Source organism: Panicum virgatum, chromosome 4K (genome assembly GCF_016808335.1).
Source record: "Panicum virgatum strain AP13 chromosome 4K, P.virgatum_v5, whole genome shotgun sequence".
NCBI classification, from domain to species: Eukaryota; Viridiplantae; Streptophyta; class Magnoliopsida; order Poales; family Poaceae; genus Panicum; species Panicum virgatum.
Window position 1 is genome coordinate 42871560 of NC_053139.1, and position 71562 is coordinate 42943121.

Sequence of the window (71562 nt, forward strand, 5' to 3'; positions counted from 1 at the left end):
AATTCACTGCTTGGGCGCAAAACTAATGAAAAAAATTGTGATGTTTTGAAACTACATCTAATTACACCATTTTCAAAAATTTATTAGGAATTTAATTAGATCACAAGTTTAAAAATGTTGACAACTTTTTTGGATGCATTTATACCAGCTCCACTAGTGGGCTCTGGCCTTAGAGAAGCTAGAAGCCCAAAACTACTCCCCCCCCCCCCCCCTAATTCTTAGTGTACCGGGGTCAGACTCATGGTTTTCAAGGGCCCAGGCGCGAGCCAGACACTATGTACCCTTAAGGTGGTGTTTGGATTCAAAGACTAAACTTTAGTCTCTGTCACGTTAATTTTTTTTGTTATTTAGAACTATTAAATAAAGTCTGATTATAAAACTAATTGCAGAACTCTTGCGCCAAACTGCGAGACCAATCTAATGAGGTATATTAATTCATAATTAGTGGATGGTTACTGTAGCATCACTGTTGCAAATCATAGATTAATTAGACTCATTAGATTCGTCTCGCGAATTAGCACCATATATGAAAAATATTCTATAATTAATTTTTTATTAAATACTCTTAAATAATAAGATTCTTTTTGATATGATAGAGACTAAAATTTAGTCCCTATGAACCAAACAAGCCCTTTGGCCCTCTACACCGTTGCAGTGATGCTTGAAACAAAAAAGTCTTGAAGTGAGTGAATACACATTGATTTTACAGAGCTGCAGTGTACATATGAATGGTCACCGAAGCTATCAAATATGCTTAGAACTCACATCAAATAAAATAGCATTGCTTTTAGTTTCTCTCTTCCCAGACCCGAGACAAGTTGTGAGAGCTAATAAGGACAATGAAATAATTTTTAATGGAATTGGCACCAGCATAAGTTCTTGTCCTGCTCCACATTTTTTTGGCATTGCATGAAATAAGCATCGTCTTTCACAGTGTGTAAAGTAATGCCCCCAATACTCTTTCTCCTTTTTTAGCTTCGCTCAAGCCTCACATTGAAGGTTCTTAGGCCAACTATTTTCATTTAAGACTGTAATTAAAAGGAAGATAGAAATTCTAATAATATATGTAATTCACGCGGAAGTCCGAAAGACCTGCGTGACTGGTTGCGGGACTAGCTGTCTACTCGAATACTCCGAGTTAGATCAAATATTACTACCTACTGCATACTAAATTTTGGGTACCCCGAATCCATGGGCCCCGGACCATCGCCCTGCCTGCCTCCCCTTCTAAGCTGGGCCTAAGTGTACCAATAGCGTGCAGGTATAGTTGCTTCTTTTTCTTTTGAAAAGCGGATATAATTATCGTCTTTGTGCATCTGCATGGTGTTGTAATTAAAAAAATATTGGACCAAAAATTTGACGGCTTAGTCTTCAAAGATACTCATAGAGGTACGTAGATGTAGAGTCTGTGTATGTTCATTCATAAGGGTATGAGTGTGCGTGCGTTGTAAATGTGTGAGTTGTACCGTATAAACTTAAAAAAAAGCCCTGGGGCGCTGGTTCTAGTTTCCGGTGGTGGTGCCATTTTGCGGAATCGAGAATGGGGAACGTTACTGTGATTATCTTTTTTTAAGAAAAAACACACCACGGAAAAATCTAGGCATCACAGGCATGTGCATGATTTTACTAGCGAAAGGCGTGTGAATTGAGACCCAAAATTTGAAACCTCTCGCGATTGTCGAAGTTCTACTATGTCTTCTTTCATGTCTAAGTTACCCATGCTATTGAATGAACGTGTTAGGTCTGTTAACGAAATCATCTTGGCACAAAACTCCAACGCATGGACGCTAGCAACAGTGCTCCTCACTCTCGTGAGGTGAGGGATGTCACAAGGAAAGGAGTGCAAATTTGGAGGCGATTCCTGGGGTTATCTTGGGATCGGGCATGGTCCTCCACTAATGAGCCACTTGATGGCCGGGCGGGAATGGGATGTGATGAGGAAGGCGACGCGACGCCGCCGGTAGGTGTCATGGCTCGCCGCTGCGGGCGTTGCCCTACCGGAGAGAGCTAGGATGGGGAATAGAGGAAGGATACCATCGTCTCCATCATCAGGAATGGAATACCTTTCCGGAGATATTGATGCCCGGTCATGTCTCGGAGCTCTGGCGAGTGCAAGGTGCTCGAGATGTAGACAAGAATTCACATCTCAGTAGCCAAGCCATGCATTAGAGTTTAGAGAGCAATCTTAAGGATTGTGTGGTTCCAGGAGCTAAACTTTAGTCCATGTCACATCAAAGAGAATCTTAATATTTAGAAATATTAAATAAAAGTTAATTATAAAACTAACTGCAGAACCCTATGGCTAAACCGCGAGACGAATCTAATGAGGTATATTAATTCATAATTAGTGGATGGTTGTTGTAGCATCGCTGTAGTAAATTATAAACTAGAAGGTGGCCCAAACTAATAGCGCGGGTAGCTAGTTTTTTATTTAATTCTTTTAAAAAAATTACATTGACAGAAGAGATGTATTTGGTAATTTATTTATCTCTCGTTTGGTCTTGTTGAATACTATCTGCAACTTTCTATGCATAGGAATTCATATCAATCATCAAATTTTAGCTCACTGACATGTGGGGCTCACATGAGTCAATGACATGTGGATCACGATGGTATATATCTAACTTTGGGATCTTTTAGTGGAACAGATTCTATTTTTATGTTGCTTTGTTATATATTATAGTTGCATATTTTAGTACTTTAACCTGCAAAATCTTAATTTGAGGACTGAATTTAATTTTGGGTCACCTTGAATACGGATGCATATTGTACATATCTGTATTTATATGCCCACAGAATCGTGAATCTTTGTTGACCACCATCAGATTAGTTTGTATAACTGAAGGTGTTCAGCAATATGCAACATTTATGCTTGCCTGCCTTTTCTATTCTCCTTTTTCTAGTTTCCTTACCCATTCAACGTTGTTGCTTCTTTATCCTTTTCTATTCTCTTTCTCTATACTTTTTTAGAGGTATAAATCACATTTGTGTTCCATGCCTAGTGTTTTTTCATGTATTTATAGAATATTAGACAGGGATAACAAAGTTAAGAATTATTTATGCTATTTGATTCCTCACACGACTAAGTCTCTGATTTTTCCCAATGCTTTACTATTTATCCCAGCGATTATTACTTGTATGGAACTATTTGTATGCCCACATAATCATGAATTTTCGTTGACCACCATCAGATTAGTTTGTATAACTAAAGTTCTTCAGGAATATGCAACATTTATGATGATAATCCTTGTTTGGAGAAAGCATTGATTCTTCGGTGGATATTTCTCTCACATTGATTGGCATGCGTATTCATTGGCCCACACTGACAATCATAAAGGTGCCGATGGTCTTGCAATAGATTGCAATATCTGAAACTCTACGTATTGTCATTATTTTTTTCATCCCTATCTTGATGTTTGGTTGCTCTAGAAGAAATGGATTGATTGAGTTCGGCAATGATTTTGAGTAGAATCCAGTGTGCTTCATGCATCTGTATGTACTGCAGAGCGTTCTTGAGACTCGAAAAGTTGTGATTTGAAATCTAGGGCTAAGACTATGGTGGCGCCGTAGTGCAGGGCATTCCGAAGATTTTTGAAAGCAATTATCTCTTTCTATAGTACAGACACAATACAACTATGGTCGCGCTGTCACGCTTATGTTGCTGTCATTTTTTTTGCATCTTTAAAGAGGGTTAATGCGAGACATAGATGGTAACATGAGTTTTTATGTCATGCAACCTCTATATTTAACTTTAGTTGGATACAAACACTTTTGGGTAGTTTAGAATATTGCATCTTCACTAAATTAGACATGGACTCTGCCAATTTAGATGGCTAGATCTTCATTAAACCGAATGGTGTAAATCCTATACACAAATACTGTGTAGATCTCCATTAAATTGGAGTATTTATTAACTTTATTTGACATGAAACTCAAATTTGGGTATTTATTATTGCATTTGACCTATACTATTTATTTAGCTATTTTCCTTCTTAATATGCTTCTTAATAACTATACACATCAACAATAATTTTTTGTATTCTAGTTCTTGCATTTATCTATTTATTAGTCATATTCGATGCCAATTTTTTATATTTTAAATATTTAATTTAGCTATTCGGCTAATATCATTTTTTATCGAGTGCTAATGCTAATTTTTATAATTTTATAATTTCAAATTTGCCTATTTAGTATCTTTGGTTAAGTCCTAATTTCCTTATTTTTAAATTTCGAATTAAGCTATTTACTAATCAAATTCGGCGAGAACTCTTTGTCATGTCCTATTTTTTCTTAATATTTTAAATCCGAAAATAGCTATTTTTTAATCGTATTTAATATGGACTCTTGAGTTATATTGAACCATTAGATTTTCATAAAATCCAACGGTGCAAATCTTTCTCTTTTTTAGATTAACGTGGGAATTTCTAGACCCTCTCGGCGAACGTGGTGGCTTCTTTTAACACTCCTTTAATAATATAATAGATTAATTAAGTTCATTATATTCGTCTCGCGAATTAGCACTCGGCTGTCAAAAAAAAATTATAAATATATTTTATTTGATATTCTAAAACAGTAAGATGACTGAGACTTAGAAAAAATCCCTGGAAACGCCACACCACATGAGAGGATCAACACTAGCGTTGCCAGCGCGTGAAAGAAACTAGTAACACGGATCGGCGAGACACAATGAACAGGGTCTTCTGCTGCCCATAACAAAAAGGTAATGACTTAATGGCAACCGGCCGTATTTTTGCTATTCGGAACGGCCGGCTCCACCTAGGAATCATCTGTACGGTTTCGGCCTCCCCACTCCCACTTTCGCATCCTATTACTTTGCGCTGCTCCATTTCCGTTCCCCATTTTTCCCCCTTCCGCTCCTCTCTCTTCCTGATCCAGAGCAGTGCCGCGGGGAAGCGGCTTGGCTCCACGTCTCCACCCCGACGACGACCCATCGTGAGCGATTGAGGCGGATTGAGGCTTGCGGCAGCGGATCGAGACGACAGGAAGAGCTCCATATGGAGGATCTCGTCCCAGGTAGCATGCGAGCGATTGAAAGCGCGGTGCTCCCTGTTTTGGCGAGCGCGGTGGAGCCCCTGCGGCAGCGAATGCGGAGGAGCGTGTCCTCATCTCCGGATCTTCCTCAACAAGCCAAAACGGAGGCAAGGAGGGCTCGAGGTCGAGGGGGTCGGAGGCGGATTTTGCCGTCGGCGCTTCTCGTTCCAAGCACAACCTACGCCGCTGCCTCGTAGCCTTCATCTCCTTCGTGTGCCGCTGCTCCTCTCGCTCCCGGGAGCCCAGATCTGGTGGCGAAGATAAGTTGTGTCACACCATTGCGTCGCTTCAGGTCAGCCACCCCAAACCCTAGCTCTGCTAGTTCACACACAAGGTATGGATGTGAGTTTCTAGATCGTCTTCTCCTTCCCCTTCGGGTTCCTAGGCACACGCATGCGTGCGGGTCATTGAATTCGCATCGGGTCATTGAATTTGCGTCCGTGGCTAGCTCTATTTTTTGACGCATTCTATTCAATTATGGGTTTCTGGTGTAGATGCCTAGATTGTGTGTCTAATTCTCATGGTTAGGTGCTTGGTTGGTCCTATACACTAGTCACCTAGGTTTTGATTCCGTTCGATTTGTAGCTATTGGGGGGGGGGGGGGGGGGGGCTAGTAGCATTGTTTCTGTATTCTGCTCGTGTTGTTTCTCTAAATGTTGTATTAGTTTGAATTTTGATCTACTTGCTTAATGTTGATTTTCCATGCTATTAAGGCACTAATTTTGTGAACACATTGAAATTTGTTGATTGTTTTATTTAGATGATTCTGCCAAACATTGTGTCATGAGCAACATCTGCATATAAATTAGGTTATCTTTCCCATTTTCAGTCACAAGGATTATTTTGATCCTATTATCTCCTGATATCCTTAGTACTGGAGCCACGTGCCCCCTCCTCCGTCGCCCCTGATGAGTTGCCGATGGGTTGAGGCCACCAAAATATTTACATGCAGTATCCTTTTGTTCAACTTATTATGCAGAGACTGTTCATCGAATAGCCCATATTTATATGCATGGCAATAGGCATTCTTTAGCACTGATTAACTCACCTGGTTTATTAGAAACTTTAGACCAATGTGTCTTAGTTAATTTATCTGGGTGGTAATTTTCACTTTAGTTTTTTTAGAGATTTGATACAATGCATCTCGGACAGAAGTGGCAGCATGGATGTGCTCCATCATCCAATGTGGTATGTGCTGCAAACAATGATATTTCATTTTGTATGTTCAAAACAGGATGTTACTTTATTTTCACTAGCAATTATAATTATTCCTTATAGCATTTTTGTAGCTTTCGATAAGCAATAATTTACATTTCCTAGTTTAGCAAATGAGATTCTAGTGTTTTGTGCTATTCTTAGTCAATAGCAGAACTTGATATAATAAAGTGTGATCTCCATCATTATATGATTCTTATCTACAACAAGCACACATATTTAACATTTGTGCTAGATCCTATATTTTTTATGATATAAGCATATCTGGTTCTTTACTTTGGCAATAATATAGGTAGAGAGTAGGCAATAATATTATTCTAGATAGGCAATAGTATGAGTTACAATTGGTATTTTTTCTGCAGAAGGTTACATTGGCTCCCCCACCATCACTAACCTTTTCATTTGCTAGCACCAATTACTATGCCAAGAGCACAGAAGCACAACAAGTCATGATGCGATATCATCCAATGTAGTATGTTTTTTCTCCACTTTTTTACTACAATACTATTATGTGGTTCTTAGTTAGGCAATAATTCTTTTTAGGTGAGCCAAATTCATGCATCTCATTAAGTCATTAGACAATCTCATTAAGTCAGCTAGATTGTTACCAACAGTAGCTAAATTATTTGCGAACAGAATCTACATCATTGAAAACTGTAGCTAGCTCTTGATTTGGAATGTGCTCAATATCATGTACTTCTCCCTTTCCAACTACTGTCTGAGTGCAATAGGGTGGATTTGCATCTAACTTATTTAGGAAATCATAATCAAGTTCTGGTGGCAGCTTGTTTAAATCCATTTTTTATGTTCTGTATTCGCTGCACAACCATGCAACAAGTCACAAATCTAATTAGACAGCAGTCAAATCTAATTAGACAGCAGTAACATGAGAGAATTTTTTCATGTATCAAAAGCAACTAAATGTGAATCATCAGGCAATAATGTACTATTCAACAGGCAGATCAGTTGTTTTTCAAACATTTTACTGCATTTACTTCAGATTTTTACCCCCTTCCAATCCACCTTAGTGTTTTTGTATGTTTCAGCATTTGCTGGTTGTGAATTTGAGGCCCTGGAAAGGACATACTCTTTTGCTGCTAGCTTGAAGGTGAGTCAAGCAGACCTCCCAACCCTTTTTTCAGTCCAGTATATGATATGGTATACCTAGTGGCTCTTGCTAGTGGTGGGTAGCTTTTATCTGGGGAATAGCACTTTGCATATCAAATGGTAGCTTCTACAGAATTTTAGCTTTTGACAGTGTGTTAGTCCTTTTATAGCACAAGCAAAAGGCAGCTTACTGATGAAGAAAACATTTCAGATAGTGTTTTTTCTATTTTTTACAGAATACTGTATATTCATGTGTGGGTGGGTGGTGGTGCAAGACTAATATTAGCCTAATAAGTTTCTTTTTTCGTTCGCGGGCTGTGGGGCGTGCTAGTGCTTTAACAGAGATGTTATAGTTGCTTTATTAATTGGTAGGATATTTTTTGTGTATGTAGAACCACATACTTGTTTTTTTATTAATTTTGTTTTTGCTGCTAGCGGGAAGGGCTGCCTCCTCCTGTTAAGAAATTGCAGAAAGGTTTGTCAAGCAGATCACATTCCTTTTTCATTTCAGTATAAAGAACAGTATACCTAGTTGCTAGATTTCTTGTAGCTTGACTAGGCATCATATAATTGTGTTTTAGTCCTGCATTGGGGTAGTTGATCTAGTTGATCAGTGTAGTCTACATCATATCATTGAGATCCTAACTGTAAGATCAGGAGGTGGTCCTGATAGTTGTATCAGGAGCATATCTTGTGGTCGAGGATGTTTCATTTTATGATATGAAGAAGCCACGTGATATGTTCATTTCTGCATTTCTGAATGGAAGATAGTTTTTATCTTTGCAGTCCTGAAACTGGTTGCATGTATATTCATTATTAGCATTTTAATAAATTTCAATAGGCATTTTAATACTATCCGACTAGCATTTAAAATATTCACATGAAGCAATTTAGAAATGTTTCGGCTTTCTATCGATTAGTACATAAGCATTGTATGCAACTTATGCTAAATCAACTAGCATTTTGGTAGAACTTATAATCATTTATATAGAACTAACAATCTCTATTGCCAGGGTGCCTTGCTGATGTTTACTCCTAATACTAACTGCACTCTATTCTTTTCATGTTTCCAATTCTCTTTTTGGTCACACAAAACAGTGTTTAGGATCTGAAACCGATAATTTTTATGCATGCAAGTTTTCCATAGTGAATCATCACTATAACATGCTCTTAGGCTGTAAGGCTTGTACTATTGTATTTTTCGTTATATCCCTTATTGAGTTTTCAACATTCTATCCATAGCAAAACACAGTTTTTTCCCTCACAGCTTGGTGTTCGCGGTGGCTTGAGAGTTCGTAAGATCGTCATCGGTAAGAAATTTAGTTGCAGCTCAATCCCAATTTGATTCATGCACAGCTTGGTAGTAGTTGTAGTAGCTCCAATATTCTGTTTGATCAGCACTACACTTGAGGCAATCACAGCATGTATGCTGGTAGTTTTGCAATTTTAATAATGTCTAGAATTTAGATAGGCAAAAATGCCTTTGTATATATTCTGATTTGCTTACCGGTTTTCAAACCTTTGCTTATGAGATCCCAAAAATTACTTTTTTATTGTACTTGTTGAAGCATCCAGAAGCAAGGAAATTAGGAGGATTGGTGGTACAAGTGTAGTTCTTGGTGAGAATATTAGCTTTGAAGGGTGGTGCTAGCTTTTTATTTCTAAACTGCAAGCTTTTTTACCAAAACAGGAAAGATGGCTCTACGTGTTTTGTCTTTTTCTAAAAATAGAAAGGCCGTACGGCCGGCCTAAATTACGGCCGGCCTAAATTACGGCCGAGTCCTAACAAAAATTGCTTACTGCTCAAAAAAATAATATGATTATCGTTTAAAAAATCATTAGAACTGCAACAGAACTGTATGGCGGCGTCGCGAGGAAGACTGAAAGTCTGAAACCTCAAACCTGTGCAATGAGCCTGAGCGACTACGGAGATCGAGGACGTAAACCAGCGCATCCGCCGAATGACCTGTACGCGCGTTGCTGCGGGCCCGTCTCTTGATGCAAATTTGGCTAGATGCCCCTCCGCGCTCTTCTGGGCTCGAGATAGAAGAAAAGAAGGCACCAAAACAGTATGGGCTTGGAGGCCCAAAAGTGGGCGGCAGGGCCACATAATATGGGCCCAGCAAAGCACCACGCCAAATTCACGGAAGCCCATAGCTGTTACTCTTCTGCGGCCTGCCGGCAGCGCTGTGCCGGTGGGCGGTGGCCCGCCCGGTGCTTTGTTTGCAGAAGCAACGACCCGATATCTGACTGTCTGAACTTTTCGCGAGAGCTTTCAGTTCAACTCCATCTCGCGAAAAAAGAAAAACAGAATGCGGTGAGCCGAGGCTCTGAAAGACAGAATACGATTCCGAGCACAGCTATGGCTTCCAATGAGTTCAAACTTCAAAGCCAAATACGTAACTGACAAAGCTGCTGATACAAGTCCAAAAGGGTAGCCAGCTGTTTGACCTGATGCGACAGTAAAAAAAACCTAACATAGCAGTAGGAGAGCATCTCCGCGTCAGTGCGTCGCAGTTTGAGACGCTGATCAGGACGCGCTGATGAATCACTTCTACACCTCTTGACGACAAGAACATGTAGCGTCTTGTTTGGTTTGTACTGTGCTAATAAATAGTGATATTTTGATAATTAATTACGGTATCAAACAAAGTCAGTTTACAAAACTAATTTCAGAACCCCCGCGCTAGTGATCCTGAAGAATCTAATGAGATTTTTGACCGCGTGATTAGTGAATAGTACTGTAGCATCACTGTAGCTAATTATCGATTGATTACCGTCATTAGATTCGTCGCGGAAAGTTACACCCATCCCTAAATTTTTTTTTGCAAATTGACTTCATTTACTACTTCATGCATAAAAGATTCTCTCATAGAATGGAATAGAATAGTGTGAAGCAAACACGTCCTAGATATTCTACTCGCGTAAGTACAACAACGACCCAGATTACCACCGGCTAGTGCTGACACTTTTGTGCTTTGTGAAGCTAACCTCAGTGACTAGTGAGAGCATTGGGCATCACATGCATGAGTGGTATGAGGGCCACTGACCCTCCAATTGCAAGGAACTCAAAGGCAGTAAAGCACACTGGCTACACCACATGCGTAGCCTGCAATAGATCAAGATAGCAAAATGACAGACCGATTTAGTAGTAGAGTATGTTGTATCTGCTGATTTGACAGACTCACCAGCGTACCATTGATGTGCTTTCCTGACCAATTTACTGATGATGCAGCCTTCTTTCCCTTTGAGCAATACTTTCTCGAGTACTCTACTTTCTCCCTCGTGGCCGTAGGATGGTGGTGTTTGATTCTCTAATCTCGTAGGCGTCTACGAGTTTTTTTTTTTGTGTGCCCATTTAAGCTTTTGGCTCCTTGGTACATCTCACATGCGCCTTGTCCGCATCCATGTGGTGCGGCAGTGAGCAAACTGCTGCTCGCCTTTCTTTGCAACCTCCTCTTGCTTTTTCACAGAGACTTGCTGAAGCTGAACTTCTTCAGCCATGGTCGATAAGAGCTTTCTTTTCAGAAGCCTTACCGGTTACAACCAACGACAAGTGATCTGATCTCATCCACAATTCCACCCGAAGTCCCGTCCACGACGCTCGTAGCTACAGGGCTGGGACTTGGGCCGTGCCGTGCCGGCCCGGGCCTCTCGTGCCTCGTGCCGTGTCGGATTTAGATTTTTAGTCACGATCGGCACATCGTGCCGTGCCGTGCTGGCACGACAAGTCTATTATCAAGTCCAAGCACGGCCTATGGCACGCCGGCACGCCTTCGTGCCGTGCCGGCCCAAGCACGGCCCTCCGGATACTTACAATTGGATTGATATGCATCGATATATAAATATTATTATTGCAATTAGAAAGCACAAACTATCCATGGTATGAAAATTACATGATTTTCTTGAATGAATAATATTTTCTTTCATGATTATTGTTAATTAGAAAGGAAGATTAACTGTCATAATAGAACAAGGGGCTACGTAATGGCCGATGGGCTGTTTTCGTGCCGTGCCGGCCCAAGCACGGCCCAAAATGCGGGTCGTGCCATATAGCCCGTCGTGCTGAAATTCTAGGCACGGCACGGCCCACGTGTTCGTGTCGTGCCGGCACGGCACAAAATATTTCGTGCCGTACCGTGCTTTGGGTTGTGCCAAATGATCGTGCCGCGGCCCGCCCAAAAATGGCACGGCCGGTCCCAGCTGCTGTGCTAATTTTCGGAAATAGAATATTATTTTGGAGAAGTAGTACAAAATTTTAAATTAAAGAGGGTTGAAGATGTCCCTAAGGGTCACCCATTGACACCCCTAGGTTAGTCATGTGCATCCTAGAAAAAACTTAAAAAGAACAGGAACCCTCGTCCACGGTCATTACAAAAATACGCACGGAAAATCTTATGTACAATAATGCAATGTCTAGTACAATTTCTAAAACACCCGTGAATACACTCGAATTATGCGAGGTCGGATTTATCAGCTGAGAGCGTGCTCCTCTTGCTTGATCCTCCATGTTTTTTGGCGGTTGCCTGAAAGAAACACAACCAGCAGAAGATCGACAAGCTAAAGTGATGCAAAGCATCTCTCCCTATGCTGTGTTTCCGACCGTTGTAGGCTCTCCTAACGTTTTCATTCTATGTGGGGTCACCAAATCGAATACTAGTAGTATTTTTTTTTGTGTGTGGGAGGAGAGGAAGATAACTTTTTTCGAGAGGAACAAATAGGCTAAAATGAAAAGAATATTGTCGAACCTCAGCACAAAAGGCACATGGACTTGTGCCCGGCTACGACACAAGCGACGAGGGACGCCATCAGCTGACACAGTAGCTAGCTCTGTAGCTCATTTGGGCCGTGTTTAGTTCCCCTCAACTCCTCCAAACTTTCCATCACATCGAAATCACATCGAAACATTAAATATAGCAAATGACTCATGCATGGAGTACTAAATGTAAGTAAATAAAAAACTAATTGCATAGTTTTGATGTACGTTGCGAGACGAATCTTTTGAGCCTAGTTAGCCTATGATAGGATAATATTTACTACATATAAACAAAAAATGCTACAATGCTTTTCGCAAACACTTTTCGCATCCTTTTCACAACTAAACACAGTCTGTTTTGTAAAACTGTAAGGCAACTGTTGACTTGACATTTGAGAGTCTGGAGGAGAGGACTTGGTGGTAACTTGCGCGTCACCACGCCGCCGCTTTCACTGCGGCGGCGTTGGGCGCTGCGGTGGACGGCGGCACAGGATCGATGTACTTGCGCTCCGCGGCCATGGGTTGCGCCGCCGCGCCCGGCACGTCGTGACCGGGTCGCAGCAATCCCTGCTGCCATTTCGGACGCAGCGGCCCGCGGACACACGGGCGCGCCGGCGCGTCCACCTCGGCTCGCTCCGAGGCGGGCGGCGGGCGTGCACCGCCCCTGGCGGAGCGGCTGCCGAGGTTACCTCCCCCTCCCCGCCCTCGGTACTCCGAAAACCTCGTTGCCGGCCGGCTGTGCTCGTCGGGAGGCTCGCCGCGTCTCACGCCGCCCGATCCGCCAGCTGCCAGGTGACACACAACTAAACCAACAAAAAAAAAAGGCATGCTTGATTCCTGCTCTGCACACGATAATATTTTCTTTCTCATCAAGCAGAAGAGCAGGAGTAGCTCGCAAGCTTCCTTGATTCCTGGAGCTCATCCTGCCGGCGAGCTAGTGAGCTGCTCCCGGCCCTAATCATGAGTCCGTTCGTTCATCCCCCTTTGTAGGCAAAGGCCGTGTAGCTCGAACCATTTTCACCCCAAGCTTTATAGTGCATTATCCTGCCCAAAAAGAATAGAAAACGCCACACCCACTCCACTGCTCCCAACTCGCCGTACTGTATTTTTATCCACGGACCACATGGCAGAAACGGGAAACCGCGCTGCCCACCGCTCCCCGTTTCGCACCGCACCATCCCCAGTCCCCGACTCCACAAGTCCACAGAGCTCAGCTGCAGCTCAGCTCAGCTCCCTATAAATCACACGGCTGGCCACGGCCACGCCGCCACCACTCACTCCATTCCATTTCACCAAGACCACCGCTGCTTCCCCAGCCAGCAGCTCTCGGAGGCACAGAGATCCATTCGGCGGGAGCCAGGACCAGGAGAGATCGTGATGGCAGACGCCGCCGGCCGCGCCGCCGCTCCGGGCGGCCCGTCGTCGTCGGGGTGCCGCGGCGGGCGCGGGTGCGGGCTGGCGCTGGGGCGGCTGGTGCGGAAGCTGCGGCGGCAGAGCCGGATGCTGGTGTGCACGGCGGGGGCGCGCCACGCCCACGGCCACGCCGCGTCGTCGTCCGCGCGGTGCCACCAGTACGACCCGCTCAGCTACGCGCGCAACTTCGACCTGGGCACGGCGCTGGACGGCAGCGAGGGCTACTACTCCTTCGCCTCCCGGTTCGTGCTCGCCGCGGCCCCCGCGCGGCGGCCGCAGTAGGAACATGCCGGCGAGGCCAGGTCGAGGCGCCAGCCCGATGGACGCGGCCGGCTTGGTGGCTGGAGCCGCGAGTACTGCTAGCTCATTAGCCTGCCATTGGCGTTAGCTCGTAGCTAGAGTTCAGTTCGTTTAGGTGCAGTGGTTCTTGTACGGCATGTGTAGTAACGGGTGGATGTGTTTATACGAGATTGAGATGTGGTGGTGGCTGTAAAAGAGTTTCCCCGGCAGGCATCCTTGCCTCCTTTTCACTTTCGGTTTTTTTTTTTTGGGGGGGTGGGTCAGAGGAGGAATCAGCCAAGAGGAGGGGAGGGGAGTCAGAGGAGGAATCAGCCAAGAGGAAATGTTCTGAAGATCACAGTGAAACTGAACGAGATGCCTTAATGGTTCATCTAAAACTTTTTTTTCCTCAGCCTAGTTTCTTGAGATCTTATTCCCAATTGTCTTCCAGAACAAATTTGGGCTTATTCTTTAAAAAAAAATTGGGCTTCTCTGCGCGAGAAACTTCACGGAGAACAAGAACATTTTACCAGCGCGGCGTGGTCCATGGGCTGATCCTTGGCCCTTTTCCAGATCCTCTAGCCGGTCCTCTTTGGTTTTATAGCATAGGGTACCGTAGTGAACTTTAACCATTAATTAGAGTTATTAAATAAAGTTAGTTTACAAAACTACTTCCTCCGTCTTGAAATATATGTCATACTAAAATTTGAAATTTATTCTCAAATATATGTTATTTTAGGTTGAGAGTAAACACAAATATTTTAATTGTGTATCATTTTCGGGTCTTTCCCAATAGAAAAATGTGCATGCAACCATATAGGGGAGGTACATGTGGGGGAGGTGCAAAAGAAAAATACATAGTAGTTTAATTAGTACATTCTCAATGCTTAATAATTAGGGGTAGGAGAGTCTTTTCTACATAACCATAATTTGACCTAAAAACTCTAGAATGATATACATTTCAGGACGGAGGGAGTAATTCCACAACTCCTGCGCTACTTCGCGAGACGAATCTAACGAGGTATTTGACCGTATAATTAGAGGATTGTTACTGTAGTATTACTGTAGTCAATTATGAATTAATTAGGATTATTAAATTCGTCGCGCAAAGTTAGACCTATATATAACTATGTAAAAAAGTTTTGTAAATAAATTTTATTTAATATTCTATGCATGCAAGATTTGCTCGTAGGTATTGGTGTGCTAGGGACCCCTGGCACAGTACGGAGTGCTATAGTGCAGAACAAGATAATGTGCGGCAGCGGCATGACGGAAGCTGCGAGGCTGGCATTAGCAATAGCAAGGTTTGATTGCACCCAGTGAGAAGTGGTTGGCGCCAGTACAATTATTGGCCGCTGCAAGTCACGGACACCACCGCTGCGCGCCACTGATTATTCGCATCGAAGCAGACTGCTGCCGTCGTGGGTGCGCCACGAGCACGCGATGGTGGGCACCGCCGATCGGCGGCGGCCAGGGCCACGGCGAGGCGCAGCAGGCAATGAGTTAAAATTGGCCGTGGCGGGGGACCGAGCTACGCACGGTTGGCGCGCACTCCAGGTGCGGAGGCCGTGGGTCCTGCGTTCGAGCTCTGCTCGACGCTAGATTTTCCCAACGAATGTTGAGGGCATGTGTGGGGGTGTGTGTGCACGTGCGTGTGGTGTGAGTGTTTCAGTATGGCGTGTTTCGAGACTACTCCCGATACTCCTGGGTGATTTTAAAAAAGAAAAAAAAAATGGCTGTGGCCGCATTGATTCACTTCACCGGAGCGGCAGCTACAATGCTGGCCCCAAATTTTTTTTTCTTGCGGGTTTGATCAGGTGTGGCGTTTTTTTTGATTGGATCAGGTGTGGCGTTTTTTTTGATTGGATCAGGTGTGGCGTTTTCGAGTACGTAGTATAGTATTTGAGTTCCAACGTGTGGCATTTTATTTCTTTTCTTTTCTTTTCTTTTTTTGCGAGGAAAACGTGTGGCGTTTTCGGTTATGGTTTGGGCACACCACAAGTTTTGCAAATCGGCGCGCATATCATAATTCATACAAATGCAGAGTCGCAGCAAAGATTTCCTTGTACACATTTTACACCCCCACGCTACTGAAGTATCACAGTGCGCATAATTAGGCTACTTTACCAGACAAAAAAATGGACCCGGGAAATAAGAATTAACGAACAGAAGGGTGAATTTGTGGGAGAAATTCTTCTATTTTCCTTCATCCTTTTTTAACGGATGTTTGGATTTTTCATCAATTATTAGAAGTTCAGAGCTCCCAAGGCCCAAAACCTCTCATTTGTTCAATGGCCGGACCTAGTAACGTGGTCACTACTTATATGGGCTTTCTGGCTCCAATGGGACGTGTCCTTTTTTTTTTAACCAAGCAAGCAATAAATGGGCTATTGGCTGAATATGGAGGAGCCTAGTATTAGGGGCTAGTGGTGGTGCTCCTGCTCGTGCAGCCGGCGGCGGGGACTCCTATATATATTGTGGAAGGTGATTAACCAATTCATCTATAAAATCCATTAAAACCCAATTAATGATCTATTTTTTGAAAAATATTGAACCATGTTTCAAAAATATTGAACCAATATTCTGAAAATGTTGAACCAGCATTTTATAAATATTGAACCAATATTTGAAAAATGTTGAACCAATATATTGAAATGTTGAATCTCAAAAAAGTCACCTTCTTCGGGGCCGGCGGCAGCTCCGGCCAGTGCAGGGGACGCGGCGCGCGTGCAGGGTGGAACCACGGCGGCGACGGCACGCGCAGGGCGGAGCTACGGTGGCGACGGCGCGCCCGGTGGCGCAAGACGCGCGCAGCGTAGGTCGCAGGTGGCGGTGCAGGAGGCGCGCGGCGCGAAGCCCCCGCGAACACGGCGGGAGGCGACGGCGAAGGGAGCCCGCGGCACGGAGTCGGCGTGCGGCAGCAGCGCTGGGGTGCGGCGGCGGCGGCGCACAGGGAAGGAAGGAGAAGGAGAAGGAGGGTTAGGGTTGAGTGAAGGGGATAGATGAGTGAGATTGGTTACACAAATCTCAAATACTGAAAGATGGGTAAAAAAACTTCCAAAAAATATATAGAATTGGCGGCCGGCGGTGCGTCGTCGGATTTTCTCCCCGACCGTCGGCAACCTCTCGAGATGTGACAGCCCAGGTATTTAATTAGCTAAAACCAAAGTCTAGTTGAGGTCAAAGTGAGAAAATGAAATTTTACACATGAAATGACGAGTCAATTGAATCAAGGTTTTTAAAGATTTAAACTATTTTGTTTCAAATTTTAAATAAACATTCCTTGAAAATAATTTCTATAACATTGCTCAAATGAACTTTTGCCTAAAACTAAATTTATAGAGTTTTAAATGATGAACAACTTTCATGTTCGTGATTTTTCAAGTTGCCACGCAAAAACTTGAGAAAAATTTAAATGGTGAAAAGGGCCATATTTCGAATTTGTAAGAGTTTAAAATTAACTTTTAATGTAGGCTTCAAATGAAAAAGTGCCTAAAACGAAAGTTGTAGTATTTGAAGTTTTGAACAACTTTCGTATTCAAAAGTTTTTCGTTTGACCTCGGGAGCAAGGAGAAAAACTGAATTTAGAAACTGAATTTTGGAACTTTGAGTTATTTACAAATCTGCCATCACCTCCATCTCCCTCTCTCCTCCCTCTCTGTTTCTTGCCGTGACAGCATTCCCTGGCCCCTTCCGCGCTCGCCACGTGCCCCCGTCGCCCCTCCGCGCGACACGCTGTCGAACGCCGTCGCCTCGCCGTCGTCGCTCTCGACGTTAGTGCCACACGCGTCGCCTTGTCTAGCATCTCGCCGCCGCTCAAGCCTTCCCTATCCGATCGAAAGCGAACTCCGATTTCGTTTCTCCCCCTCCTCGCTCCCTCCCTGCGCCCAGGGGCGCCGCCGCAAGCCATGGCCGCTGCCGCCCTAGCTCACCGCGGAGCGCCACCCTCCGGCCTTCATCTGCCCCAGCCGACCCCCGGGAATGGGATCCCCATCCCTTAGTGAAGCTCACCAGCCCGACCTTTGGCCCCTCCCCTCACCGCAGCTGCGCCGCCGGCCGCCATTAGCGCCGCCGCCCGTGGCCTTCATGGTGAACTCCTCCGTCCGCCCCTCCACTGCTCAAATAGACCTTCCTGCGAGCTTCCTTACCGTCCACCGAACCTTCCCAGCTCAATCCTGCCGCTCCACCCACGCTGGAGCGCCGCCACCGCCGAGCCACACCACCACCGCCGCCACTGTCACGCCGACGAGTTGCCTCCGACCACCCCAGGCCCCACCGAGGACACCTAGAGGTAGCTCTCGACGCCGACATCCTCCTCCACCCCGGGGCCCCCGCCGCCGGCGAGCTCCCTCGCCGGGAAACGGCGGCGCCGCCCTCCCTATCCCCTCCCCTGTTTTCAAATCCGGCCAAGGGCATATATGCGAGGCCCCAAATCTTTCTAGGGGGTTTTCTGCAAATTCTAGGGACCCATCTGCAATATTTAGATTTGTTTTCAAATTTTTACAGTGAGTTTGTAATTCAATTAAAAATCATAGAAAATAATAAAATAGCAAATGAAGACTTTTTGGAATATTTATCCAAATATCTACAATCTGGAACCATAATATGACATGTTTTAATTAGAAATTTTTGAACAAAAATAGATTTATGTTTAATAGTGAATAAAGACTAGTTTTTTTTATCTTTTTAATAACTAATGCTTGAAGCCATATCATGCTATGACATTTTTATGGTAGCATGTATATGTGATTCTAGTGTTACTATAAAAATTTCATGGTCATTTCTCATGTTTGGATTTAGTTTTAATTAAATCTTGATTTATGCCTAAGTTAAATGGTTTTATTCCTTCAAGTTGTCCTACTATGTTTCATGAGCTAAAACTTTTACAAATCCTCTATACCAGTGTCTAGTTACTGTGGAAAATTTTTAGTTATGCCTAACTAGACCAAATATTTTTTATTAAGGAGAATTGCATTAATTAGTAAAAAATAGTTATAATGTTTGGAAAAATATAATATTTTTACTAGAGATTTTCCTTATGAACCTAATCACTTTTCCAAATTATGAAGCCCAGAATATTAGTAGAATGGTCTGTATAAATTAACCTTGGTCTATGTCACTATAACTTGATTTACTTTTGATGCCTTGTGTAGTGCTTCTTTAAGTCTAAAAAATCTACAGTAGTTTCATCATGAGATCACCAACACTTCGTTAAGATTTCATTACCATTACTTACATGATTTAACATGTACAATTTATCCTAGTTTGACTAGTGTTTGTTGAAATACTTGTGTTACATGACTTGGTAGGATTTGGAAAAAAACCACCCCGTTCTTTTATGAACTAAATTGTGTTAAATTACTACTCTATAAATGACTGCCCAGGAAATATTAATTAAGAAGTTTCACATCCAAACTCACTATAGCTGGAATGTAACTTTATCGTAAAGAAAAAATAATAACACCTAAATCACTAAGCAACTCGGAACTTTGCATTCATACATATGCATTGTTGCATTTCATTTAGATACGATAGATGAACCACGTGAAGAATGTGACGTTGGAGCCAAACCAGAAGACGGTGGATAATGGACACATCTAGAAGATGGACGGATGGATCCCGATATGCACGACCGAAGGAAGATGCTCGCCGAGCGATTATCCCCTAACTAACACTGACCTAGTGTTAATTCCAGGCAAGCCCCGGAGTATGTCCTATCTATTTTAAATTTTTGCAACTTATTATTTCTATCTACTTGCGCATTTAAGTTTAAAGGAGTTGCTTGGAACCTTAGCTGCATGATTCCTAGGTACCTATGCTTGAACACTAGTATGTGTAGGTCGCTAGATGTCTAGGCTAATGGTTCGGTAGAAGTCGAGTGATTTCCTGTCACTCGCGAGAATTATAGGAGTAGAATGTTTACTACATGTTGCAACTATAAGGCTCATGGGCGGGGTTGTGGTACTTGTGATACCCCGTCTGTTTAGTGAAAATGGATAAGGCCGCAGTGTGTGGTAGTGGTAGTTAAGCTTTTGAACGTACTAACTACATGCCGAGAAATATGGTAATCGGTAAGCTTAAGTACTGGATTGCACCGAGGCCGGAATATACCTTCCCACCGTCTTTGAACGTTGTTCTCATGCGGCCATATGCGGGTGCAAGAAGGCGCACGCCGGGCGTGGATTCTTGTAGTCGAGGGCAGTGGGCCTGTTCCGTGAAGCGGGAATTGAAGGGAAAAGTCACGTGGGCGAAGCGAGATGTCGATCCCCATGCGTGTGCGTTAGGTCTGCCTGCCCAGGTTAACAAATTCAATTCGAATCGTCTGCTTCTCATGGTTTGGGACTGCTTAACCCTTTTGCCACATGATGTCAATCCCCATGATGAATTTGGCTGGTTGGATGATGAAAGATAATTGTTTTCCACCATGTATGCTATTGGATAGATGCTCACCTAGAATGGTTAATTGAACTAGAATTTGGAAGTTAAAACCTGAAATTAAGGATCTACTCTTTACTGCTTTTCGACAAAACAAACCCCTCAAGCCAAAATCCTTGCAAGTCTAGATAATGGGCTAAGTATACCCTTAGTCGGGTAAGTCTTGCTGAGTATTAGTATACTCAGTTTTGCTTGTGCCTTTGTTTTTCAGGTGGTACATCTGAGGATCTGGTTGACGTCATGTACAGGTTTCATCACGACGTCTGGTTTCGTCGCTAGACTATCGTTTGTTTTTCGTCAAACTTGAACTCTATTGTACGTTTATAAATTCAAACTTGGTTTGTAATAATAATTCAGTTTCATACTCTGTACTGTAAAATCCGTGGAATATTGCATTCTCTGGACTGCTTTGTCGATCCTGTTTCAAGTGGTTTAATCGGGATTTTACCCGACAGCACTGCCGGATTACTCCGTTTTATGTGCGTATTAACCCTGGTTGCCGTTTCGGTAATGGTTAGTGCACTTAAGCCGGATTAATTTAGGCGGGACTGCCACACGAGACCCTCAACCTCACCACCAACGGTCACCCTGTTCGCTTCATCTTCGCTGTATTCAGCCAACAGTATTTCTCTCTCACACAAAACCAGCATCAGCCAGCCAGCGATACTTTTCTCGCACAAAAAATCAACACTAGCCACCAGCACCTGCCAGCCGAACACAGTGGGCATCTCCGGGAGCATCCCGGCGAGCCTCGGCCGGCTCCGGCGCCTCTCGTACCTCAGCCAAATGACCAAATGGGCCAAAGTGGTGCTACAACTGGGCCAAATGTGGTTAGTCCTAGTGGCCCACTAAGAAAGTGGGCCTTTTCTCGCAACGACCAAGTGACCAACACAACAGCTCATTTCTCCTGCTCCCTCCGTGTCTCCGTGACTGGCTGCATCTCCCATCATCCCATGTGATCCCGAGCACAAAATCCCCATCCTCTAATGAGTGAGCGCTCGGTCAGCGACAGTAAGCCGCCTTAAAACAGGAAAGAAATTTAGATCAGCGTGCAATAATTGCGAGCAAAAACATTCCAAGCTATTGAACCTCCATCAGATGGGGCACTCCTGCTTTGCAGTTTCAGATACTGGTCTCAACTGTTAGATGATTAAGTGTACTACATGATAATGCCAAACACCGTGTCACTGCCATAAACAAGCTTACCTATTGTTTTTTAACACTCAGTAGACGCCACTAGCCACTGCTTTGAAGCTTCTGAACAAAAATTCAGCCCAAACAAGACAAAAATAAAGTGTTACAATCGACCGCTATGTTTTGGACTCTCAGTCAAGTGCCGGATTGCGACGTGTCCCGGCGACCTGGCGTGGTACTAGCTGTGCAGCGAAGCCGACAGCGCCGGCGCCGCCCACCTGCCGGAATCCAAGCGGACGATCGTGCTCGCCCCTCTATAAAAAGTGGCGCAGCTTGACAAGCTTGGAAGCTGCAACTGCAAGTGCAAGCTACTACCTACAGAAAACTGCTACGGGAGCTGGAGTGGGGTTCATGGCGTTGGCGCTGCTGCTGCTCTTGCAACTGGCCGCACTGGCGGCGGCGGCAGGTACCGACCGGGACGCGCTGCTGGCGTTCAAAGCCGGCGTGTCGGACCCGTCCGGCAAGCTCCGGTCGTGGAACGACACGGTGCACTTCTGCCGGTGGCCGGGCGTGAGCTGCACCGCGGGGCGCGTCACATCGCTGGACGTGTCCGCGCACGGCCTCACTGGGAGGCTCTCCCCGGCCGTCGGCGACATGGAGCACCTCAGGGTCTTCAACCTCACCGACAACGGCGTCTCCGGCAGCATCCCGGCGAGCCTCGGCCGGCTCCGGCGCCTCACGTACCTCAGCCTCTGCGACAACGCGTTCACTGGCGAGATACCCGGCGCGCTCCGCAACTGCACCGCCCTCGCCGTCGCCTTCCTCAACAACAACCACCTCACCGGCGGCGTCCCGGGGTGGCTCGGCGCGCTGCAGAACCTCACCGTCCTCGGGCTCTGTAACAATCCAAAAATTAGAGATTTAATAAAAATCAAATCTTACACGTGGCCCCCACATGTCAGTCTCTCCCTCCCCTCTCCCATACTTCTTCCTGTGCTGCACGTCGCAGTAATGGCGGTCTCCCGAAGCTCCCCGCCGTGCGTGTCGTCGTGGAGCCTGATCCCGGTTTCCCGGCCGTCGGTGACGCCGCCAAGTCGCCCACGACGTCTCCCGAGCTCGCCACCTGCCTTCACTCTCGTTCACGCTCCCGTTCCTCTCTTTCTCCTCCCTGCGTTCGCCATGAACGGCTCTTGAAGCTCCTCGCATTCGTCGGACCGATTCGCGAGCTCCGCTCCACGAATTCCAAATCCACTTCACCCAAAGCTCCTCCACCTCTCTAGCGACCTTCCCAACCCCTTCAATCCTAGCCACGACCCCTGCTTCATCGGAAATCGGAGGTTTCCCGGCCGCCAGCCATTAAAGCCGCTCGGAGCTCTGGTCGCCGTCGAACTCCCTCATCCGACCATCGTTTTCGTCGCTTGACGGCTCAAATCGACCCTAGGTGAGCCACTGGTGCTCATGCTCTCCACGTTCCTCCGCGTTCGCGAGGTTTCCACGCGCGTTCCACGCCATGCCGCCGCCGGCCGCCGTGCTTGCCGCCGCCGTACGCCGCGGACCACGCTGCGCGCCGCCCCACGCCACCCGTGCGCGCGCACCGGAGTCGCCTAGCCGCGCTAGTGCTCACCCCGCGCAGCTCCGCCGCCGCCTGGCTCCGCCGCCGCCGGCACAAGCGCGCCGCCGCTTCCCCTGTTTCGCGCCGCCGTTAGGGCACCGCAGCCGCTGGCCACCCCGCCGCTCTGGGTCGCGCACGCGGGCCCCACGGCGCTGCTGTAGCCGCGCCGCCGCGCGGGCCGCCGCCGGCCAGCCGCCGCCGCGGGCCGCTCGGCCTGGAGCCTGCGCGCCGCCGCCCGCCACGGCGCGTGCGCTGCCGGGTGGGGAAGAAACCCCTCCCACTGACCAGTGGGGCCCGCTGGTCAGTGGGGTAGGGGGGGGGATTTTATTTATTTTGTGTTTAATTCGACTGTGAATTGTAAATTCCGTATAAATTCAAGGAAAAATGCGAAAAATATGAAATAAATTTTGTTGGATTTGTTAGAGTAATATCTATAGAGGAAAAATATCCACAGTGGCAAAATGACATTTTTACCCCTGCAAGAATTTAGATTGTGTTTAGTCATGCTTAATTAGTTTCTATAGATTTGTTAATCTAAAAATTATGAAATTTTTGAAGTAGCTTACTTTAAACATGAGTGATCCACCATAAAATTTTCATACACATAGGACCTATTTTAGTATATGAATATAATATGTAACCCAAACTTAATTATGTGTATAGGTATAATAATATTTATTTTACATGTAGATTTTTATGCAAATTATAAGAGGCAAATAATAATGTCTTTGTTAGTCATATTTCGTTTTATAATAAATCATGCTCTAATTGATAATTTAGCTTTTAATTGTTCCTAGCACTTAGGGTTAAAGTTATTTATCACTATATTTGTATCCTTTTATGTAAATTGTTAATTTGTTAATGTTTATCTTCTAATGGCAAATTCATGATTGCTTTTACTCATTGTCTCATATGCATGCATATAGAATCCGCGACCGAGGAAGTCGTATACGAGGTGATCGCGGAGCCGCAGGAGCAGACGGAGCCAGCCCCGCAGGCGTTTCGTGACGACCCGGCCCAAGGCCCAGTGGACACTAGCTCTGAGCAGCAGCCCACAGGCAAGCCCCGGTGCATGTCCTAGTATTTTAAAATTATGACATCCATATATGTTACTATTACTTATGCATTACGTTTTAGGAGTTGATTTGAAACCTAGTTGCATGATCCGTAGTTCCTTGAGTTGTACTAGTATGTATAGGGCGATAGTAACGCTATGCTTAATAAGTATCGATAGAAGTCGGGTGACTGCTTGTCACTCGCGAGATATAGGATGTTTAGAAGACGAGTAATTTCCAGTTACTCGCGAGATATAAAGTTATATGTATAGTTATGTTACAGTATCTGAGTTATTGAAAGTGATATGGAATTGTGAGACCGGGCGGAGAGTGATGATGTTTAGGTATGGCAGCAGGACAGGGTTCCTGGTTGTCTTAGCTCCGCCTGTGTCGATCAAGGACCGGTCGTTGTGGCAGTGCTGATCGGGGATTGAATTGTACTAACCGCATGCCGGGAGTAGGAGGTAGTCGAAACCGGTAAGCCGAGTACTGCCTTGTTTCGAAAGTACAGAACTTCATCACCACCCCTTAGGGCGAGTCGGGTAGTCGCGGAGAATTGGGATGCATATGTTTACTTTTGGTGGTCTCTCGTTGAGCCCGGCTGACTATATGTAGGTGGGGCGGTTCTGTAGTTCGGGGCGGGGAGGGGAATGGTTGGTTTGTATTGTCCGACGGGGCAAATACGTGCCGTGTTGGTTAGGTCCACCTTGCAAGGTTAAATCGGATCGATTCGCCGTGTCTCGCGGTTATGAGGGCCTTGATCTCTTTGTCGCCACGTAGAAATGTATTAGAAATATTAGTGATACATGATGGAATTATTTCGAATTGTTATTGTAATGCTCCAACATGATTGTTTTAGTTAGGCCAACATTAGATGAGAGTCTTTCTACATAGAATATGAGGCTAAAACATTGAAAGTAAGGATTTAATTATAGATGCTTTTTCTGCAAAACAACTATGAGCCAGAAAGCCGTACATGTCTAGATATAGGGGCTATGTATACCCCTGGTCGGGTAAGCCTTGCTGAGTATTAGAATACTCAGGGTTTGTTGCCACCATTATTATTTCAGGACCCCAAGACGTAGACTTCTGCCCGTGTTGTGCTAAATTTATACAGCTGGGCGCGGATGGTTGGGAGGTGGCCGGATCAGATGCTTAGTCATTGCTAGTTTCCAAATCACACACCCGTGGGCTGAGTGTGTGATTCGATACGGCACTTTGTGTAATATAGACGTCAGGTTTCTATATTGGTCTTGTTTTAAAATAAAGTTGCTCTTGTATATTACATATGTAATTAAACCAGGTCTGTAGAACTTAGTGTACTCCACTCAGTATTGTAATCGTATTTATATGTACTCGTCATATTTGTACTGCCTGCGCTCACCTTCGCGTGGGACTACTGGTGTTTGTTTCGATCGGAATGTCGGTTTCGAAAGGACTGTCAAATTAAACCGTTAAGCCAAATGTGCCTGATGTGTTCAAATGATGGCCATTTAGCTTAATTTGAGTTTTAATTTGGCGGTTCTGTCACAGCTGGTATCAGAGCCGAAATACACCAGGGGTGGTACGGATGTGACTATTTTCTAGACTTTCAAAATTAAAAACGAATTTCTGGGGTATGAGGAAAGTCGTTTCAGTCGCGCTTTACGATGAAATCCGTATTAAGCACTATATAGTATTTGGTTATTTATAAATTGGTGGCAATATTTATATTCACTGACTTCCAGCACATTTCTTTCGGTTAAACCTTAATTTCTTGCACAACCCTTACTTAATATTGTAACGACGCACCTACGCTGAGGTAAGCAAGGTGAGCATTCTTGGTAGTCCTTAGAATAGCCCACGTGTTTCATACGTGCGCGGGTCCCGTATGATGAGCATACGAGGAGGTGATAAGGCTCCATTCAAATGAGCCTGTCGCTATCTGCCGCCTGATATGGAGTGCGGACTTCCCACCGTGTGATTGCAATCACGGCCATCTCGTAAGGCAATGTTACGAGATGTAAATCTGTCATGCGATTGGTTATGACCGTGTACCTTGGGACACGTTTACCCTTGGGTGTCCCGTAAGGCGATTTGTACGGGAAGTGAATACGTTGCCTCGGTAACGTATGCAACGCTGTCCATGCAGTGTTAAACGCATGGGCGCCATCTCTATAGTGGATGGTGATGTATGTGTGAATATGTGGGCAACTGCATATGCGTTACCCATGTGGCGTAGGACACATGGGGGCCGTTCGTGTGTGCTGGCACGAAGGGTCCAGTCGTGGATATATGCATATATCTGTATATCATGTGCTTTCTGCAGGTACACTAACAAACGAACGCGTAAGTTAAGGCGTGTAGAAATCGATTATATAATTGAGAGCGTATGTTGCCACCGAAAGCTCACGTATATTGCCCTATTATTGTCGGCAAATTTTGTTGGAAGGGCGACGTAGGACGATCATGCATAATACCATTCATTGCATTATAATAGTGGGTTAGCGAGTGATTTGGGTTGTGAACTTTTGTTGGAAGTTTGAAATTAAAAGAGTTTTGTTTTTCCAGAGTGTTGTAAGTATTTACCGTTTTATAAGTTATGAGTTTGTATTTTCTTTTGGGAATGTTCCTTACCGCTGTCGGCGTTTTTCGCAGATGGCAGCCTTGTCGGACTTCCACTTTGACGAGGACGGGTGGGTGCGTTCCACTTGTCTTCACCGTGAGGGCCTTCCCGTGTTGCTGTGGGAGGTGCTCCAGGAGTTTGGCCACACCGAGCCTCCCCAGTACTACGGTCGCGTGTCTTCCGAGGGGGCCATCTCTGGTTGGGAGGCTCGCCTGCGAGTTCCGGCACGCCTCGGTCTCTTTCCGTCAGACCCTTGGGAGGTGCACACTGAGGGTGCTGAGATTTTGAGCGTCTGGGATCGTGCAGCTGCGATGGCTATTACCCAGTTTTGTGAGCAGGAGCCCATTTTTGCGAGTTACTCTGCTTCGACGGTTGGTTTTCCTGTCAGAGTGACTTCTGAGTACTCGAGGCAGCGGTTCTCTCTTCTGTTGGACTCTACTCTTCCAGGCCACGTCCCAGCTTTGGCCAGGATCGCCCGCTACGCTGCCGGAATGTTGGGGGTGTGCGACCAGTTTAGGAGTGAGAACACCCTCTACCGGCAGGGACTCCGGACAGCCCACGCTACAGCACAGGAGCAGACTCAGCAGATCTTAGGACAGAGCCAGCAGCTCGCAGAGCAGAGTCAGCAGGTAGTGGGGTTGGCACAGCAGTTCTGGGAGCAGGAGCAGAGGATAGTTGAGCAGGCTCAGCAGATTTTGGAGCAGTCACAGCAGCTAGAGGAGCAGTCACAGCAGCTAGCGGAGCAGACAGAGCAGCTAGCGGAGCAGGCTCAGCAGATTGAGGAGTTGACTGAGCAGGTGGACGACCAGGAGGCTCTAGCTGACCACTTGCAGGACGCGCTTCAGGTTGCACTAGGGAACGTGCACCAGTTGCAGCTTCAGCAGCAGCAGGCCGCAGCCCCACCTGAGCCACCACCTCAGGTGTCAGGTGTTGAGTCAGGAGTTGGGCCTCAGGAGATGTCTGATGCAGCGAGTTCCGTCGGTCAGAACGACGTTCCACCTCAGGCAGGGTCCACAGCCATCTTAGTGAACGAGCAGAACGTGGGACGCCTGCAGGAGGAGCTACGCGCGCGTGGGATCGAGGTTGAGCGTGTCTTTGAGTACCAGCCGCCGCGTTGAGTAGTTGGACTTTGGATGTAGTTAGGGTTGACATAGTATTGTAGTTTGGTAAATGTATGAGAGACAACTAGATCTTGTAGTATGATAGAATAACTCTGATGTAAGATAGGACGATGGTTTGTATATGTTTGGACTGAGTTTGTAGGTGTGTAATCCCATTGTAAAATATCATTTTAGCGTTCGACTTATGGTAATTCCGAAGTTTAGTATGTAAAAATTCGTGAAGACAGTCCATGCGGTAAACGCGCGTTATACAAAAGTTGTAGAGTATTCCGATAACCACTCACTTGCAAAAGTTATGAATTTTTGGACGTATAGTTTGGGAGATACTGTCAAATTTATACCGCGAAGATTTGTGATATTGAGATTTTGTTGGGGCCTATTTTGTATTCACTAGTTGATGCAAAAATGGTTTTACCTCCCTCATGCATGATCCAGTTATTCTTATTTCCATTTTGGGCCATAAAAGTGGCGATACAATTGTTGAGTTATTTAATCGGTGTTCTAAATTCAGCATTTTTCATGAATTGAATATTAGTTGCTATCATGATTATTGAATTTAATCAAGGTATTGGGACTAATCAATTCATGATTAATTGCAGAATGCCGAACACCGATAATGACTCCTCTGCGCCCAATAGTGCTAATGCGCTGCCACCGCCTCCCAATTTGGTTGAGGCAATCGCGGCCATGTTGACTGGGCGCGATGAACAGACGGAACTGCTCCGTCAGCTCGTTCATCAGGGTGCTGCACCGCGGCATGGAAATCATAATCATCACCAGCCGCCTGTCCCTGGGTATCAGGAGTTCTTGGGCACTCAGCCACCGCTTTTCCATAAGGCGGATGAGCCACTGGAAGCTGACAGTTGGCTCCGGACCATTGAGTCCAAGTTCACTCTATATCAGTATGATGACAATGACAAGGCATCATTTGCAGCTCAGCAGCTCAGAGGTCCTGCACGTACGTGGTGGGATAATCACGTAGCTATGTTCCCTGCTGGCACTCGGTTTTCTTGGGATGAGTTCAAGGAAGCTTTCAGGGCACATCATATCCCTGCAGGGGTGATTCGCAGGAAGCTCAATGAGTTTTTGGCTCTGAAACAGGGCAATAATACTGTGACGCAATACGCACAAGCCTTCAACACCTTGTCTCAATATGCTGGATATCATGTGGAAACAGATGAAAAGAAACAAGCATGTTTCAGGCAGGGGCTTAGCAGCAAGCTCCAGGAGCGCTTGATCATGTTCAAATTCAACACTTTTAGTGAGCTGGTCAATGGGGCTATCACTCAAGAGGACGCCCGTATAGCTCACCAAGCAGAGAAAAAGAGGAAGGCACCGGTGGGTGGATCTTCTAGTCAAGCAAACCAGAGGTTTCGTATAATTCAGACCGGACCCCCTCGTGCACCTTATCAGCATCGGCCGGTGTACCGACCAGTACAGTATCAGGCCACATATCGGCCTCCACAACAGCAGTCGGGTTATCGGCCAACACAGTACCAGTCGGGATATAGACCACATCAGTACCCACAGCCTCAAGGGGTAGCCAGATCTCCGGTGCCTCAGCAGAATGTGCAGAAGACGTGGGTGCAGCCGCAGGGTGTACGCCCTAATTTTCCTCCCTGTTACAACTGTGGTCAAGTTGGTCATTTTGCACGTGAATGCCCTATGCCACCTAAACAAGTTCAGGGTTCTAATCAGCACAATCAGAAGCCGAAAGTGGCTCATTTCAAGCCAGGACGCGTGCATTATACCACGCTAGAGGATGTTCCTGAGGGAGCTCAAGTGATGGCGGGTATGTTTTCAGTTCATAATCACCCTGTTACCATATTATTTGATTCGGGTGCATCACACACATTTATTAGTAAAGAGTGTGCTATGAGACTTGGGTTGGAGATAGAAAGCATGGCGATATCATACAATATTCATTCACCCGGAGGGCCATTAATAACGAATCAAACTGCTAAACAAGTACCTTTGCAGCTCCAAGAAAAAGTTTTTACCACTCATTTGATCTTGTTACCAGCTCAGAGAGTGGATATTATACTTGGCATGAATTGGATGAAATTACACGGAGTTCTATTGGACACTCTTTCGCAAACTGTGCACATCAATTCTACCACCCATGGTTCTATGGCCTTGCATCTCATGAACCATGCGTCTTTAACTCATACGGTGAATCAGGTTAAGGCCAAAAGTCTGGTTGAAATACCAGTGGTGTGTGAATACCCGGATGTTTTTCCGGATGACTTACCAGGCATGCCACCTGACCGTAAGATAGAGTTTGCCATTGAATTGCAACCGGGAACGGCACCAATTGCTAGAAGACCTTATCGTATGCCACCCAATGAGTTAGCAGAACTAAAGAAGCAATTGCAGGAGTTGCTTGATAAGGGTTATATCCGTCCTAGCACTTCACCTTGGGGCTGTCCAGCGCTCTTTGTTAAAAAGAAAGATCAAAGCCTCAGGTTGTGCGTGGACTATCGGCCTTTGAATGCTGTCACTATCAAAAACAAATATCCACTTCCCCGAATTGATATTTTGTTTGATCAGTTAGTCGGGGCCAAAGTATTCTCCAAAATTGATCTTCGATCGGGCTATCATCAAATAAAAATTAGGCTCGAAGATATCCCAAAGACAGCTTTCTCCACACGATATGGGCTTTATGAATATCTCGTTATGTCATTTGGATTGACGAATGCCCCAGCTCATTTCATGTATCTCATGAACTCGGTGTTTATGCCCGAGTTAGATAAGTTTGTCGTGGTTTTCATTGACGACATTCTTATATATTCCAAGAATGAAGAAGAACATGCTGAGCATCTTCGCATTGTTCTCCAGCGTCTTCGGGAACACGAGTTGTATGCCAAATTCACTAAGTGTGAGTTCTGGCTGAAGAAGGTTCCATTCCTGGGTCATGTTATATCAGAAGATGGAATTTCTGTTGACCCTAGTAAAATCCAAGATGTTTTGAATTGGGAAGCACCTACATCTGTTTCGGAAATTCGGAGTTTTCTTGGGCTAGCAGGATATTACCGGCGGTTTGTTCCGGATTTTTCAAAAATTGCTAAGCCCATGACTGAGTTGCTCAAGAAAGGGGTGAAATTTAATTGGAACGATAAATGTGATCAGGCTTTTCTGACCTTGAGGAAACTATTGACATCTGCCCCTGTTTTAGCCCAACCTGATATTACTCGACCCTTTGATGTATATTGTGATGCATCAGGTACGGGTTTAGGTTGTGTCCTCATGCAAGACCGTCGAGTAATTGCTTATGCTTCACGAGCACTCCGGCGACATGAGGAAAATTATGCCACTCATGATTTAGAACTAGCAGCAGTGGTTCATGCTTTGAAGATCTGGCGTCATTACCTTCTGGGCAATCCTGTTCATATATATACGGACCATAAAAGTCTCAAGTATATCTTCACCCAGAATGAGCTAAATCTACGCCAAAGGCGATGGTTGGAATTGATTAAGGATTATGATTTGGAGATTCATTATCACCCGGGTAAGGCCAATGTGGTAGCAGATGCTTTAAGCCGCAAGGCTCAGTGCAACTGCCTGTCTATTGTGCCTTTTAATGAAACCCTTTGTTATGAACTGGAAAAATTAAACTTGGGGATCATCACGCAAGGCAGTCTTGATAATTTAGTCCTTTCACCTACTCTTCGAGATCGGATTATTTCTGCTCAAAAACATAATGTCGGGATGGAAAGGATTCGCCAAAGACTTGCGGAAAATGATCCGGGGGTGAAGTGTTTTCATTTAGATGAGGCTGGAATTCTATGGTTCAAGGATCGTTTGGTGGTACCTAAAGATTTAGAACTCCGAAAACAAATCTTTGATGAAGCTCATCTCTCTAGGTATTCTATCCACCCGGGCAGCAATAAAATGTATCAAGATTTGAAGCAACGATTCTGGTGGACAAGAATGAAGCGGGAGATTGCTAAATATGTGTCTGAATGTGACACCTGTAGAAGGGTCAAAGCGAGCCATTTAAAAGCCGCAGGTCCTCTTCAGCCTTTGAGTATTCCATCCTGGAAATGGGAGGACATCAGTATGGATTTCATAGTCGGCTTACCCAAAACTTCCAAGGGGTATGACTCGATATGGGTTATTGTGGATCGCCTCACCAAGTCGGCCCATTTTCTACCGGTAAAGACCACACATACAGCGAAGCAATACGCTCAGCTGTATATGGACCGTATTGTGAGTCTTCATGGGATTCCAAAGACAATTATTTCGGACCGGGGCACTCAGTTCATTGCTCGGTTCTGGGAGCACTTTCACGCCGCTCTGGGCACTCAACTGATCCGTAGTTCGGCCTATCATCCTCAGACAGATGGTCAGACAGAGAGAATTAACCAGATTCTGGAGGATATGCTTAGAGCATGTGCACTCACCTACAGTCAGAAGTGGGATGAATCTCTACCCTTAGCTGAGTTCGCTTATAATAATAGCTATCAAGAGAGCATCAGGATGGCTCCTTTTGAGGCGTTATATGGGCGAAGGTGTAGAACTCCATTGAATTGGTCAGAAACCGGTGAGAGAAATGTATTCGGCCCTGATATGGTTAGTGAGGCGGAAGAACAAGTCCGGGTTATACAGGAGAACTTAAAAATAGCCCAATCCCGGCAGAAAAGCTATGCGGACAAGAAACGTCAAGCGATCTCGTTCCAAGCGGGAGATCATGTCTATTTACGGGTATCTCCAATGAGAGGAGTCCAACGGTTCGGTGTGAAGGGAAAGCTCGCCCCTCGCTATGTTGGGCCTTTTCCTATCATTGAGCGATGTGGGCCAGTAGCATATCGCCTGGAACTTCCTGCCCAATTATCCGCAGTTCATAATATATTCCATGTCTCCCAGCTCAGGAAATGCCTCCGTGTTCCAGACAAGATAATGGACATAGAAAAGTTACAAGTGGAGCCCGATCTTGTCTATCCAGAGCATCCAGTGAAAATTGTTGATCACAAGACTCGGGTCACTCGAAATCAAACCAGCAATTTCTATAAGGTACAATGGAGTAATCACTCAGAGCGAGAAGCTACCTGGGAAACGGAGGAATTTGTTCAATCCAAATGTCCTGAGTTGCTCCAATTATATCAAGGTATATGATTTTCCGACTTCCTTTCAATTCGGCACTTTTCTCCTAAATCTCGGGACGAGATTTCTTTTAGGGGGAAGGATTGTAACAATCCAAAAATTAGAGATTTAATAAAAATCAAATCTTACACGTGGCCCCCACATGTCAGTCTCTCCCTCCCCTCTCCCATACTTCTTCCTGTGCTGCACGTCGCAGTAATGGCGGTCTCCCGAAGCTCCCCGCCGTGCGTGTCGTCGTGGAGCCTGATCCCGGTTTCCCGGCCGTCGGTGACGCCGCCAAGTCGCCCACGACGTCTCCCGAGCTCGCCACCTGCCTTCACTCTCGTTCACGCTCCCGTTCCTCTCTTTCTCCTCCCTGCGTTCGCCATGAACGGCTCTTGAAGCTCCTCGCATTCGTCGGACCGATTCGCGAGCTCCGCTCCACGAATTCCAAATCCACTTCACCCAAAGCTCCTCCACCTCTCTAGCGACCTTCCCAACCCCTTCAATCCTAGCCACGACCCCTGCTTCATCGGAAATCGGAGGTTTCCCGGCCGCCAGCCATTAAAGCCACTCGGAGCTCTGGTCGCCGTCGAACTCCCTCATCCGACCATCGTTTTCGTCGCTTGACGGCTCAAATCGACCCTAGGTGAGCCACTGGTGCTCATGCTCTCCACGTTCCTCCGCGTTCGCGAGGTTTCCACGCGCGTTCCACGCCATGCCGCCGCCGGCCGCCGTGCTTGCCGCCGCCGTACGCCGCGGACCACGCTGCGCGCCGCCCCACGCCACCCGTGCGCGCGCACCGGAGTCGCCTAGCCGCGCTAGTGCTCACCCCGCGCAGCTCCGCCGCCGCCTGGCTCCGCCGCCGCCGGCACAAGCGCGCCGCCGCTTCCCCTGTTTCGCGCCGCCGTTAGGGCACCGCAGCCGCTGGCCACCCCGCCGCTCTGGGTCGCGCACGCGGGCCCCACGGCGCTGCTGTAGCCGCGCCGCCGCGCGGGCCGCCGCCGGCCAGCCGCCGCCGCGGGCCGCTCGGCCTGGAGCCTGCGCGCCGCCGCCCGCCACGGCGCGTGCGCTGCCGGGTGGGGAAGAAACCCCTCCCACTGACCAGTGGGGCCCGCTGGTCAGTGGGGTAGGGGGGGGGGGATTTTATTTATTTTGTGTTTAATTCGACTGTGAATTGTAAATTCCGTATAAATTCAAGGAAAAATGCGAAAAATATGAAATAAATTTTGTTGGATTTGTTAGAGTAATATCTATAGAGGAAAAATATCCACAGTGGCAAAATGACATTTTTACCCCTGCAAGAATTTAGATTGTGTTTAGTCATGCTTAATTAGTTTCTATAGATTTGTTAATCTAAAAATTATGAAATTTTTGAAGTAGCTTACTTTAAACATGAGTGATCCACCATAAAATTTTCATACACATAGGACCTATTTTAGTATATGAATATAATATGTAACCCAAACTTAATTATGTGTATAGGTATAATAATATTTATTTTACATGTAGATTTTTATGCAAATTATAAGAGGCAAATAATAATGTCTTTGTTAGTCATATTTCGTTTTATAATAAATCATGCTCTAATTGATAATTTAGCTTTTAATTGTTCCTAGCACTTAGGGTTAAAGTTATTTATCACTATATTTGTATCCTTTTATGTAAATTGTTAATTTGTTAATGTTTATCTTCTAATGGCAAATTCATGATTGCTTTTACTCATTGTCTCATATGCATGCATATAGAATCCGCGACCGAGGAAGTCGTATACGAGGTGATCGCGGAGCCGCAGGAGCAGACGGAGCCAGCCCCGCAGGCGTTTCGTGACGACCCGGCCCAAGGCCCAGTGGACACTAGCTCTGAGCAGCAGCCCACAGGCAAGCCCCGGTGCATGTCCTAGTATTTTAAAATTATGACATCCATATATGTTACTATTACTTATGCATTACGTTTTAGGAGTTGATTTGAAACCTAGTTGCATGATCCGTAGTTCCTTGAGTTGTACTAGTATGTATAGGGCGATAGTAACGCTATGCTTAATAAGTATCGATAGAAGTCGGGTGACTGCTTGTCACTCGCGAGATATAGGATGTTTAGAAGACGAGTAATTTCCAGTTACTCGCGAGATATAAAGTTATATGTATAGTTATGTTACAGTATCTGAGTTATTGAAAGTGATATGGAATTGTGAGACCGGGCGGAGAGTGATGATGTTTAGGTATGGCAGCAGGACAGGGTTCCTGGTTGTCTTAGCTCCGCCTGTGTCGATCAAGGACCGGTCGTTGTGGCAGTGCTGATCGGGGATTGAATTGTACTAACCGCATGCCGGGAGTAGGAGGTAGTCGAAACCGGTAAGCCGAGTACTGCCTTGTTTCGAAAGTACAGAACTTCATCACCACCCCTTAGGGCGAGTCGGGTAGTCGCGGAGAATTGGGATGCATATGTTTACTTTTGGTGGTCTCTCGTTGAGCCCGGCTGACTATATGTAGGTGGGGCGGTTCTGTAGTTCGGGGCGGGGAGGGGAATGGTTGGTTTGTATTGTCCGACGGGGCAAATACGTGCCGTGTTGGTTAGGTCCACCTTGCAAGGTTAAATCGGATCGATTCGCCGTGTCTCGCGGTTATGAGGGCCTTGATCTCTTTGTCGCCACGTAGAAATGTATTAGAAATATTAGTGATACATGATGGAATTATTTCGAATTGTTATTGTAATGCTCCAACATGATTGTTTTAGTTAGGCCAACATTAGATGAGAGTCTTTCTACATAGAATATGAGGCTAAAACATTGAAAGTAAGGATTTAATTATAGATGCTTTTTCTGCAAAACAACTATGAGCCAGAAAGCCGTACATGTCTAGATATAGGGGCTATGTATACCCCTGGTCGGGTAAGCCTTGCTGAGTATTAGAATACTCAGGGTTTGTTGCCACCATTATTATTTCAGGACCCCAAGACGTAGACTTCTGCCCGTGTTGTGCTAAATTTATACAGCTGGGCGCGGATGGTTGGGAGGTGGCCGGATCAGATGCTTAGTCATTGCTAGTTTCCAAATCACACACCCGTGGGCTGAGTGTGTGATTCGATACGGCACTTTGTGTAATATAGACGTCAGGTTTCTATATTGGTCTTGTTTTAAAATAAAGTTGCTCTTGTATATTACATATGTAATTAAACCAGGTCTGTAGAACTTAGTGTACTCCACTCAGTATTGTAATCGTATTTATATGTACTCGTCATATTTGTACTGCCTGCGCTCACCTTCGCGTGGGACTACTGGTGTTTGTTTCGATCGGAATGTCGGTTTCGAAAGGACTGTCAAATTAAACCGTTAAGCCAAATGTGCCTGATGTGTTCAAATGATGGCCATTTAGCTTAATTTGAGTTTTAATTTGGCGGTTCTGTCACAGGCTCAGCCACAACTCGCTCTCCGGCCGCATCCCGCCGTCGCTCGGCAACCTCACGAGGATCCGGAAGCTCCAGCTCGACGAGAACCTCCTCGAGGGCGGCATCCCCGACGGCCTCGCGCGCCTGCCCGACCTCCGGTTCTTCAACGTCTACCAGAACCGCCTCACCGGGGAGATCCCGCCGGGCTTCTTCAACATGTCGTCGCTGCAACGCTTCTCCCTCGCCAACAACATGTTCCGCGGGGAGCTCCCCGCCGGCGCGGGCGCGCGCTGGCCGGATCTTGAGCTCCTCTTCCTCGGCGGGAACAACCTGAGCGGGCCGATCCCGGCGTCGCTCGCCATGGCGTCCAACCTGCAGGCCATCAGCCTCGCCAACAACAGCTTCACCGGTCGCATGCCACCGGAGATCGGCAGCCTCTGCGTGGAGTCGCTCGAGCTCTCCAACAACAAGCTCACGGCCAGCGACGCCGGCGGCTGGGAGTTCCTCGAGGGCTTAGCCAACTGCAGCGCCCTGGTCGAGATCTACCTCGACGGCAACAAGTTCGGCGGCGCGATGCCAGGCTCCATCTCCCGCCTCTCGCCGCAGCTCCAGACGCTGAACCTCGCCGGCAACAGCATATCCGGCGTAATGCCGTCAGGCATCGGGAATCTCTTCGGCCTGCAGAAGTTGGATGTCCACTCCAACCTCCTCGCCGGCGAGATCCCGGAAGGCATTGGGAAGCTGAAGAATCTCCTAGAATTGAGGTTGCAGCAGAACAGGCTAACCGGGCCGGTGCCATCCGCCATTGGCAACCTCTCGCAGCTTCTAAGCCTGGACCTGAGCAGCGACTTTCTGAACGGATCGATCCCTTCCAGCGTCGGCGGCCTCCAGCAGCTTACACTGATCGACCTCTCCGGCAACAAGCTCACCGGCCACATCCCCAAAGAACTCTTCAGCCTGCGATCGTTGTCATTCGCGATGGACCTGTCGGATAACCAGCTCGATGGCCGCCTCCCTCACGAAGTCGGCCAGCTCGGGCAGCTTGCGATCATGGCACTGTCCGGAAACCGCTTCTCCGGCGAGGTGCCGGCCGAGCTCGGGAGCTGCCAGAGCCTGGAGTTTCTGAACTTGGACAGCAATCTCTTCACCGGAAGCATCCCGTCGTCGCTGAGCAGGTTGAAGGGGCTCAGGAGGCTGAACCTGCACAGGCAACAGATTGGCAGGAAGCATCCCGCCGCAGCTCAGCCAGATGCCAGGGCTCCAGGAGCTGTACCTGTCACGGAACGACCTGTCCGGCGGGATTGGAGAACGTGAGCTCGCTGGTCGAGCTCGACGTGTCTTACAACCACCTCGAGGGCCAGGTCCCTAAGCTCGGCGTGTTCGCGAGCACGGCCGGGTTCAAGATGGCCGGCAACTGGGCGCTCTGCGGCGGCGCCGCGCGGCAACGTTTGCCGCCTTGCCGGCCGGCCAAGACGACCACCCGGCCCGGTCACCTGCTTCTCAGGATCGCGCTGCCCATCGTTGGGTTGGCTCTCTGCTGCCTCGCCGTGCTGTTTGTTCTACTCCGGTGCCGCCGGAGGAGGTCGAGGATTGCAGACACCACAGCTCGGAGCATGATCAACGGCAACAATTACCCAAGAGTCTCTTACTCCGAGCTGGCAAAAGCAACTGTAGACTTCTCCAATGGCAACCTCATCGGCGCCGGGAAGTACGGATCCGTCTACCGAGGGACCCTGTCACTGAAGGCGAAGGGGAGCTCTGAGCTCCAGGATGTGCCCGTGGCAGTGAAGGTGTTCCATCTCCAGCAAGTCGGCGCTCCCAAGACCTTCCTGTCGGAATGCGAGGCTCTGCGGAGGGTCAAGCACCGCAACCTGATCAACATCATCACCTGCTGCTCCAGCATCGACGCTAAGGGTAACGACTTCAGGGCTCTAGTGTTCGATTTCATGCCCAACTCCAGCCTAGACAGGTGGCTGCACCCGGGTTTGGTTGGCACCACGGGAGGGCGTGCCCTAAGCGTAGTCCAGAGGTTCAACATCGCCGTGGACATTGCCGACGCTCTGAACTATCTCCACAGCAGCTGCGAACCGCCGATCGTCCACTGCGATCTCAAGCCAAGCAACGTTCTCCTCGGTGACGACTTGACGGCCTGCATCGGCGACTTTGGCCTCGCCAAGCTTCTTCTCGATCCAGGAAGCCATGGCTCTGAAGATCCTAAAAGCACTATCGGCATCAGAGGTACAATTGGCTATGTCGCCCCAGGTAGTACTCCACCATTGTCACCATTGCATTTGCGTGCCAGTTTCACCTGTCTAACCTGTCTAACTAGTAGTACTCTTCTCTTGCACTGTTCAGAATACGGCATATCAGGGGAGGTTTCCACCTGTAGTGATGTATACAGCTTTGGGATTACGCTTCTTGAGATTTTTGTCGGGAAGGCGCCGACCGACGAAGCTTTCAAAGATGGCCTGACGCTGCCGGAGTTTGTCAGCGAGGCGTTCCCGGATAAGATGGAGCAGATTCTTGATCCGGCTCTGCTGCTGGACGAGGCATTGTTCGGTGGGGTTGCGCCATCTTCAGAGGAAAGCGAGCTGCGTGAAACGGCGTATGATTGCCTATTTTCTGCCGTAAGAGTCGGGCTCAGCTGCTGTAGGCTGGCGCCGTGCCAAAGAATGGCCATGAGGGATGCAGCTGCGGAGTTGTGCTCGATCAGAGATGCCTGCGTCCGTGCCTATGGACAGTGAGATTCAGAGAGTCCAAGCTCAGGCCGCCCTGTTTAACAAAAGGGCTACTTGTCAGAATTGCATGTTTTGAGTTTCTTTTTTTGTTGAATAAATATGTTTTGAGTTTCAATCACGTATTCATACTTCAATAGTTTCATAGTACGGATGGACAAGAATGTATCCTGCACTTTTCTGAAGTTACCTTAACTACATATAGCGAGATGGGCGTGTGTATTGGTAATTTGGTATGGGTTCAGAGCTCAAAATCAGCCCTGTTTAGTTCCAAAAAAATTCCTACAGTATCCGTCACATCGAATCTTCGGACACACGCATGGAGCATTAAATGTAGTTGAAAAAATAACTAATTACACAGTCTAACTGATTACCACGAGATGAATCTTTTAAGCCTAATTAATTCATGATTGGCCATTATTCGTCAAGTAACAACGAAATGTGCTACAGTACCAAAACTCAAACTTTTCACCAACTAAACACACCCTTTCTCACCCTTCGAGCGCATTTGCGTCAGCCATTAGGACATTTTTTTAAAATGTCTGGTAGAACAGGATGTTACTCCCTCCATTTCAAATTATTAATCATTTTGAATTTTTTACACGCATAAATTTTGCAATGCACGTAGACCTAACGTGTATTTAAATACATAGCAAAGACTATGTATCTATAAATGCCAAAATGACTAATAATTTGGTTCGGAAAGAGTACTAACCTTGCTACTTCTGCGCTTCCCTTTTTACAACCGTGGAAAAATGACCGTTTATTTGTAGGTAGTTAAAAGTGCGAAACTGCAAATGCCGTTTTTCTTCCAGCTGCCAAGCATTGCAAAAAGCATAAGACGCTTCATGCGGTGAAATTGGCCATCGATGCCACACGAGCGCGTCACCACCACGTCGGTGCCACGGTGATCCGGGGTTGCGTCGCGTAGATGGCCGGCGCAGCCTGGGAGACTAGAGGATTAAAGCACTGCTGGCTGGTTGGCTGACAAGCCAGCAGAACAGAGTTGATATGAAATGCTGGATGCTGATTCGGAACTTTCCTCCATTTTGCTTTTGATATGAATTGCTGGGTGTTAATGCTTGTATGTTGTGGTTGTGTCATGTAGTTCATTCTGATCTCTTCAATTTCTTTAACTGTTTCTCTTGATTTGTTGCCTGAAAGGCGTTGTTGATTCATGGAAAATTATTTTTCAGATTTGTTTCTGACTAAGTTCTGAAACAAAGTAGATGTTTTTTGAAAATTAGGCAAAGTAGATGTGATCCCTGCTAATTTACTCCAAAACAGTTCAGTCACTGCCACTACATTTCCTCAAGAAGCTGGATGCTCCTTTGTCTCATTTGATCATCTCGGTAATCTTAATTAGCGGTCAAAGTCCGTTCTAGAACTTCTAGACTAAAAACCAAACAAGGCCATTAGCAGGATGATTGAATGCAACTGGTAACTACTCCGATTGCATAATGTGTCATATCGTTGTCCAAATCTGACTGCAGGGAGGGATGGTTGTTGCTTGCCGCTTTGGTTTTTCTGCTCGTCTCGCGGGCGCTGGACGCTTGTACGCGCACCATCAGTCAACAAGTGCGCGAGTCCAAACGCAGTCAGTGCAATGGTTAGTCAGCAAGTAACTTTTGTTTCGTTCCCTAATAGTCCTTGTGTGCACTGTGCAGTGGACCAGTGGTTAGTCAGCGGCGCTCTGCAGTCTGCACGGCAACATGTGTGAAATCCCCATCGAAGAGGCAAAGCCAAAGGGTACTTTGGTCATTCGTACATGGGTCAGGGTCATAAAAGTCTCAGTCAAGTGGACAGTGGTCATGGGCTTATGACTCCTATGTGGCTTGGAAGGTTATGCGAAGGTGCTTGGTGCTTTGGCATTCGAGCACCTATCTTTCCTAACAAGTTCACGGAACTTGCGACTTTGATCAAGCTATTTATACTTTTCATTGGGAGTGTGGCAAAAGATTCTAATGCTTTACTCTCACAAAGTGAAGGAATATTTATTTGTAAAAAAGACATTGATAGCGGTCTCTTAACTTTAATTAGCAAAACATTTAGAATTTTTTCAAGTTCAATTTTGAATTTGAGGTTATGAACCACGTATTTCTAAATAAACCACGGCATCTGGGTTGGGAAGGGTACGCGCCTTTTATTTTTCGATCCGCGATGCACATCTTCGATCTATCAGGCCCAGGCGCGTTCAATTAAGGCATTGTCCTCTTCGGTTCAGCAGTCAGCACTCTCAAGCACAAGCCTTTGCCCTTTGGCGATATAAAAGCCCCGGCACAGCTCTGCTCCGTCGCTCTCTGTTCGCTTCGCTTCAGGCTTCAGTTGCTGCTCTCGGCTCACCGGACCCTTCTCCTTAGCCTGCAAGGAAAGACCTTTGACCGCCGGCGTCTTCCGTTCTTGGTCTCTCCTCCGTAAGCTGCCGTGTCCTTCGTGCTAATCTCCGGTCGAAAAGCAAAAGCTCCGAGGGAATCTAACCTCCACCAATTTTGGGGTTTTGATGGGCAGGCGATCAGGTTCAGGTTCAGGCTGCTCGCGAGCAATGGGGCGTGGGAGGGTGGAGATGAAGAGGATCGAGAACCGGGTGAGCCGGCAGGTGACCTTCTCCAAGCGCCGCAAGGGCCTGCTCAAGAAGGCCCACGAGCTCGCCGTGCTCTGCGACGCGGACGTCGGCGTCGTCGTCTTCTCCGAGCGCGGCAAGCTGTTCGAGTACACCAGCCCGCCGGCCAGGTCTGGTTGATTCATTCTCCGGCCTTTCTTCTTCTTGCACTTTTTCCTCAATCTTGCTGCCATTTCCACGCCGTTGTGGTTCATCACGTTGGGATCGCTACATGCTTGGATTGGTGGTGATCAGAAATTCTGAATGAGAAAACCGGGGAGGGGGATGAACTAAAGGTTCGATTTGGTGAACAGAAATTCAGAATGATCAGAAATTCAGCATGATTCAAGTTGCACATCATTAACACTCGACAATTTATCATACACACGCTTGGGTAACTTTTGTTTCACTCTACTAACCAAGTTTGAATTCATCTCTTAAGCTTGACCGATCTGATTCGGCGGTACGAGGCCGTCACAAACACGCAACTCCTCCAGGACACACACTGCACTGATCATCAGGTGCGGTGCCCAAATGCAGCTTCAGTATCTTCAGACTGTTGGTGTGCCATCTCTCCTCTTGTATGTTCAGTATCTTCGGTATGCAGCAGCAAATGATCGAAGAGATCAGCACGCTGCGGCGCGAGTACGAGCAGCTGCAGTCCAGAGTGATGGCGTGCCCGGGAGAAGACCTGTCGTCTCTGACCTCGGTGGATGAACTCGACGAGCTCGAGCAGCAGCTCGAGTCGGCCCTCACCAAAGTCCGCGCAAGAAAGGTACTGTCATTTCCCAGCAATCCGAGTAAACACTGCATCTCTGCTGCATGTTGAGGCTCTGAATTTTTAACCGCGCTTGTCGTTAATTTCTGGCAGGACGAACTGCTAACCAGCCTGACCGAAGAACTGCAGCTCAAGGTAACTGTAAGTTGTAACCGTCACGCATGAACAGTAGTATGTAGACGTATGTGATCTATCGTTGTTTGGTCACCTGGTAGCCGCAATGAATTGCTGAAGTGTCTGTGCGCCTGTCCTCGGCGACGTCGTTCTCTCGCCTCAGATCAACGGGTACGGGCGCCATGGCGCAGCTGCTGTGGGCGTGGAGACGGCGGAGGAGATCGCGGAGCCGCTGCCGCCGCCGCCGTCGTTCGCGTACCTCCTGAACGTGAAGGAGAAGTCGGCGGCGAGCACGATGCTGCGGCTGTGGCCGCAGGCGGACGACGACGACGGTGACGTTGGCGGCGGCGGCGGCGGCGGCAGCTCCAGTCCACCACGCCGCGGTCTGCAGCTGTGGTAACAAAAAGTCAAAAAAACGCGTACGTACGTCAGAAGTCACCTGATTTTACTGCTACTACTGTTCATCTTTCTTTCTTTTTCTCCCTTTACCCTCTTGGTTAATGGTTATTGCGATGTGCTGATCAGTTGCATGGTAATTTCTTCTTCGCAGATCGAGGGTAGACCGGTAAACTGCTGGTTGGCCGGCCGGACGTGTCGATCAGCTGGACTGGACATAATAGATTTATTACCACTAATTTTACTGAAGAAGTAGTAGGCCTAAAACGAAGAAATTAGGGAGAGAAAAGATCTCGATGAAGTAGTACTAGTAGATCATCTAATGTTCATGTGGCCATAGTTTTGTGATGCCTTGGTCACATCTAATGGCGGTTGCATGCCTTCAAGCAGTTCATGCAACCAAATTAGCATAACATAGCAAAGATAAAATTAGGTTTCATTTCCTTTACTAAACAATGAATTTATGGATCCTTTATAATTCGTAGTTTTCGGTTGGAGTTTTTCTTTTCTAATATATTATATATTGAGTAGGGGCATCGCCCCTCTTGTTTCATAAAAAAATAATTGTAGTTTGGTCGTTTTGACATTTCAAACTCGCAGTTCGACAGTTTCCTTTTTGAAATGTAAATTCAGTTGCATTCGTGGGTAACTCCCAGGGCCTGTTTGTTTCCGCTTATAAGCGGATTCTCGGTTCAAATAATCGAGAAGCCTGCCCAAACGCTTTACTTATTTTTCGATTATGCGGGCGGCGGCGTCTCTGAGAGTCCTCGGTACAACGTGCATGCGGATTTTTCCCACCGCGTCTCCCGACTCGCTTAGACGAGAATTGAGCGGATTTTCCCCCGATACCCCCCTCCTGCCCCCGTCTCTCCCACGAGACCCCCCCTCCGTCGAGCTCCCGGCTCACCGCCGCCCCCTGCAAGCGCGGATGCCGCCGCCCCCTGCAGGCGCCGCTCCCCCTTCTACGCCGCCGGGCCCCTTCTCTGCCGCTGGCCCCTTCTGCGCCGCCGAGCAGCGCGCTCGGAGCCCCTGGCGCAGCTCCACGCCTCGCACCGCTGCGCATCGGCCGGCCACCGCCCGGATCTGCGTCGACGTCCTGGGAATCGCGCCGGCGAGCCCGCAGGCTGGCGCGCCTCCACTCCCCTTTTTCCTCCCTGTCCCCGGCGCCCCAGTGGCCATGGAGGCCCGGCACTGCCTCAGATTGGCCATGCGTGGGCGTGCAGCAGGGCGCGCTGGAGGTAGGAGATGAAACAGACAGTGGGTCCAGTGTGTAAGTGAAGGAGGACGAGAGATGAGGAGGGGAGGCTGGACTGTGGAACTGAAGGGCATTTCAGACATTTTACCACTCAACTCAGAGAATCGGGTCAAAATAATCAGGATTGCCAAACACCCAGCTTATCCAAACAGCCGATTATCTAGGCAGCTGGATTATCTCAGAATCCTGATTCTCAGAAAAGCGAGATTCAAAAAAACGAAAACAAACGGGCCCAGTCTCCCGGATTAACCCGGGAGCCGGGAGGAGAGGAAAGATGTTACCGTGGGTCCACTTGTCATTGACTGCATCGACCAACAGACACCACCCACCCAACCCGCTGGAAGCTCTAGCCACAGCGGCACACGAACCAGACGTTGGCGGAGCACGGTAGCAGTGGCTGGCGCACGGCACGTGAACAGGAGACTAGCAGCGTAGCCCGTAGAGGCAGAGACGTGGCGACCGAAACAATCGAACCAGACCAGACCAAGCGGCGGGGCCGGACCCCACGCGACGTAGTACGGCTCGTCCTCTCCGCCGCCGCCGCGTTCTCTTCGACGAGAAGCTCCCCTTCAGCCGCGCACGCCTCTCGATCGGCCTCCAGGGCGCCGCCATGCCGGTCGCGGGTCGCCTCATCTTCTCCCGCGCCACAAACCCTAGCACCCGCGACGCGCTCGAACCGAGTGGCCGCCGGCAGGGCGGGTCGGCGTCTCTGTGGCCGCGGCTCCTCCGCCGCCAGGCCTCGTCGTCACCCCCCGCTTCCTCGCGAGGAGTGACGCCCCACCCCCAACTGTGTACGTCTCGCGCCCCTTCCCTTCCTTGGACCCCCTAATGTCGGCGTTCGTCTAACCCCTCCCAATTCTAGGTGCAGAATCGGTTGTTGTGTTTCGTGCCGTCGCGGCCGCCCCCGCCGCGGTGCCCGCGTTAGGGCTTGGTGATGGTGCGTGTGGGGGGCGCTGGAACTCTGGATCGCGAGGGAGCGGAACAACTAGAACCTCGGTTAGCTCCTCCTCCGGGGCGGCCTTGCGCGCGCCGTGATCCAAAGGTGAGGCGAGGATTCTGCGAAATTTAGGCCGTTCTTCGTCGCTTGGCGGGGAATTTGGGCGCAAATTTCCTTTTGTCGCGATCGAAATCGCGTCTCCGCCTGTGCGATTCTGAAACGTAATTTTCGTTTGCAGTTTGCATATGGTGAATTGGTGACGATGCATGTGGTTTACGTGCGACCCGCTTGGTAATCGGTTGGTCTGTGGGCGATGTTCTGGTTATGAACGTGAATTGGGGTTGTTTGCGTGAATATCTTATCTAGGCCCGGTCTTTTTCTAATGCGATACTGATTTTGGGTTTAGTGGCTGAGTGGTGCTTAATTTTGTCATTAGCCGCATTTAAGTGGCAACCCATTTTGCACAGGTGATATGATGTACAGTGTACACTTTATAATTGAGAATGCAAAAATCTATTTACTCAGCATAAGTTTGACCATTTGAAAAAACTCACCAGAGGGGTATGACGTCCCCACCATATTTCATTAAGAGGAAATTTGACCATTTGTAATGCCAAGGCTCGTGCAACACACAACTCTGATACATTTCTGTCTTGTTTTTCTGTAGTGGGCAAACTGTGGGTGCCTGCGCATTTATGTTCTTTACAAAAATGGCAAAAAAGATGAATGAAGCGATAAATTGCTTTATAATTGAAGCAAAAAGTTCATACTTTAAATTGTTTAGTGTAGGAACACCCATCTATCTTGCTATTGTTAGTAAGGCCCATCTGTCGCTGTGGGTGAACAATGGGAAGTGTAAGGCAAAAGATCTACCCTAGACTAGGAGTTTGATTTTTAGACGATAGACCCATGTTGGTTCATTTCTGTTAGGTGACATGCTGCCTTTTGCTGTCAACTGGTTTGGGAATATTATCAATGAACATGCTAGGTATCTCAAATAACAATATGAAAGGAACAAGTGCAGAATTGACACCTATTGATCTTGTGTTCATAACCAAATTAGTTATTCTTGATTGTTCATTTGAAAGATCCTACAAACTAAATGAGCTGTAATACATATTGTTTTTCTTGTTTGTTATATTTGTTGAGCGTATCAGAGTACATCGATCTCTGTTCTTTTTATCATATCAGTTAGTACTCATTTCCAAAGCTACATTTTGTAAATTAACAGTGATTTTAGATTATGCTGGATATGTTGAGGTTTAACCTCACATTGGTTTGTTCAATTGGTCATATCAGTTAGTACTTGTTTGGCACACTAAAATTAACCTACCAAATCCGTCTTGATTCACTGCATGACCATCCCTGTATGTTGCAGTTCTGAACATGCATTTTCTTTATTTATCTGGTGTTGTGGGCTTGTGCTGTGCTTAAAGAAATGGCCATGTTAGACCTGTTTTAAATCAGAGACAGAATCTAAATATCCTGTGTTTTGGAAGGTTGAGAAGGACCTTGAGCACATTGTCTATAGCACACTCCATGATTTTCTCCGAATTGCATTGATATACTACTTGACGCTTAATTTCGTACATTTGAATACATTTTCTTTGAGTTCTTCATGGTCTTTGTGGTGAACTCTTGCATGGCCTATTGCTGCATGTTGCTTACAGTTTTTTAACCATATATTCCCAACACCTTCCCATGCAGTGCAACTTCTTACATTACATCCCTTGGTTAATATTATTACGATGGTGTTATATCACCTATTCTAAATTTTCTGCAGTTGAAGAACTCATGCATGTGTAGAATACATCATTTTTGCCTGAAAATAGCAACCGCAAAAGTACAATGTTTTCAAAAGCAGTTCAATGCAAAGGATTGTAGTGATGACGTGCATTTAGTCTGATCATTTCACTGCTTTTCTAGTATAGACATGCCTGCAGCATTTTATTGGTCCCACAAAACCCTGATAACCTGTGTTTCCCTAGGTGGAAGTGTCTTAATCCTTTTCGTACCAGTTCTTCCCCTGATTTGGTTATGGGTATAGGTTATTGATATGGTAGATAACAGGATTAGAGGCTACCCGCCCTCACGTTGGAGGCTCTGGGAAGTATTTGGTTCTAATCTTGCTTGTCCTTCATTGATACAAGATAGTCTCTTTTATAGAGACGACTGACTTGATCCCTAAGCAATATCCTAACCGAATCAATCTATCTTATCTCTTTCCTAATAAACCAAATTAACCTAATCAAATAGGATTCGGCACTGTTCACGCACGCGCTACAGTACTCATGGGCCTAAATCGGCCCATAACACTTCTCACACATTTTTCTTCCTCCTCTCATATGTGCGGCCCACAAATGAGTCCACAACACTTCCGCCCTCCTTTCGAAACAGCTCGTCCTCGAGCTGGAATGATGGATAGCGCTCCTTGAACGACTCCAAGGGCTCCCAGGTCGTGTCGGCCGCCGGAAGGCCGAGCCACTGCACCGAAAGCTCCCACACGCCACGGTTGATCCTTGCGCGCAGCACCTTCTGAGGAGTAGGGATAGCCCGGCCGTGGTCGATCGGCGGTAGGGGTACTGGTGCAACAGGAGGATCGCCCACATGCTTCTTGAGGAAGACCACATGGAAGACGTTGTGGATGCGGGCTGAAGCTGGAAGCTGTAGATGGTAGGCGACGTCCCCAATGCGCTCCACAACCTGAAAGGGACCATAGAACTTGTGTGCCAGCTTGGCAGCCGCACTGGATGTAATGCCCGCCGCAGCCCGATGGTTGAGGCGTAACCATACCCAATCTCCGACAGCAAACTCCACGAAACGGCGAGAGCGGTCAGCCGTCTCCTTCATGATGTCTTGGGCTTGGTGAAGGCGATCACGAATGTCGGTGAGGAAGACGTCACACTCATAGAGCTGGCGGTCCAGGGCCACCACCCGCGCCAAACCTGGCCTGTAAGATGCCAAAGTCGGTGGAGAACGCCCGTAGACCACCTCAAATGGCGTGATCTTAAGCGCAGTCTGGTAGCTGGTGTTGTAGCAATACTCGGCCCATGGCAGCCACCGCAACCATTGCCGTGGTCGATCACCAGCGAGGCACCGTAGATAGACGCCCAAGATTCTGTTCGTGACCTCAGACTGCCCATCCGTCTGAGGGTGGAAGGCAGAGCTGAGGCGCAGCTTGACACCGGCGAGGGAGAAGAGTTCCGTCCAAAACTTGCTGGTGAAAACGGGGTCGCGATCGCTCACGATGGAACACGGCAATCCATGGAGCTTCACGATGTTGTCGAAGAAGGCCTGGGCGACGGAGATCGCCGTGTAGGGGTGCCCCAGTGCGATGAAGTGGCGTACTTGGAGAAACGATCGACGACAGTGAGCACCACTGTCTTGCCGCCGATCCTGGGAAAACCCTCCACGAAGTCCATGGCAATATCTGCCCAGACCGAGCTTGGCAACTCCAGCGGTTGCAGCAGCCCTGCTGGGTGAAGATGCTCTGTCTTGCTGCGCTGGCAGACAACGCAGCTGCGGGCGTAGTCGGTGACGAGTCTGGACGCATGTGGGCTGTAGAAGGATGTCCGCAGGCGATGCAGCGTCTTTTGGGCCCCTTCGTGGCCGGTCCCGTGTGCATGCTGAAGAAGAACCGGCCACAAGGATGAGTCGTCAGGGACGAAGATGCGTCCCTTGTGGAGCACCAGTCCGTCCAGCTCTGTCCAGGCTGCTCCGGCCAAGCCGTCGGCGATCTCCTTGCGCTTGGCGTTGAAGGAGGGGAGGGACGCCACCTCCTGCTTGAGCTCATCAAAGAGCTCAAACTCTGGTCGTGACAGCGCCAAGGCGTTGATGGCGCATTGATCCTCGTCGCGCCGGGAGAGAGCATCGGCGACGACGTTCTGGCGCCCCGGCCGGTACTCCACCGTGAAGGAATACCCGAAGAGCTTGCTGACCCACGTGTGTTGAGGGATCGTGGACAGCCGCTGGTCCAGGAGATGCTTGAGGCTGCAGTGGTCGGTCCGGACGATGAATGGGCGCGTCCACAGGTACGGTCTCCAGTGACGCACCGCCTGCACAAGACCGATTAGTTCGCGTTCGTAGGTCGCCAGCTTCATGTGACGGGGCACGACCGTCTTGCTGTAGAACACGATGGGGCCGTCAAGCTGATGTAGCACGGCCCCGAAGCCCGAGCCGGAGGCGTCGCAGTCGACGACAAACGGCTTGTCGAAGTCAGGAAGCTGTAGCACGGGTCCTGTGGTGAGGGCGTGCTGGAGGGCGCGGAAAGCGTCTGTTGCTTCCTGCGTCCAGCAGAAGGCCTCCTTCTTGAGGAGGCTGGTGAGGGGCGCCGCGATGACGCCGTAGTTGCTGATGAACTTCCGGTAGTAGCCTGTGAGGCCGAGGAAGCCCCGAAGCGCCCGCAATGTCCTAGGCAGCGGCCAGGCCTGAACAGCCGCTACCTTGGACTGATCCATGGCCACGCCATCGCCGGTGATGATGTGGCCCAGATAAGCCATGCTCTTCTCGCCGAAAGAGCACTTAGACCGCTTCAACACCAGCCCGTGCGTGGGCGATGGGTGGGGGGATGGCGGGTCAGATCCCGAGGCCTCGAACTGGTTTGTGGGAAACTTCTCCAGGACCCGGGTTTGGATCCGATTGACGGCTACGTCCAGTGCTGAATACTGGTTCTTGACTTGGCTGATCTCATGGGTGTTGAGCTCGACCGCGCGGAGGAGGTTGTCGAGCTTGGCGCTGATGTCCGCCGGAACCTGGGCGTTGGCCATGGCGGACAGAGGTGGTGCCGGGTGAGTAAGTCTCTGATCCGGCGGCTGGTTGAGGGTTTAGCGGAGGCAGTGCGCAGGGAGGGGTTGGCGGCTATGGCTGGAGGCGCAGGGATGGTTTGTGTAGGGGTTTTGGCGGCTAGGGTTGGTGGTGGGGTTAGAGGCGCAGGATCGGAGGATCGTGATACCAGATGATATGGTAGATAACAGGATTAGAGGCTACCCGCCCTCACGTTGGCTCTGGGAAGTATTTGGTTCTAATCTTGCTTGTTCTTCATTGATACAAGATAGTCTCTTTTATAGAGACGACTGACTTGACCCCTAATCAATATCCTAACCGAATCAATCTATCTTATCTCTTTCCTAATAAACCAAATTAACCTAATCAAATAGGATTCGGCACTGTTCACGCATGCGCTACAGTACTCGTGGGCCTAAATCGGCCCATAACACTTCTCACATTTTTCTTCATCCTCTCATATGTGCGGCCCACAAATGAGTCCACAACAGTTATGGAGTTCAACTGCTTTATATCTCAATCGAGAGTGCTTTCTATTATGAGTTGATGAGGCCTGATTCTACCGGCCTTTATGCATGAACAGGTAAACCACACTAAGGACCTGTTGCATTCACCGTTTTCATAAACCACAATATCTCAATACTATGGTTTTCAACACCAAACGATGAAATACCATGGTATTTTGAAACTACAGTTTTTCTCAGTTTTAGAAAAACTATATCAGGTGTTTGGCTTGGCTATTTGTGGTGTTGAGTCGTTGACGGCAGTATTCTTTTTAAAATATTGGCTGTTATAATATTTATTTAAGAAAGCCATACATGACACACGACAACCATTATTATAGAGGTATGTAGGGCCTGTTGAGAGTTGTGAGCTAAGTACCTAACATGTTAAAATTATTTATAAATGGCTTCTCAGACTGGATCAAACCTCTATATGTACTAGTCCTACCATAATTTTCCTTTCTGATAGAATCTTCAGTCTTCTTTGCTATCTCCATGCAAAGTAATCGCAACTGCATTTAGAAGAGATTCCACAATGACTATCAATCACCACGTGGGGAAATTATTTTCAAGTGAAAACAAAGAGATGATGAGGAATTCACTCTCATTTCTGGTTATAATCTTGATAGATCTTCACCATATTGTACACAATCCATGATTCAGTTCTTCCAGGGAAGAAATATGTATCCAAAGTTTCGAAGGGTCAGGAGTTATACTGCAACTGAGAATTTGGAATGGAGGATGCCATCTTTCATAAACTGGTGGATGTCCTTCAAGAGAGGATCCAACTGCAAGATGCAAGAGGAGTCGCCGTAGAGGCACAGGAGAACAGGTTACAGGTAGCTATATTCGTGTATGCTGTCTCAAATAATGCAAGCAACATAGATCTGCAATGTTGCTTCCAACATAGCGGGGAGACAATAAGTAGACACTTGGGGGCAGTACTAAAAGCAATTGTCCAGTTTACTGGGAGCTTGATACAAGTGCCACCCGTGAAACCCATGAGCGAGTACTACTGTATATCTCTTTATGTTCTACAATTTCAATAACAACAGCTATATTCTGCAAGATTATATGGGGGAAATATATGGAACCCATGTTCCAATTTCCCTAGCTCCATGTCTACAAGATCCTTGTTGAAACATAAAAGGTACATTGCCGCAAATGTCATGGTTGCTTGCAATTTGCGGCATGCACAGCTCCACTGTCACGTCGAATGTATTATAGGTGTTGTGCAGTTCAGCCAAGTTCAAATGGCGAACTGAACTCTGCTTTCCATAATATTGGTTTCTCAGAGGTTGCACACTTGCGCTTTGTTTAAACGAGCTCTCCAATCTCCATTGCTCAGAATGGCAAGGTGTCATCTTACACCTATTGATCCTTGTCCATGATTGAGGGAAGCAGTAAGCTTTGGTTCATTTATAGCCCACAACTTTGAGTCTTCATGTAAATTACAGACTTTCCGTTGTTAAGGCCATATATTGCAGAGTATGGCACAATAAGCTAGTGCGAAAGGTTGGGCGGCCGAGTTGGCTAGCCCAGCCTGATAGCGTCGCTCCCACAAGGTCGTGAGTTCGAATCTCAACTAGGATGAATTTTCGCTCATGGGTAAAAAAATTCCCTCGATGTGCTCACCGCAAGACTTGGCCCTCTTGAGCATGGGACAGGGTTCGGGGGCTTTTTTCGTAGCGGGAAGAAGCCGTAGTCACTTTCTTAATTAACCCCCCCTGTTTTCATGGCACACTAAGCTAGTACGTCTTAACAACAGGACATTATTGTCATTGCATGAGTCTTTGCAATTTCATCACTTTTTTATTTTTATAATATAAATTTTATATGATTGGATTCGTAATCAAATATAATTTACAATAATTATCAATTTATAACCATAAGTGATACAATATATAATAAACAAATGGTCAAAATATCATTTGAAAGACCGTGCCATGTTTCACTATGCTTTATAAAAATAGAAAGAGGAAGTAACAAATAAGGGCTGGATGAGAGGCTAGTGGTGTGGAAGAATGGCACCACGGGACGACTGGACCAGAAGAGGTGAAAATATTCAGTTTTGGGAGCGCAGAACAGCGGCGCAAATTTGACTCCCGTTTTTCCGCAGGCGAATAAATTGGGAGCAGGCTTGAGCCACCGTTGGAGCAGAGATTCTCTTTTATTGCTAAAAAACGTTTGTAGGATCTTGTTTTAAGTACAGTAAATGCCCGTGCGTTGCTACAGGAGTCAATTTTTTAACGCAAACAAAAAGAGTATATGGGGACAAATCATGATGCAAATCAAACAACCAAATGGAATTGAATACAATTGTTTAAAACTCTCATAAATTATTTGATATAATCATATAACCTCATACATCAATATTGACATGATATTGAATACAATTGTTTAAAACTTTCATAAATTATGTGATATAATATAATCCAGCATCACAATTTCTATTAGAGATAAAAAAGATTACATAAAAGGAGCAAGCACCAAGGAGCTATGTCAAACATAACAAGTTGCAATATAATAGAAAGAAATCTAGAGTCTGATTTAGGAAAACATGCTGCAATAAAAATTATGTACACACTTCATTATTCATCAGTAGTGTCCAACACCCTTCAACGCCAATAAATCATCCAGTACCAAATTTAATGCAAAATCAGCATCATAAGAATTATGGTACCTTCAGAATTACAGTGAGCTCCATCTAACACTGCAAGAGGCAGAGCCTGCACCGCCATCAATGACTCGTGGCAGTCGGGGTCAACACCGGACATGAACAGCTGCCTCTCAAGTCCCAACATGCTGTGAATGCTACTAATAGGAACACGATGAAGTATTCAAACAAATAAAGTATGGTTGTATGTCCTTCAGTAAAGAAAGAACCCCTCGAAACTTGAGTTAACAGACAGACTAATTAACATATGTATACCTATTTACGGTTGTCCTTAAGTAAAGAAGGGTCCCCTCGAAACTTGAGTTAACGAATGAATTGAGAACGATGAACCTGTACAGAAACATTTGCTCAGTTTAACATGTTCGCTTTTGTTTACACCCGATGAATTGAGCTGATGAGAATTGCCGAATTGTTATGTTTTGTTTGCATGACTCACCTCTTATCAATGTTTAAGGGGACAGCTTTTCCTTCTACAGAAGGATCCCAATTCCTGTTGATAGAGATCTCAGCCTATTTCTCACCATGATATATGATGAGAAACTTAGTACCTTTGATCCTGCACAAGAATATTCCAGTACAGAAGCAAAATGCATTCACAGTGATGCAGTAGTCAAGTCTGAATTGTGAATTAAGAGAGCTCTTACACATCAAAGATGCCAGTTACACTTTGTCAGCTCTGTCTCACAGCATCAATTCTGCATATATAAACAATAGAAATCTTTAATTGTGCCAAAATCCAATTAGCAGAAATAGAAGTTGGTACCTACCCTCTATTGTCTTCCATGTTAATGTCCACACCATTTGTAGCGCACGCCAGTCACGATCCCGTCGGGGTTGGACAGTGTCAGCTGAAGGATGCCATTTTTTTATCTCAACATGCACAACCAAAAATCAACACATTCCCATCACACGGGACTCCAGCCTTGGAATAATAAAATCAATTGGATGAGGCGCAGCCAGATATGGGAACTCACATGTTGGTCGCTGACCTTGACCCTGACGCCGGCAAAGGAGTGGCAGCGGGAGACGGAGACGGAGGCGCTCATCGTGCTCTCGCTGGGGTTCCCCATCGACGAGCTGCTCCCCGTTGTCGCGAACCCCGCCACCCTCACTGTCACCGCCGCGGCCTCCCTCCAAGTCGGTGGCGCCTGCTCCGGCCACCTCTCCTCCCCCATGTTGGCCTCGTCCTCTTCACCAGCCGCCTCGGCCGCCGGATTCCGAGGAGAGCTGCCCCGAGAGCACCTGCCTGGATCCGTCAGCGCCACCCGCTTGTCCGGTGACGGCCATGGGCGGAGATTGCGCAGAGATATGCGGCGAGCGGCGGCCCTCCGATCCGTGCGACTGGAGGTCGGCGGTTCCGGGTTCTCGGGGTGGCGTCATTGGGTGGTCGGACGGGAGTGGAGAGAGATTGGAGACCCATGCACGCCGGCCCGTCGATGCGCTGGTGGTGACAATTTCAGCGGCCGTGCCTGGATCTGGAGCGCGAGGGTTGTGGAGGCCGGGGCAAGAGAGGCGGAGGGGGCAGAGACGCGGAGGCGGCGGCTGTGCGGAGTGACGGGGGCGGAGCGGGGAATGAATGGATCGCAAGGTGCTGATTAACTGAGCGGCGACCCAACTAATCAGACGGCTGAAAATCCCGCGAGGGACTACGACGGAGCGGAGGTGCGCGGGTCGCAGGCGACGCACCGTCGCCTTCTCTAATTTATTAGTTGTAGAGATAGCTCAGTTATCATCCAAATGATAGAAATAATTAGCAGTAACTATGTGAGGTCATTATAATTGAAATGAATGAAGGAATAAAGTACTTTAACCTTGATTAAAAGAAGAAAAAATCTAATGATGACATAAAATAAGCATTAAATGTCCCTACTACTTATTAAGATGTTTGGTTTCGTAACAAAGAAAACTTAATATCATGTCCAAGCTGAATTAAACCAATTATTAAGATCAAATAATAGATACAAACAATGCACAAAGATACATTTGAGCAAATGGACAATATCCGCAGCTAGTTAAATACTCTTGCAAAACTTAACCACACTCAACTAAAAATGACAAAGCAGGTTTGACTAAAATAAACAGGGAGTACACTGAACCGTTTAGGCCACAACGCGGCTTAGGAAGGGATACCCCTTATTTCCATACCTCTTCATCCTATGCAGAGGGTCTCTCTGTTCTAATTGACATGCGGGAAAAAATGGCTCCATTAATGGAATTCGTATATGCAGGGATACCCCTAGTGTCAGCCATTTATTTTTACAGATAATACCCTAATGCTGATCAAAGCAACAACAGTATTATCATTTCCACTGGTGTCACCATTTCTAGCTTGTTTGGATGCTCATGATATCCTTCACGCTAGGAGCAATACTACAGTATTATCATTTCCCTTAAGCTGTTAATGGAGTTAGATAAGAAGCAAGCATTCTATTTTCTATGGTACACAGAGAGGTAAGTTATTTATATATCATACTATCTGGAGAGGAGTAAAATTTATCGCGTCCGTCATAGCTACTATCTGGAGGAGTAAAATATCCTACTAATCTCGGAAAGCTCTTGTTTGCAGCAGAGCAGATGCAGGACACGAGCAAGCAGTTTCCTCATGACTAAAAAGCTATCCGAGCATGGTAATCACGAATCAAGAACCAGATCCTGCCTTCCAGGCATGCGAATCACGAATCAAGAACCGGATCCGGCCTTCCCGGCATGCGAATCACGAATCAAGAATTGGATCCGGACATCCAGGCATACAAATCAAGAACCTATCAAACCCTAGCTCATGAGAGAAGAGGGAAAGGAAGAGGAGGAAAACGGGATTACCGGAGAGAAGGCAGTCGAAGGGGATGGACGCCGCAGGGAAGACCGTGGCGCGAGGAGGACGCGAGGCGAAGGGCGACGGGGAGGAGAACGGCGGCGCGAGGCGGAGGGCGACGGGGAGGAGGACGGCGGCTCGAGGAGGAGCGCGAGGCGAAGGGCGACGGGGAGGAGGGCGGCGGCGCGAGGAGGAGCGCGAGACGGGGAACCGCCGATGCCGTCCGGCCCTTTTTGCCCGAGCGGGTCCTGCCGATGCGGGACGGCCTTTTTGCGCGAGCGGCGGGCAGACGCACGCGAGTGTCGACAGAATTTCGTGCTCTTTAGGTAGTAGGAGATAGGAGATTTTACATTCACAACTAGATGTATGCTCGTGGTTTGCTACGGGTGCAATACATAGAGCACAAGTACCATAATTTGATCTTAACATGATTTTTTTTACCCACAAAAAAAACAAGCATAAACAAACATAGCTTACGAAAATTTCGTACTTGAAGCTTGTAGTTTGGAATTATATAAAAAAAGTATATATGCTATTGAAGTACATCGTGCACCCCCTTGTACATGGTAATTGAAGGCTTCAAAAATAATATGGCATAAGAACATCTCTAGAAACTGCCTAAAAACTATAGAGCTGATCGTTACGCAGCTCAATTAAACATGTTCACAAGCATGTTTATGGAGATAAAGACACAAACATCCATTCTACTACCATATAACAGAAACAGTAAATAAATATACCTTGCCCCCTCTACCTTAGAATCAGGCTTGCATATCAACTGTAGACTTATCATGGGGTAGTTTAAACAGAGGAAGTCCCCTCTAAAGTCATGATCACTTGGCAGTGTTTTGAAGCTTCACTTTTGCCGTTTGTCCGTGCTGATCAACAACCTCCACATTATAGGCCCCAAAAGGATGACGACAACATCGATCATAACGTACAGGAAACAGCAAACATCCTGTCAAATCCTTCTCTACCAGGCAAAGCAAATATCCTTAAATTAGGTGACTTTTCATTTATAGTAAAATAATTTAGAGCAGCGATTGTGTGGCATATATCTGTGCGCTCATTTTTCGAATAACATCATCAACAACTACTGCAAATGGTTTGTCTAGTTCATCTATTGAGACAGTATTGCTAGGACTCCTACTGTCATTGCTCAGTTCTTCTACTCTCTAAAACCCCGCACAAGAAAAATGGGAGAACAAAGTAAATAAATTGTCACAACGAAAAAGGTTCATCGATTTCGCAGGAGGTGCTAACTTGCAAAGCATTGTCACAAGAATATGGAAGCTCCTGGATACCTGGCTGAAGTGACATCCCCTTTCAAAACTACTGACTTCTCTTTTTTCTCTTGTTTCTTCTCTGCAGTACAAAATAATAATAATCAAACTCTAGATAACAACCAGGAAGAACAAAAAAAAAATTCATAATTGACATCTATAGAAACAAGAATCAAAACCAGGAAATGGGCAGCATCATTTCGCATCCTTGAAAATTACTGAATTAATATCACCTTGGTTAAAAATCATGCCAAAAGTTTTTCATATCTTGTATAAGGAAAAAATGCCAAAAAATTATATCATATCCTAAATTGATAGTAGCTACCTCACGGAATTGCCAGCAGCTAAACATAACATCTATGAATGTTAGGTTAGACAAGGCTTCCATCACAACCGTCTAAACAGGATCTCCAAAACATAGAAGCATCATCCAATCTCATAGTGGATATACGATATAAGGAATAAAGTGATCTGTTACAAGCTTAGAGCTGCATGCTAGTACAAATTATTTCAAATGCCTCAGCACTGCTAGCCTAGTAGAGAAGTGGTACCGTCGAAAAATGGTAATCAAGACAATCAACAACATAGATTGAAAGAAGGTGCAATGCATTTAGGTGTTTGAACTTGCATTTAATCAAACACCTAACGTGCGAGCACTAACAGGACAGATGACAGAGCAGCAAGCACAGCAAAATCACCTTGGCGTGGCGAGCCTCCGCACGTACGTGGTGTTGCAGCGGCAAGGCAACCAGAAGACTCGTTCCCTCGTGTTGGATCCTGAGGCCACGAAGGGACAGCGTCATCGGAGGGAAAGCAGATAGGCAAGGCTGTGACAGATCGGATCAGCGTGATCTCCGTGGGCACCTACGGAGTGCCACGGCCGATCGGAGAGCAGGTCGCGGCGTCGGAGGGGACGTTGGCCTCGGAGGGCCATCAGCGCCGTTGGAGTCGAAGGACGCAGCGGCGTCGGAGTGGTCGCGTGCGTTGCTACGGAAAGGCGCTCCTTCACGGGCTACCGCCACCGCTGTGGCGTTCCTCATCGTTGTGGGGGCCGTGGTGTGATGGGATGATGCGCAGGGACGGAGAAGCCGCGGCGCGCATCAGAACGGCGGAGCTGTAGCGGGGCGGTGTGTCGGGCAGCGGCATGGGCGGCGATTGGGCCGTCGACCGCGCAAGCGGGCAGGCGGGATGGCAACCGGCGGCGCAGGCGGAGGATGGAGCGAAGCGGAAAAAAAAAGGGACGGAATTAGTGGCAGGACGATCGCGCGGGGAGCTGGACGGACGAAACGATACGAAGCGAACCGCGCGGGCGGAACGGTACGAAACGGCGGACGAAACGATTGGGCGGAGCGGCAAATGAAGACCGAAAAAAACGTCACCCTTAGTTTTTTTAGAGGGGGTTCAGCACCCAGAACTAAATGTTTATAAAAGAGTTACACATGCCATCAAGCGGATCAGAAAATCAAACATACCGGCCGGTAGAACTAAAAAACGTACTGGCCGGTAGAACTAAAAAACGTACTTCTCGCCAGAGTGTGAGCGTCAAAATTTGCATCCCTCCATTCATGGACAATCTCCATCATCACCCTTAGCCTCTTTTTAGTAGTAGAGAAGAGATAGAGATTGTTGGAGAGAAGCGGCGGCGGGCTGCAAAATGGTTTGGGCTTTTGGCTCACTTGCTGGACATTCGCACGCAGAGAGGGCTTCATCTGGGCCGCGCATCGGACGGTTGTCATGAATCCAATGCTCCAATAGCGATAGTGCCCAGCCCAACCGGCTGACAGTCACGGCACGCCGGCATCCCCCCGGCACCGCCGCACCACCATTCCCCAGGCCTTCGCCTCCCATGGCGACCAGGGCGGCGGCAGCCACGCTCACGGCGGCCACGTCCTCTCTCCTCGGGTAAGCTCTTCAACCCCACCCTCCTACCACACTCTCGAGCAGTAATCGCACCCAATCCCGTCCGATACTCCGATCCAACGCGTTCCTTCCCCCCTTTGTTGCAGGCGCTCTCCCTCGCTGCGGTCGCATAGCCTCCGGGTCCCCCGCCAAGTGCCTCCCCAGAGGTGGCTACCTGTACTCATGTTTATGGTAAATTTGTTTTGGAATTAGGGCCATTTGTGTTGCGAACTTCCGAGGGTCGGCTGCTTGGTTTGTGTGACACTGCGAGATGCTATTTCTTTGGATTCGAGTGGTTGGGGCCTGGCCTACATCCGCTGCATGTACCTGCATGCTGATAACATCCTATTTGGATTTATCATAATAATTTCTTTTCACTGCTTGGTTACTGATGAAGGTGTGCTTTTTTTAGACAAAAGATGATTGTGTGCTTTGGTTCTGAAATAATTTGTACGACAACGGTGGTTCAAGTTGTTCCAATATTAGCATTGGATGTCAGATTAACCACTTGTTATGGGTCTAGAGACACTCCCCTGTACTTGGACATGGACAGTGCAAGGTGAACATTGGCATATACGCGTTGATGAGTCAACTAAAATGTATCAAGGCCCGAGAAATGCAATATTTGAATGCATTCTTGGCATGAACTTTTGTGTTAGGCTAACATCCAGGTTTGCTAGAAATCAACAATTATGAGTTGAAATTTGTTTCTAGGATACGCTCCCGGTACCTCAAGTGGTCTAGTCTTCTGTGGGTATCCTTGATTTCCGTCAGTTAGTACTTGGTAGTCAATAGTGGGGAAGGGCTCATAACCTGTGTTATTCAAAAGGACTTTCATAAGATGGTCATTGTGGAATCCCAGTTTGTTATAGTGGTCATACAAACTTGTGTGCGCAAATTGGTTCAGTTTAATATTCAACCAGGTCCCTGGCATGGCTGGGGACTGGTATAGTTTCAGTCACTAATCATCATGAGTTTCTAGTTTCTACTGATTTCAGCTCCTTTTATTTCTTAAAACCATCACTTTCAGCCCAATGTTGATTTCTAATATATTTCTCCCTGCTACTCTAGATTTGTGCGCCACGTTGCTTCATCGGCAAATGAGGAAGCTGCTGCCAGAGCAGCTGCTGCCACTGCTGATACTGGAGGACCAACCATGTAGATATCATACTCTTGCTCACATTACTATTTTAAATTATTTTCGTGGCACTGAATATTCACTTTTACGTACTTTTCTCAGTTTCGACAAGATCGTCTCAAAGGAGATTCCTTCAAGCGTTGTCTATGAAGATGACAAAGTCTTAGCATTTAGAGATATTAATCCACAAGCCCCTGTGCACGTTCTAGTCATCCCAAAAGTGAGAGATGGACTAACTGGACTATCCAAGGTATGCAATCTTGTTGAAACAAAAGGTGGTTCAATCTGTAAAACATTGCATCATGAATCTTATGGCAGTAGCCCGTGTTCTTAGGCTGAACCAAGGCATGCTGAGATTCTGGGCCAGCTTCTTTACGCAGCGAAAGTAGTCGCTGAGAAAGAAGGTTTGGCAAATGGGTACCGTGTCGTCATAAACGATGGAGCTGAAGGATGTAAGGACCCCATGTGCAACCTTCATTCCGTATGATGTCTGTTTCTTGTCTGCAAATATTTTTCATTTTCTTGCTAATGGTGTATCATTTATCTGTCGGCAGGTCAATCTGTCTATCATTTGCACTTGCATGTACTCGGTGGAAGGCAGTTGAAGTGGCCTCCCGGTTAATTACAGAGTGGGACACATTTACTTTATTTTGTATCCCTGTCTCTGAGTTTTCTGTGTGTCTGACTGTTGTTTCAAAAAGAGAACGAATTTGTACAACTGTGTGCCCCTGTGATGGCCCCCTTTGAGCAATCATCTCTGTGGTTACAGAACTTGCAGCAGATTATGTGAGAACATTAAACAGGTTTAGGATTATCCTGGCAATTGTCGTCAGTTACGCATATTTCTATGGACGCAAGCATAGCACGCAGTTTGCTCAAGATTGTTTGAATCAGCTATTTGTGGAGCGATATTGTTCATTCAGTTTGCTCAAGATTATGTGAGAACATTAAACAGGTTTAGGATTATCCTGGCAATTGTCGTCAGTTACGCATATTTCTATGGACGCAAGCATAGCACGCAGTTTGCTCAAGATTGTTTGAATCAGCTATTTGTGGAGCGATATTGTTCATTCTTCTGTCTGGAGTTCAGATGAAAGGAGCTGGATCCAAAATCCAAATAAAGGGCTTCATTTCCGTTTTACACAAGTAAACTAAGTGCTATAAAGTATAAACTGATGCACATTTATCCGCAACCAGAGCATCATGTTTAACTGCCACCTGGTGGTATTTTACAAGCTGCATAGGCGATGTGCCCTGGTTATTGATCCAAAGATTTTTACTATGCCATAAAACCGTTGATATGATCCACAAACCTCATAGCCACACACGGCACATACGACGAGATGATGATTGATAGGAAAAGCAACAACTTCGAATCCGGCAAGAACAGTGACTGCTCATAATTCTTGACAGCGCTTATAATAAGCAAAACAAAAGTGTTATCAGGTGGTTAGGCCATCATCATCACTCTAATGGACTTATCGCGTACTAAAAACCAAATTTTCAAGTCAAGCACAGCCCATTTCCAGTGTCAAGATACATCTCACCTGACCACTCATGCTGGATGATGCTAACATTTACCCAGATCATGCTCGTCTGGAAAGAGAGAAGACTTTTGTTTGTTGAAAGATTGAATTCTGAAGAGATGGTTAGTTGCAATGAGAGAGAGGTGTCTCGATAACAGATGGCGCGTGCCGAGACGGCGATGGCAGGGCGCCGGGCTACGGATGCAATTGCAAGGACAGGCTACGCAACAGAGCAGAGACGCATACGGGTACGCGCAGCGTTGCAGCGAGGGCGACAGCGCTTGGGGGCAAAAGCAAAACGGCAGCGTCACGAGGGGTGGTGGGCACGCGAGGGACCATGCAGACATCCTCCGGCGCTCAACTATCGCTGCGGGCGGCTCTCCTCTTCCGCTTGCTCTCCTCCTCGTTTGAGCGTCCGGAACGAAGACTTTGATTGCTGGTGTGAGAGGTTGAAGCTGCCAGCATGATCTTGCTGCTCAAACGCCGGCCTCTGAAGTGCCTGGAGACGGTTCGCCAGATCATGTTGTAGCTTCACCCTCTCGCGACCAGCAAATTGGAGCGTCTCGTGTGGAGGCTCTGTTAAGTTTCTTCACCGGTCTGTGATGGCTGAATCTTCAAGGCTCAAGAGTGAGCATTTGCATAAGAGTAGGATGCTGGTATGTTCATGTTCCCTCTCATACACAGTTTGTCTTTGAACTAGTTATCTGGTAGTATTTTGGAATTTTTCTTCAGATAAGCGTTAGAGTTAGCTGACAAGTTTATGATGCATGCTTCTACCAAGCTTCTTCGGCTCTCTCCTGCTAAACAAAGCTTATAGCATACATATTTCTAACATGATCAAAACTAACAGAAAGTTTTTTTTTAAAAAAAAACTACCAGAAAAAAGGAACAAGAAACGTGTACCACCTAAGTTCATTTTCTTTGCACCATGATTCTTTTTGTTCAATTGATTACTAGACTTCTACCGAACTTCGCTATTCTACATACATTCTTAAATAAAAGCTAATGCCATCAGTAGAAAAAAATTCATACTCCTTTGTCCACAATTTAAGCATCTCCAGTGTTTAAATCTGTGGACAAATATAGTTGTCCCCGAAATTATTCCACCTAGATCGAAGCGGCCTTATTAAATTACTACTCCAATCACTTTTAGATAACGTTTCACTCAGAAAAATTAAACCACAAGCGAATGAACTTAAATGGAATCACACGCATGGCTGACATCCAGACAAACCAGCAACAATCACCGCATGAGAATTCACAGGATAACCATCACAAGGGGGCTTCAGCACACGGCAAAGTAGAGCACATCCATAGCATGTACGTTTGTTCCGGGCACAACTCTGATAGTCTCATGCCTACGCAAAGTCAAATTTATTCGCTTATCATCTAGCAAAAAAGGACACCTGGGAGGGTCTTGCCTTCCAGCAGCTCCAGACTCGCGCCCACCGCCGGTGGAGATGTGGCTCATCTTGTCCGCCAACCCGGCCTTCTCGACGGCAGCAACGGAGTCCCCACCTCCAATGATGGTTGTCACACCTTTCGCAGTGATATCAGCCAACTTCTTGGCAATAGCCTGAACAAAGAGCACTACATTTAGCAAAATGAAAAACAAAAATCGGAGACCCAAATTAAGTACATATGCAGGTATTACTCACATCAGTGCCAGCAGCAAACTTCTCAAACTCAAAAACTCCCATAGGACCATTCCAGATGACAGTCTTGGTGGTGTCCAACGTCTCACTGAAAGTCTTGATGGAATCAGGGCCAATATCGAGACCCATCCAGCCGTCAGGGATAGAAGATGCAGGAACAATCTGCAGATGGTATCAGGTATCAGAACTTGATAGAATGGCTGGAGAACTATTACTATTTTAAACTATGTACATGATATGTTGCTGATTTTTGTGCCTACCAGGCAGCTTGACTACACTGACACTGCCACTTAATCACTCCAATTCAAGAATCATGCCTATGTAGTGTTGCAAGGCATGTATCACATTTTTGTTGTAGCAGTTTATACATTATTTAGTTCAGTTGATACCTACGACAGTTTCGGGTGAAATTGTACAGATCAACAATTCAACATACATATTTTAAGGAGCATACCTTGCTCTCAGCATTTGCGTCAAACTTGTCAGCCACTACAACATCAGTGGGGAGTAAGAGAGACACGCCCTTTGACTTTGCCTTTTCGACAAGTGATGTTGCCAATTCAAGTTTGTCTTCCTCGACAAGCGATTTTCCTACAGCGTGTCCCTGAGCCTTGTAAAATGTGAAGATCATACCACCACCAAGGATGAGGATGTCAACCTTCGCCAATAGAGACTCGATCACTCCAATCTTCGTCGACACCTTTGATCCGCCAACAATTGCAGCAAACGGCTTCTTCGGGTTGGCAACAGCGCCAACAAGGTAGTCAAGTTCCTAGATAGTGAGAGCTCTTAGTTAAAAGCGAAAAACTATATTGCCAAAAGCTTTCAAGAAAATTAAATTTCAGATTACTGGGCATCGTCAGCAGCTTGCGACTTGAGAAAGGAAAAGAGTACTGATTCTCTACAATGAAGTACATTGAGATCAAGAAACACAAGACATGGACTAATTTAACTTTAACAAATACCTTCTGCATGAGGAAGCCAGCAACAGCAGGCTTCAAATACTTGGTAACTCCCTCTGTTGAAGCATGGGCTCTGTGTGCAGTGCCAAAGGCATCATTTACATAGAGATCAGCAACAGATGCCAGCTTCTTGGCAAACTCAGGGTCGTTCTTCTCTTCCTCCTTGTAGAACCTAACGTTTTCTAAAAGCAGAACACCTCCATCTGGTAAAGAAGCAGCCAACTTCTGAACTTCCTCACCAATGCAGTCATTGGCCATAACAACCTATATCAATGGATATAAGCAAAAGAAGGGAATATAATATATACAAGCAAATAAAGGGAATATAAGACGCATCATCATTCTGATGTTTTTGTACTATGTAAAAACACATACATTAACTCCAAGGAGCTCAGACAAGCGTGGGACTAGGGGCTTCAAGCTGTATTTGGGAGTGACACCTTTTGGACGTCCCTGAAAAAAAACAATGAATCAGTGATTGGAGTACAATGCAGATAGATAGTTAAGCAGGGTTGAGCTCAAAAACCAATAGGGAGGGGAAAACATTTGCCCAAAGCATAGTATTTTTATCTGATATTTTTTTAGTTTATAATGGAAATTTTTTATTTGGATTTGGCTAAAAAGTTAAAATTTTATATCATGTGGCTAGCTGGTATCTGGTCCACTGGTATGGTTAGTGTAGTTTATTCTTGGTTTCCAGGATTCAGATATGTAATATCTTGGTTACTGTAGATATCCAACCGCAACATTAGAAAGGCAAGTACTATAAAATGCTTTATAAGCTGAAACTAGTCAAACTAGAGACCACAAACCAGAATGTTACATAGATGGCTTTAATTAGTTTAAGACAATTAACAAGCAATTTATAAAACAAATATATGATTAGCCAAATGGGCATATATCCAATTAAAAGATGCAGTCCTGCACCATGCACCACTATCAGTTCAAGTTCCCCCTTTTTCAATTAAACACTGAAACCTACCTGACTATTACAGCGGCCAAAGTGAGACATTAATGTCAAGTTATCAACTATTCATTGATGAGAGGTGATAGATTTGTCACATAGTAAATAGAGTCCAGTACAAACAAGCCCACCTTTCGCTTCATGAATAGAATAACTGACATCGATAGAGTCTCGCACAGAACTAGCCTCTTTAATCTTTGCCCGTAAACCCCGTAAACACAGAAAAAACGTCACATCGAATATTTTGACACATACATGGAGTACTAAATGAAGTCTATTTACAAAACTTTTTGTATGGATGAGCTGTAAATCGCGAGACGAATCTAATGAGCCTACTTAATCCATGATTTGCAACAATTATAGATTAATCATGAATTAATTAGCATCATTAGATTCGTCTCGCGATTTACAACCCATCTGTGTAAAAAATTTTATAAATAGACTTCATTTAGTACTTCAAATTAGTAAAATTCCATCGAAAAAATATTACGTTCTACCTATCTAAACACGGCCCTAGTATATCAGCAATGCTATAGTACACCCAATCGCCCAAAAGAACATCGAATCTCGCACCCTCGAACACGAATCCGCCAAAAGCAAACCTTTAGGAGTTACTCCCTCCTTCCCTGTTTATAAGGCACACACGCATATCAAGATTCAAACATTTATATCTTTGACCAATAATTTAACTATTAATTTTTAATTTTTATAATGTAAATTTTATATAATTGGATTCGTCATCAAATATAGTTTACAATGATTATAAATTTATAATCATAAGTGATATAATATATGACAAATAAATGGTCAAAGTATCGTTTGGAAGACCGTGCCATGTTCCACCGTGCCTTATAAACGAGGAAGGAGGGAGTAGGATACAGAAATCGAAGAAACCGCTGCTCACCAGATGGCTGGCCAGGATGACCTTGGCGCCCTTCTCCATCAGGAACTTGATGGTGGGCACGGACGCGCGGATGCGGGTGTCGTCGGTGATCTTCTGGCTGTCATCCAGCGGCACGTTGAGGTCGGCGCGGAGGAACACCTTCTTCCCCTTGAGATCCGCCTCCGACAGGGTGCCCACGCTCCTCTTGGTCGCCATTCTCCCTAAACCCTGCGCCAAATCCGATTCAGAAGCCACAGAAACGATTGCCCACTCGACCCCGGCGTCCAGCGAATTGTACTGCTGATCGGGCGGAAGAGAGGTATACCACGGAAACTTTGATCGGATTCTTGGGTGTGATTCAGGATTTCGGGTGTGTTCGAGGTGGGATGGGAAGAACCGAAGCAAGCTTTGGATACGAGGAAGGCACGGGAAGGTGATAAAAAAAAAAACTTTCTTTATAGCGTTGTGGTCTGTGGTCTGTGGAAGAGGCTCGCCGAGGAATGGGCCCTTCTAATACGTGGGTTCCACTGGCCAGCGACCGCAACGGTTCTTCTTTGAGCGGCCAGCGCACGAGGGTTTATGATGCGTGCGGCGCCGTGGGTTTGTACTTTGTACACGCGGGTTAACACGTGGCAGCCTGGGCAGCTGGCCTGGGCCCTGGGGGGCACATGGACGGCCCAGGTTGATTATTGGATCATGGCTTCGACTTTTTTATTTATATAGCATAAACAAAAGAGAGAACAAGACGTTTCAAAAGAAAGAGAGAACAACAAGAAGCTTCTGTAATAAGATGCGTGGTAATCGGGTGGAGATCTACTCCTCCGAGCTCTCTCGACTCTTCTCCCCCTGCTATCAGCGGCGAAAAGAGGGCGAGTGCGGCGTCGATCTGGCCGGCCCAATTCCTCCGGCGCCCTTGCCGGCGTTGGGGGAGGAGGGCCTCCGGTGGCCTATCTTGTATAGGGTAGCTAGTTTTCTAGTTGTGCCTAAGGTTAGCTCGTCGTCGGCTACGGTGACGGAGCTTAGTTTGCCGGCGGTGGATCTGCCGCCGTGTCGGCCAATAATCCTCCTCCTGGCCTTCTTCGATGGCGTCGGTCTACCGGTGTCCTCGGCGAAGTGCCATGGAGATCTGGGGCGCGAAGCTGTGGCTCGTGTTCTTCGGCGGCGGCGCCTTGCCTCAGTACTGCGTGGTCGCCAGTCTTTTGCTTGCAGGATGCGGAGGAAGCTGTGGGCTCTGCGGAAGGAAGGAGGTTGGATCGCTCTCGAGTCTCCCGCGGCGGCAGTCGTCGTCGTCTCCGGCGAGGGTGGATCCATGGCCAAGGGTGCTAGGGGCGTGTCCCCGGCCGATGTGCGTTCGCCGACGGCTCCAGCTCGTTCTTCAGGGCGAGCTTCTTTTGCGGTTCTTTCCAAAGCCTTTGCGCGACGGAGCTCCCTTTCGCCTGGGTTGCGGCGGTGGCTGGATTCGCTGTTCCTCGCCGGCTGGTGGGGTTTCCTGTTTCCTGCGTTCAAGGGGTCCAGAGACTTGTTTGTTTTTTCTTTTTTCTAGTGGCCCTTTGTGTAAGACGGGTGGGACAGTTGTACTCCGTATCTCTCTATGGTGACTTTGTACCTGTACGGGTCTTTGTACTATTTCTCACCTCATAATACAGGTATGTTTGATCAAAAAAAAAAAAGATGCGTGGAAATGGACTTTTTTTTCATAAGACCTAGCTAGAAACTCTTTCCAGAATGCTAGAGTCAGTTGATTAGCGATAGAAGACTCGAAGCATATAGAAAGTCAGTTGATTACTGCAGTAGCACTGCTTTCCTAACCAGCAGCATTAGTTTTAGAGCAGAAGCATTATTCCTAGTATGTCTTAATATCCGACTGAAGTTTTAAACTGATGGATCATTTTGTGAACTGAGAATCCCATCTGAATAATTTTGTGAATCGGTTTAAGGATGACTCAACAGTGAACACACCACACTAGCAAGTTTTTTTTTTCTGCAAATGTATGCCTGGAGATTGATCGTACATGGATGATGAGGAACATTGAAAACTGAACACTTGCAAATCATTTTTTCCTTTTGCTGTAAACTATATGCCGGTTCAGAAATTCAATAAAAGCTTCTTTCATGGCAGACCCAGATGTTCAATAAGGTTGCTTCTTTCATGGGAGAAGTTTGAACAATTCTATGCTGATTCGGAAATTAGGTGATCTTTTGTGTCATTGTGTGATGTTTCCTAATCCAATTTTGGTGCTTGCACAGCTTGTGCCCCAACCATCACAACATTTAACGGCGAGTTTTAGAAGCATGAGGGCGTGGATCCACAAGAACCAGTCCATGTAGCATTCTACTAAGGTAAGGTCTGCTGAAACATGTAAAAGATTCAATGGACTGATTGAAGCTAGATTGTGGTTTTGACGTGAAAAAAGTTGCAGATTCAGCACGCCAGTGTACTCCGAAAGGACTGGCAGGAGAAGAGTAGAGCTGACCAGCAGCTCAAGAGCACTTGCTAGTTGCTACAACCACATTAGTAATTTTTAACAGGTTGTTCTTCGGGAAAGAGAGAAGCTGACGTGTTGTCTCTTCTGTACAGATGACAAAGAGCTAATGCGCTATTAACGGATTTAAGAGAAAGAGCTCACAGGATGTACAAGGCGCATAACTCAGTGAAGAACCGCCATGATACTGTTAAGAATTAAAGGGTGGACCACAAGTACACCCTTTAATATCTATTAAATGTTAATAGATAATGGTTATTTCTATATGGGTAGTTAATAAGGATCTTAAACTGATTTAAAGGGTGGACCACGAGTACACCCCTTGTGAAGTCGGTAAGGGAAGATTGACGAGCCACACGTGCTTGCTCGCCTCGCCGTGGCCATGATATGCCGAGCCGTGGATGATGTCAGCATTTTCGTATGTCCCTGAAGTGATACATAATCGCACCTCACCGACAGGGCGGTTTTACTTCAATTCATTCAATTAGCAATAAAATGGGCACGCCCTGCTGCCTGCTGGACAAATATAACCGAGAATCGGGAACTAGAATCGAAAGAACCGGAATTGAGTAATTCAGTTCCTGTTCGGTTCCTACTTCCTACCGAATTTACTCGGTTAATTCGATTCGGCGCGTCTTTTTTATTTTTATATTTTTGAAAAACATTTTTTACAGAAATATATTTTCAATTTCACAATTTACAATTTTATACTCCTACCGCCCGGTAGGGGGGCGGCAGGGATTTATATGTAAATAAAAAAAATTATTTGCGCGGAGGCCCTTGGCGGGAGCCTGCCGCCCCTCTGCCGGGCGGCAGGCTCCCCAGTACTGTATAAAAGGATTATCTCCCCCTCCCCCTCATTTGCTTCCCACGACATCCAGAGAGCGGGAGGGAGAGAGGAGGGGTGAGGGAGGGAGTTGTAACGGCGAAGCCCTGCCGGATTTTGGATCCTAACCGCAGGTAATAAATATTTCTCAACTTTCTCGATCTAAATTTTTTGTATGTTTAATTCTATAATTAGTGTATGCAGCAGTAATGATATTTTAGCGATTTAGGTAATGTTTTTAATATAATTTAGATAGAATTAAGATTAGTTTTTAGAAAAACCAATTAGGTTTACCAACAAATTTTGTGGAATTGATTAGTTGTTTAATACGAGAAAAAATTTGGAGAAATAGTCAGAAATTGTAGAAAATGTTAGAAAAGTATATGAAACATTCAGATAAATTGTAGAAAATGTAGAAAAATTTAGAAAATGTTAGAAAAATAAATTTATGAAAATATATTGTAAAAAAATTGTAGGAAATGCACGAAAATGTTAGAAAAATTTATGAAAATTTAAGATAAATTGTAGAAAATGCAGAAAAATTTAGAAAATGTTAGAAAAATATATTTATAAAAATATATTGTACAAAAATTATAGGAAATGCAAGAAAATGTTAGAAAAGTTTATGAAAATTTAAGATAAATTGTAGAAAAATGCATAAAAATTGTAGAAAATGCAGAAAACTTATATTTTTTGTGTTAGGTATGGCCGAAGATACGCCAGCTCTACTTGACGGAGTCATAGACTCGTCGCACCGGTCCTTCCTTGCAGTGGTTCAACGCGTGAAACTTAACGTGCTGCGTCCACGTCCACCAGCGGAGTTTATTCCTGTTGACCCACGATGGGTGCCCAGGTGATATGTCGTCGGATTATGTTTCTAAGAATACGCTTGTTTCGTATACGTTTCGTACATAATGTACTTACCTTTGATCGTTCTATTTTTCAGGTTGAGTGAGACTGGTCTTCTTACTATAGGTCGTCTTGCTGAGAGTGGTTCAGTAAAGCTGGACAGGTCCCTACTGACGGCTCTGGTTGATAGATGGAGGCCTGAGACAAACACCTTCCACCTCCCTTGTGGGGAGATGACACCGACCCTACAGGACGTTGCGATGCTGCTGGGTCTTCCTATCAGTGGGGATGCCGTAGGGCCTCGTGTCGTCCCGCCTACGTGGTTGGACGATCTAGAAGAGCGTTTTGCAAATATTGACATCGCGATTGATGTAGAAGAGCACCCAAAAGCAACAGGGCCTGCCAAGGCATGGATCCTGCAGTTCCAGGTACATACCTTGTTTTGTTACGATTAATGTTAGAGTTATGCTTTTGACTAGTGCAGTTATGGTTTTATTTTATAATTGATCTCGTACTCATAAATGTTCATCTTTTCTATGCAGCCCGACAATTTGGCACATGATGCTGATGAGGATAGCGTCACTCGATCCCTTGAAGCATAGCTGTTGTGGTTGTTTGGATACATAATGTTCAACAACTCACACAGGGCCTATGTGGATAGGGTGCTTGTGCCTTACGCACTGGAGATTGCAAAGGCAGCTGTGGAGGAAATGCCTCAATACAATTGGGGTGCAGCGGTACTTGCAGCCACGTACCGTGGCCTCTGCAAGGCATCGGTGCAAAATAAGCACAATGCAATTCTTACAGGATGTCCGATTCTGCTACAGCTTTGGTCGTACGAGAGAATAGCAATTGGTCGCCCGCTTGTCGACCACTCACCGTATGAGCTGGATATGTACGGTGACACCGAGGACGATAGGCCCACCATGGGGACTCTCTGGTACACTCGTCAGGTACGGAAATGACTGCTACTCGTACTATTCTGTTGGCAATTCTGTTGCTTTGTTTCACCCTCTTTGTATTTCTTATTTGTACATATTATTATTAATTTTGTGCAGAAGAGGTGGGCCCATGTACAGTCTTGTCGGGCCTATCCTGAATTTGTGGCTGAGTTTGATCGGTTGACACCAGAAGACGTCGTGTGGGAGCCCTACTCCGAGTTGGCTATAAACACTCGTGCACCGATCGGGATATCTTCGGTTTGCTTTCAGGACCAGGCCTTTTGGATGACAACTACAGCATTGGTGTACGAC

The 71562-nt window shown here is 46.5% G+C and overlaps 2 protein-coding genes, 1 long non-coding RNA gene and 3 pseudogenes across 8 annotated transcripts; 5 read left to right on the forward strand and 1 right to left on the reverse strand.

Moving 5' to 3' along the window:
- The first annotated feature begins 4753 nt into the window (after nucleotides 1-4753).
- Nucleotides 4754-8981, forward strand: LOC120704165. Of its 5 annotated transcripts, none has more exons than XR_005687477.1 (4): nucleotides 4754-6240; nucleotides 6630-6739; nucleotides 7314-7375; nucleotides 7810-8981. It is a non-coding gene; the product is annotated as an uncharacterized LOC120704165 (long non-coding RNA). The 5 variants fall into 5 exon arrangements; XR_005687476.1 differs by having other exon boundaries at nucleotides 4755-6739; nucleotides 7810-7849; nucleotides 8642-8981; XR_005687478.1 differs by having other exon boundaries at nucleotides 4755-6739; nucleotides 7296-7375.
- A 4311-nt stretch (nucleotides 8982-13292) lies between these two features.
- On the forward strand, nucleotides 13293-14056 carry LOC120704167. The gene has a single exon (XM_039988459.1). The coding sequence runs from the start codon at nucleotides 13508-13510 to the stop codon at nucleotides 13823-13825; it is 318 nt and encodes a 105-aa protein (XP_039844393.1). The 5' UTR covers nucleotides 13293-13507; the 3' UTR covers nucleotides 13826-14056.
- A 6995-nt stretch (nucleotides 14057-21051) lies between these two features.
- On the forward strand, nucleotides 21052-39033 carry LOC120702255 (annotated as a pseudogene).
- A 2469-nt stretch (nucleotides 39034-41502) lies between these two features.
- On the forward strand, nucleotides 41503-42892 carry LOC120705235 (annotated as a pseudogene).
- Nucleotides 42893-58861: 15969 nt separating this feature from the next.
- LOC120704169 (14 kDa zinc-binding protein-like) lies at nucleotides 58862-61079 on the forward strand. The gene is made up of 6 exons (XM_039988460.1): nucleotides 58862-59026; nucleotides 59131-59190; nucleotides 60095-60181; nucleotides 60264-60411; nucleotides 60496-60613; nucleotides 60716-61079. The coding sequence occupies exons 1-6, from the start codon at nucleotides 58971-58973 to the stop codon at nucleotides 60781-60783; spliced, it is 537 nt and encodes a 178-aa protein (XP_039844394.1). The 5' UTR covers nucleotides 58862-58970; the 3' UTR covers nucleotides 60784-61079.
- A 1874-nt stretch (nucleotides 61080-62953) lies between these two features.
- Nucleotides 62954-66625, reverse strand: LOC120704168 (annotated as a pseudogene). The gene is made up of 7 exons (XR_005687480.1): nucleotides 66477-66625; nucleotides 66173-66379; nucleotides 64680-64757; nucleotides 64308-64568; nucleotides 63797-64114; nucleotides 63346-63504; nucleotides 62954-63263 (listed from the first exon to the last, which is right to left on the reverse strand). The product of XR_005687480.1 is annotated as a phosphoglycerate kinase, cytosolic-like (transcript).
- Nucleotides 66626-71562: the final 4937 nt, after the last annotated feature.

Coding starts and splice junctions, on each gene's coding strand:
- LOC120704167 (XM_039988459.1), top strand. CDS start 13,508: ATGGCAGACGCCGCCGGCCGCGCCGCCGCTCCGGGCGGCCCGTCGTCG.
- LOC120704169 (XM_039988460.1), top strand. CDS start 58,971: ATGGCGACCAGGGCGGCGGCAGCCACGCTCACGGCGGCCACGTCCTCT. Junction 59,027..59,130: donor GCCACGTCCTCTCTCCTCGG/GTAAGCTCTTCA, acceptor CCTTTGTTGCAG/GCGCTCTCCCTCGCTGCGGT. Junction 60,614..60,715: donor AAACGATGGAGCTGAAGGAT/GTAAGGACCCCA, acceptor ATCTGTCGGCAG/GTCAATCTGTCTATCATTTG.